Source organism: Crocodylus siamensis, chromosome 1 (genome assembly GCF_052110815.1).
Source record: "Crocodylus siamensis isolate JL-2025a chromosome 1, ASM5211081v1, whole genome shotgun sequence".
In the NCBI taxonomy this organism is placed as follows: Eukaryota; Metazoa; Chordata; order Crocodylia; family Crocodylidae; genus Crocodylus; species Crocodylus siamensis.
Window position 1 is genome coordinate 214,520,351 of NC_143395.1, and position 59,170 is coordinate 214,579,520.

The window sequence follows — 59,170 nt, forward strand, 5'->3', positions numbered from 1 at the left end:
TGAACCTGACAGAAATGAAGCACATATAGAAAGACACAGAAAGCTTCAGCCAAGTTATGTGCCACTTAAAAGCCGCATCATGGAAAGGCTGGGAAAACTATACAAGACAAAGACCTACAAGTGCCTAATGCTGTCAGGATGGCCAGATGTCAGGAAAGGTCAACCTGTCTCTTGGGAGTACTGGAGATAAAATGAGCATCCAAGATCAACAAAGACAGAGAAAACACACTACCCAGATCTTTTAGAACAAAATCCTTTTAAGAGTATGTGAGAACCATTCTAGAAGAAAAGCCAGCATCTGGGGACATGCTGGCCAAACATGACCAAGGGTATCAGACATAAACAAGCATGATACAAGTGTGAAAAAGCAGGCCAGGACAGCCAAAAGAAACAACAAAAGACAAAGCTATGGAGCAGTTCATTAAGCACAGTATCTCAAACTGTTTCATTCCACATACTTCAGTTTGCTAGCAGAGAGTTGGTGCAGCTAATCCAGGAGTGTGAATTCAGTCCTATCATATTGCCAACATACCTCAGCATGACTATACCTATAGCGGTGGCAGGAGTAAGAGATGATAAGGAACAGAGATGAGCAAAGGTCAGAGAATGCCACCACCATCAAGCTAAATAATTTCCAGGACTACAAAAAGGATCCCTTTTCAGGAGAAGCAGGCTACATGAGTTCAATACATAAATCCTTGTTCAGGCCACGTAGCAGTAGATGGGTATCTGTTTTACTGAAATCACAAAGACAATTGCCTGCCACAAACCCAAGATATAAAGGACAAGAGGATGGTGAAATATAACCGTGGCTGAGATTTAATCAGTTGGTCAGGAAAGAAACACAAGCTGATAAAACAAAAAACATATAACGGAAAAGAAAATTAAAACAGCTGATTGGTTTAAGGCTGACTCCTGCCATCGCAAGATAAATTCAGGGTTTAAATGGATGTAATACTTGTGGCAACATCGCATACTAATCTAAGATGTAATGAGACAGCTGTTACGCCTGCATGATTCTGTAGTCATATAAGTGTAGTAAAACCCCTATTTCTGTAACCCTGCTTCATTCAGGATCGAAGTGAGGCAATTTAGCTCACTCATTTTGCTACAGGTTCATGAAGATGTAACAATTAGATTGTAAAAGCTGATGTGTTCCCAAGTAGTACTCTTCCTCCCCTTTTAAAGCAGTTAAAACTTACTTTGTCTATAACCTTATGCTTGCTTTAACTTCAAACCACCAGCAAAATGTTTCTTACTAGTCTGCAAAATACGAATGTGTGAAAACCAGAAGAAAAAAAACTTAGTTTCTAAAGAGTTAGTAAAGGTGAGAGGGGAGAAGTCTTGGTATTACATTGTGCTGAGTTTATGCATGTGTTATAAAACATGGTATAATTTAAAATATGGTGAGATAGATAGGAAAGAAGTGTAAAAGAATCTTAAATATGTGAACAGGTTGTGGTATTTATATCTAATTTTGTTATCTCAAATGAGACAAAAAGGATATTGTGACAGAAGACAGTTTTCTAATGAGGCACTTCCTGACATGATAAGCATATTTATATATAGGGTACAGAAAGACACTGCTCTGTGGATGTCCTTTCACAATTTCTGATGAAGTGATCTCAGGCTTACAGAAGCTTATGCTATATCCCTCTGATGTGGCTAGTCTATAAGGTGCAAATCAACCCTGCCTTCTACATAGAGGGTGCATCTACATGTCTGCTTTACTGCAGTTGACTAATTAGCTCTGCAATAAAGTGTCACTGTCTACACATGCACTGGTATTAGGGTACAGTAAATTATTTAACTCTGCTGAAGGATAGTACTGTTGGGGACAGTACTATTCTGTGCTTGAGTTATTATGTGCACTGAAACACACATATAGACAGTGATGGGCTGACTGGGGCAAAAGTGTGCTGAAGTGCAGAAGCTGCCTAGCCCCACACTTTAGCACCCGCATGCCCTGGCTACCCTCTACCACACAAAGCTGCCACCTGAAGCCCAGAGCTGGCCCACATAGCCCCCTGCCAGCCCAGGGCTGTCCCACCTCAGCTCAAACTGCTGCAGTACCCGGTTGCAAAGGCAGACCTGCAGCTGACTCTGAACCACAAGGTAGTTTATCATGTCGTATTAATGGCACATGTAGAGGTACCCACAGGATAATATCTAGGAACACAGAAAACATGGCCAGGACTCCTTGGCTCTCTAATACAAATAATATATACTGCCGTGTCTACACGTGCATTAATGTGCTTTAGTTAATGCACATTGAATTGAGTACCTTCATTGTGAGGTACTAGGAAAATGCACATTAGCCTGTTGTGGCAGGGCACTGTGTGTGCCGGCCACTTTAAGGTCCTGAAGATGGCAGCTGCCAGATGCCTGATGAGGGCAGCCATTTTGGGATCAGGGCTGCCCACATAAACAGCGCAGTTCAGCTGCTAGAGACCAGGCAACAACATCGCCTGGCAGGAGGGCTGCAGATCTACATCTGGAGGTAAGAGAGGAGCTGTAAGGGAAGGATAGGAGGCTCCTGGTCCTGGGCATAACCTAAAACTTCACCCTGCTGGGAGTGGGTGGCCTGGTGGGGCTCTCAGTGGTGCAGGAGCCCCCAGGAAATTCCAGGCCAGTTACCCCCCCGGGTGAAAGGTGGGTCGGGGCACCTTAACCCCTAGCCCCCACAACTGGGTGGGTAACCCCATTGTATGTAGGGTGCAGAGGGCAGATCCCTGGAGAGAGTGAGGGAATAGAGACTCGGATCTGATCATGCTGGGGCCAGGACCAGGACAGTCAAAAGGGCCAGGGGCCCACTCCAAGGGACACCCAAGAGCTGAGGGCCTGATGTCCTGACTGGCCTGGAGGTGAGCCAGGGCTGGTAGCCAGAGGTCCTGAGGGGACCACACCCGAGAGGGGAAAATAGTTTCAGGGAGCTACATAGCCGAATGAAGGTGGGGTGGGCCGCCTGAATGGAGGGATCTTGGAGGGGTCCTGATAGAAGGATTCTGGGGCCCTGTGTGGGGCCGGTGATGATAAGAACACCTAGATGCCATCTGCAAGGCTTGGGCTGCGGTGTAGGGGAGGAATGGAGCTGCAGATAGTGCCCCTGGCATCGGGGCAATAAATGGGTAGCCTCCCGCTCAATTAACAGCTTCTAATTAATCAATTACATCAAGGCATGGCGGGCGAGAATGCGGGTGGTTCCCACAGGAACAGGTGGGCAGGCCACGCTTAGATCAGCCCTGAGCAGGCCCCCTGTTACACCTGTCTTAATGTGGATTAACTAAAGCATGGGTTTTTAAGTGATGCTTTAATGTTTAAATAGGCTAATGTGCATTAAAGCACATGTGTAGATGTGCCCCCTGTCACAGAAATAATTCTTCCAGGAGGTCCTTGACAAGAAGCAGGCATCATGCCCAAATACTGCATTTTTCAGACTGTGATTCTTTGTAATCTTGTTCACTGAATGAATGTGACCCAGCTCTAGTTACCAGGTGCATTCAAAAAGAGAAGGAAGAAAACTGTTAGGGGATCCAAAATTGTTTTCGGTTTTAAGCGTTAAGGGTACAGAGCTACTCAGTCATCCAGATTCTAGAGAGGAGGAGTTCTGAATGGAGACTTAAAATCAAAAGGCTTTTTCTGTGCCCAGCTGTCTGTCCCTAGAACCTGATATCTGAGTCAGAGTGCTTGCACCAGCTGGTGTCTGAACATACCATAGACTTGTCTAGGATCAGCCTTTCTCCATATGAAACTGGAAGCTGTTCAGGAATCAACAGTGCTGCCAGCAGGAGCGGTGAGTTGGGAGGAAAAGACAAAGCAGAGAGGAGGCTCCAGAAGGTGGAGAATGATAACTGCAAGAGAAAAGCAAGAAATTACTAGTTGTAGCAATAAGACTGAACTGAAGCCTGCACCAGGGAGAGAGAAGCCAAACCAGCCAGAATGTGGGGGTCACTGTTGACTGGGAATGGGGCAGGCTGTGGGGGGCTGTATGGGTGCCTAGCAATAGAATAGCAGGCAGGGGCGAATTAACCCTTTAGTGGGCCCTAGGCAAACAAACTCATGGGCCCAGGCTGGTTGAGACCCACTCCCCACTCCAGTGCTACCACCCATGGGGAGCAGGGTGCAGGGCTCGGAGCTGCCAATAGGAACCAGCCATGGCAGTGGCAAGGCCAGTGGAGGGGAGAGAAAGACAAGGGAGGCCGATGGGGCCATTCATGCCACTGTCGCAGAGGGAAGGACTGGGCTGTCCTGCAGCTCAGGGTCCTAGGCATGTGCCTAGTTTGCCTATGCGTTAATCCGGCTCTGATAGCAGAGGTGCTGCAGGGGTGGAGTGGGGGCTTTGGCAGAACTGTGTATGGGGAGCTGAAATAGGAGGCAGTACTGCAGGGCAGAAGTTAGGGACACTGGCAGAGTCTTGTAGGCAGCTCAGGTATTGCAGGGGGTGCTACAGTCAGGCTTGAGGTGCATTGACTGAGCTGAGGGGAAGAGTTTATGTTGTCCCTAATTACACTATGCCAGTTCCACCTAGATGCTCTGTCAACGCCCCCTTTTGTCTCTCCGTTCACCATTCCTGGTGAATTACCAGTCTTCTTAGAGCAACTACATGTACATCCTTGTCTTGGAAGTGAATCACAGCAGTGTTCTCTTGGCAGGGTGAAGTTTCCCCAGGATCTCTTGCAGATATGAAGGGAAATGTCTTTATTGGGAATATCCTGCAGAGTCAGCATTCCTCTTCTTTCCCTATTGGGGATTACTCTGAGGTTTTACAGGTAATTTTAAGAGACTCATCCACAGCCCATTTTTGGTGGCTTGGCATGGGCATTTATAGAGCTATTTTGGTGCTTCAGTGAGTAAGAGTCTTGGAGTGACCAGCATGCCTTAAAATCTGGGCTAAATTCTTCATAGATTTACTTATTCACTTGCTTAACTTGTTTCTTTTCTGATTCTTTCCAGGAATTGCCTGCATGCTCACTGCAGTAGTTTCATTCCCTAGATCAGCTAAACCCATTTCTTGTTAGAGCTCACACAATGGGCAAAATTGGATTGCACAATTTTTGGATGAGAGAGTGCATTCTGCTTTTAGAGGTATTACCATTCCCATGACACTTCCAGTATGTATCATGGGAAATATTACTGGGACCAGACCTCTAACACAAAAATTAAGTTGTTAAATGCCCCTGCTTTATAGGAATTGCCAAACTTCTGGGTTGTGTTATTTTTTTTCCAGTCCCACAAAAATCCCAAACAACCCACTTGTCTTCATTCTCTTGAAAAAGTCCCACTGATGAAATACGCATTCCACAGTCAAACTTTGATTGCTTCAAGGTGTGGTGCAGATGACTTTCCTGGCAAACCTCCAAACCAGGCAAAATCAACTCCTGCCTTGTGTTTTCTATTGGGTGTGAGATTCTTTTTTGCTTCCTGAGCTGAACTGTCTTGTGGTGGTGCTGTGTTCTGCTAAACCAGAGAATAAGAGATACTGTTTTGCCAAATGAGAGAAACCACAAGACAGATATAAAAATTAATAAATACATTTTAAAAAAACAGAAAGAATTACACTGTGAGACAGGTATAAAGTTTACATCCCTGGCTTTTGGGAGTTCCAAGAGTTAACTCAAAGCTCCTAACCCCTTCAGGGACAAAAGACAAGTAGCTTTCTCCATCTCTTGTTACTCATCCTGTGACTTGAGCACTGGGGTTGTAGCTGGTACAGCAACCACTGAGTGGATTTGTGAAAGGTTAGATGTACCTGTAGGTACCTACCTAGTCTTACTGGGTAAGTATCTTCCCTTTCTTTATCAGAAGCTTCATGGTCCTTAACAACTATTTACTTTCACCTGAACTTCTTCCCTAGTAGTTTCTTAGCTTTTTGAGGGTTCAACAACTAAAATAGCAAGAATCTGAGAGAAAGGGAGAGAAGAAGAGGGAGAATGCTACCTCTATACCTCATCAGGAACTCAGGGCCAGATCCTCAGTTTGTGTTAATTTGGTTAGCTCTGTTGTCTTCTCTGGAGCTATCCTGGTTTCACCAGTTGAAAATCAGATTGTCCAGAGAGTCCTAAGGACTGATACAGGATTATTCTGAATATTCCAATAATCTGTTCATAGCTCACATTATTTATTTTTTATACATAAGCTGTCTAGACATTATAATAATTCACTAGATTTATAATAACACCCTAATGACCACCTAATTAGTATTTAATGTACTCTCACACAGGTAATGTGTAATTTACTCAGCCAGCAGCATTAAAAAACATAAGCCACAAAGTCACCCACTTATCATCATAAAACAATCACAAACAGGTAATAAATTAACCCCAGGTACTAGAAGTTTTTTTTATAAGCCTGATTATGTTGCTGCCATTTTTTTTTTTAAAGCATGGGAATGAAAAATGTTTTTGGGGTTGTTTTTTTTTTTTTCTTCAAATGTTCCAAATATGTTTGTTTGCCAAGGGAGATTTTATGTATTTACTTATGTTTTTATTTACCTATGAATTTGAAACAAATCACAGAAGCTATTTGGGAGCTGTGGGAATTTGAAAAAATGGGGGGAAATTATTGCCTAAAATTTTAAAGGCTTTTTTCTCTCAATTTTGTACTTCCAGAAGGATTTGGTACAGATGCATCAAAGGTGCCTAGACAAACCCACTTGGCCTTGGGTAAATCAGACCTGTTAAGTGACGGGAAGGGGAGCTTGATGGTAATCCAAAATCTTGCTTTGAATTAGACCCCTGCTAGTGAAGGAAAGGGGTGGTGGAAGGTAGTCCAGCAACTTGCTTTATATATCAATGGTAGAGAGAAACAGTCTATCGGAGTTGAATAGACTATTTCTGTCCACACGTGGGAACTCATTACATCCCCGCACTGAATGTTTGACTTCCCACACCATTTCCAGGATCAGTGGGACATTCTGTACTGGTTCATACTTCACCAGGACTACTAAGCCATGATCCCACTTGGTTTCTCTTTTAGGAGCAGGTTTTGAGATTCTCAGCCTTCTGTGATCTCCCAGACTGCAAGGACTCCAGGCAAAGCAAGATCTCAAGAGGCATCCACACAAGTGAGAAATAATAATGTATACCTGCCCTGCATCAATCAGTGCATACAATAAAAGACTGGGATATAAACAAAACATCCCTGAGCACTAAAGCTTGTTCATCAAACTTGCCTCTGCTGTGTGATTTGCAAATGTAAAAGCTGGTCTTTAATTATAGGTAGGCTTTGTAACAGAGAGCCCAGCAGCTATCTCCACAGAAAGGTACAAGTAGCTACACATGAGGAGTGGGGAGTAGGCAAGCAGGGATCTATAGGGTTGCAAATGTGTACTGTAAGCCTAGGTGCCTAACAACAGGACAGTAGGGCAGAGCCTGGGGTAGGCAGGAAGGGAACAGCTTCTGTTTAGCCAGAGAAGCAGCAGTAGACTGCTCACTAAACTGTGAGGACACTCGTGTGGCCAGTCAGGGGAGCACCTGAATGGAAGACTGGGAGCTCAGGGGATATAAGCCTGGGTTCCTGAGGCAGAGGGACCCTTGCTGCCCTGAACTCTGCAAGGAGGGGAGTTCCTGCCCACTCAGGTTGGCAAGGAGTGGAAGCTGCAGGCTGGGTCAGGTTCAATGCCCCCAGGTGATGAGAGAGACAGTGAGTGGGGAAGTGGCTTTGGAAACAGTATGATGAGCCAGAAGGTGTTTTGAATATTTTGTTGGAAGTGGTTTCCTTGCATTTCTGTTTCAGTCAAACCAAAGGATTGCACTGTGACTGTAGGGGTGGTAAGCAGGCCATGCAGGGGTGCCAGAGAGGTAGTCCTGGTTCTGAGCCCTGCCCAGGGCAGAGGTGTGCACCTGCAAGAGACAGAGAGAGGCAGGGGTAGGCTGTGACCAAGATGGCAGAGCTTGAGCATCAAGGGAGAAGGGGGCTGAGGCTGAGAAGCCAGGCCAGAGCAAGTGGGCCCAGGCTAGAAACCTACAGCCAAAGTAAGGCCAAGAGGGCTGGAGCCTGTACAAGAAAGTGAAGGGCAAGTGAGTGACACCCCCGAGGCATGGGCATGAGCATGGCTTTAGGAGGAGCTGGAGGCCATGATTAATACCCTGAAGGCAGGTTGGTGCCTGAGGGCACAGCCAGGGCCAATAGAGACCAATCTGTTAGTGAGATGCAGGAGCTGGTTGTTGGCTCAAATGATATTTGGAGATTTGCTTTTAGGAATTGGCTTTGTAGGTAAAGTAGATATTGCATTAAAACCATGGTCCAGAGGAATGGCAAGGGTTAATTGGTTTCTAAAAGTCTGTTTGTGACACAGTTTCCTTAAAAACCCACTGTGTCTGAAGCCAGCAGACATACAGGCTGGTAAATTGAGGGTTTGGGCTTGCCAGGAACAAGGTGTCTGGGCAATAAATCCAGTGCCAGCACTGGTGGGGCATGGAGTGGTAGTGGATTTTCAGTCCATTGCCATGAGCAGGATTGGGACCTGGCAAGTGGGTGAAGCTAGGCCAAATGGGGATTCAGCAGACACACTCAGGGACTCTGAGGAACCACCTTCCCAGGTAAAATACATCAAGCGGTGGTAGGTGGGATAGAAAGGAAGTTGCCCTGAGGAGCTGAGTGGGTCAGGTAGTTCAGCCACTAGGGGAAAGTCATAGCTGACACTGGCAGCCTGTCCTGTCGCAGCTTGAATTACATGTGCTCTGCTTTGCTGCAGAGTCCTTCTGCATGAGTTTGAAGCTGGGCACTGTCCAACTTCAAGACTACTTTAATATTAGAAATTAAAAAAAATTCTGCTATTGTCACATTAAATAGACATTTCCCCCCCACCACTTCCTTTCATATGATACTAGTGCAAAGAAGGGTTATGGCCTATCTAAGGGAGGGAGGAAATCCATGGAAGGTGAAGACACTCCAAGAGAGCTCTTCAGGTATTTGCTCCAGGAGCAGGTAGATACCAAAGCAGGGTGCATAGGTGAAGAAAACAGGAAGGGAGATAGTTTGAAGTAGGAAAAGTTCAGCTTGATTCACTTCTCCCTTCCTGAGCAGGATGCTGAAGTTGAAGCTGCATACAAATGGTACTCTTGAATAGATGTTTTCTGGCAAAATAATCTCTGCTCCAAAGAAGGGAGAGAAAAAGCAAAAGGCCTTGGAGTCCCCACTCCAAATCTCACTCCCTGAGCCTCCATTCTCCTTTCCCACATGTTTTCTGCTTCTCTGGGATGAATGGGGGCTTAAGGCTGTCATAGTTACTACAGTACCTGCACCTTTTAGCCCACCTAATCTCTGCTTTTAGGTCTCTAGCTGCTGCCCGTTTTGGGGTGGGGTGGAATTACACAAATCTCCCACTTCAAGACAAAAGTCCTGAACTACAGTTCCTTGATTCCCAGATGGCCTCACCAGGCCTGACTTGAGTTTGTGCAGTTTGTTTCCCTCTAGGAGCTATGACATAGGTATCCAGTAACTGAACAGCACTATTAAAGCATTTATTTAGAAAACTTTTAAAAGAAAACAAATCTTAAAAAAATTATATACCTAACTAAGGTCTGAGCTTCCTAAAGGTACCATCAAGACTACTAGAAGCTGTGTGGTTCTCTGTTTCCTTACATCATAACCCAATTCCATCACTAACGTCTGGGAATAATGTCCTTTAAAAGCTGCTTGCTCTTTTAATCACCATGAATGCCTAGTATGGGCTAAGCCATTCATATCTAAAGAGCCATTGTACTACCTTCCTGTTTAATTTTCCAGCAGTTCCCCATTGAATTAAAACAACATTGTCATATAATAAACACAGCACTGCTCCAGGGTAGTTATTCAGTCTGTCTCAAAAGCTGGATTACGTACATGTATTCTCTAGTTATTACACAGCAGTTTTACATTTATCATGCAGGTGTTTCTTAGTATTTGTCACTAGAGAAATATGAAGCACCACACCCTTTATCATTCCCTTTCCCTCATGAACAGGGCATGCACTGTGACTGGTTTTTCCTTTGATTCTAGTAGACAATGGGACCATGAAGGATTAAATGGGAAGAATACCTTTAAGAGATACCTGCAGTCTGTATGAAATGTCTGAGAAGCCTCACAGGTAAGAAATCCCACCAGTACCCTTGCTACTGGACAAGAGTGGTCACAGCTCCACCCTTACAAGGCACCAGACAATTCACACTAGATGGGAGGCCCTGTGTCATGAGTGTGGCAGGTCCACACAGGGAGAGATCCTCTCAGTACTTTGAGTATAGGAAGAGCTGCAACAGAAGCCTCCACTTGGTCTCACACTGGAGACTTGTAATCAGGTAGAAGCCAGCAATGGCTCTGCCCAGGGGCCACTGCCTCACCCATCCACATATGATAGCCTTCACAATGGCAGAGATGGCCCAAGGTATCCATGAGTGGTGGAGCAAAAGGAGGATCTTGCTTGTTGGCCAGCTATGGTCCTGTCCCCACCTCTGCCTAATAAAAGTTATTTTTATTGACAATGCTGACAGCTGTACTTGACTTGCTTGTACCACTGAAGGTATTAGCTATATGGGGTGCCTGGAAGAAGACACCACACTTTGGTTTTAATACAAAACATTCTTATTGCCTTATTAAGAGAAGGTTAAGTGGCCCAGGGTTTGAATTATAGGTGCAGTCCAAACTCCTCTGTAATGTCCTGGAGCTGCCCGTATCTCATGCTGAGTTGTGAAAGACAACGGGGCTAGGGACAGACATTACACATAAATTGGTTTAAGTGATCAGAAACTGGTTTAAACCTGTAACAGAACACATGTTCATTACATATAAACCAGTTTGAAAATGGCTAAAACTGGCTTGAGATAAACCTGGTTGAATGTAGCAGGGCTGTCCCTAAGGGGGTGCAAATTGGGGTAACTACCCTGGACCCTGTGCTTTGGGGGGCTCCACAGAGCTAGATGGAGCGGCCATGGTAACTCTGTGCTGCCGCTGGCTTCATGTCCGTCCGCTTGGCAGATTCAGCAGGGAGTGGGTATGCCACTTGCTTCCATGTGTCCAGGAGCAGGGCCCTGCATAGGCTGATTTGCCCTGGGCACTGCACCCTGTTTGGATCATCTCTGGAATGTAGTATCAGACTTAACTGATTTGGGTTAAACCAGTTTATGCAATGTCTATAGACCCCTTGCTGGTTTAAGTTAAATCAGACTCCCCCAGCATCCCAGCATGCTCTCTGGGTTGGGCGGGGCTCTCTGCTTCACAGCAGGGCTGGCCCCTCCCCTCTGCTCCCTGGCTGCAGCTTGGCAGAGACTGCAGGTGTCTGCCTGGCTTCTGCTACCCACCTCCTCTCTAACCAGGGATCCTAGGTCCCCTCTGTCTTACACAAACACACAGCATTAGCTAGCAGACCACATGCTGGCTATGGCCTGCACTGTGGCAGACAGGACAAAGAATCAACAGGTAGCTGGTAATGTCCCTCTGTTGTTTTCTTAATGGGGTGATAAACCCTGAGTTAGGGCTGATAAACCCTGTTATCAATTCCATGCTGGGAACCCCTCCCAAATCAGAGCGTCTTGCTGGGGCCTGGCTATGCCCCCCTCAGCTCAGCACTGTGGAAGGGAAGGAAGGGCTGTTCTAGCACCCCCCTGGCTTCTAGCCTGAGTCACTGCAGGCATGTGCCTGTATTTTCTCAGTTCATAGGGGATGTCTATACACTTACAAACTGGTTTGGTCTAGCCAGGTTAGACTAACCTGCAAAGATGGAATCAATTCAGGCTCAGGCTTTTTGAAGGTTTGTTCCTAGCCTGGGTGTCCAATTAGCTTAGTCCAGCACTTAACTCCCCTTCTCCATCCCCAGCCCAAGAACTCATGATCAGGCCCCTCCTGGTACAGAAATCTAGCCAGGCACTCTCCTACCCTTTTCCTGTGGAATGTGTCCTTGTTTGTCCCTACCCACTCAGTCAGGCTGGGGGGACTTATGGACTTCCAAGCAGTATTCAAGATGCTGTAATACTTAAATACTTTTGAGAGAGGCATCTTATAAAAGCAGTAGAGAGTTTACGCCTAAGAGGTCTCCCTAAATGGGAAAGGCAACTCATTAAGAAGCTGGATACGTGAATGCATCCAAACAGATTACAGCCTGACTCCTCCTTCCTGCCACTATTCACAGTTGTGGTTCTCTCACTTAGGATCCTGCTTTGCTGTTACTTTTGAATCCAAAACATTCTGCACCAAAGCTCGGCTCACTGTAACCTGTACAAGAGATTTCCAGGCAACTGTTATGATTCCATTCCAGGATTTAGTTTCCATCTGATGTCCGGTCTCTCTGCCCAGTCCTATTTTTCAAGGTATTTTGTAGTGCTCTAGTTTCATATGCAATACAGCCTCTTTTTTCCCAATTACCACCTTTTCTGCCCTAGATTTCCAATCCTTACATGATGGCATACAGACCAGCTTCAAATTCAAGAGTGATTTTTTTGTGTTAGCTCAGGACAGTGTTGATTTCAAGATATTTTAAACCCCTAGGTCATATAGCTGAATAGACAAGTTATGTAAGTTGCTATAATTCAACAATACAGCTAACTTTATGTGCACTCTAACCTCACAGGTGTTTTCCTGAGAGAGATGGAGTTATGATCTAATTTCCAGCAGTTAGTTTCATGATCCTACAGTTTTCTAGTGGTTAGGATTTCTTTGTCATGAATTGTCAGGGCCAAAGCACATTCAAATTCTTACCATGATGTCACTATTGTCTCTCTCTTCTTTCTTGTTCAATGATGGTTTTCGTGTTTTTTATTATTGTTGCTGCTGCTGCTATTATTATTATTATATTACTTTGTTCTCTGCAGATATGGCCCAGGGATTAACACATTGAACTGCAGTCAGGAGGTTTAAGTTTTATGCATGATTCTGCCACTGACTTATTATGTGATTTGGGGCAAAGGAGGTCACTTCACCTCTTTGCAGTCCTCTTATCATATATAAAATGAAGATATTTACCTTCCCTTGTAAGGTGCTTGAAAGGCCATTATATGACAGACAAGTGTTACAATTACGTGATTTGGTAATAGCTTCACTACTCACCTCCAGTGTTTATAACTCTCCCGCTGTAGTTAGGAAGAGAAGAGTGAGTAGGGGAGTTTTTCCATGTTACAATCTGGTCATAAAATACCTGAATTTCTTGGTTTCATATTATTCCTTTCCTGTAGCTGCAGAAAGTAATAGTAGTGAAAACATTTCCCCTCCAGTTTTCAGTAAAGAGCTGGCAAAGCACTTCGTAGAGAAAGCGTCATTCTTAAAAAGAATGAAAATCTGTTTCTTGGAGGCAGCATTGTATGGTTCTACATTAAATTGCTAGTCCAAAAATTCACTAAGAGAAATGTATTACCAAAAGCTTTAAAAAAAAGTCAGATCTGATTGCACTGAAAAAATAGTTAAAACTTGAAGTTTTATTTTGTGTTGAAATAATGGATTTCAGATCTTTAACACCATATATAATTGCTGCAGACAGAGAATTTCTCCAGAAATTCTCAGGGCTTGTCCACATATAAAAAATTGCTGGTTACTAGCAATGAGTGTCACTAACTGGTGCAGCTGAACTAGCATTGAGCATTTAAGTACACAGGAGGGCAAACTGTGTTCACCATTTTAGTCATTGTGGTGTAAAGGTACACAGCAGTTAGGGTGTGAGCTCACCACTTGTTTACTGCATGGTAGATTGACCTTACTATGTCAAAGCTGGAGGCAACAGAAGATGCACATCAGTATTATGTAGCAAATCACTTGACTCCAAGATAATGTTATGCCTTGAATAATATGCAGGAACTTTACTTTGTGGGAGACTTATTACATGGGATGTATTGTGTATTTTCTTTCCCTAATCAATTTTATCCTGGGGCAGCTATTTGCTTAAGACAGTGGTGCTCACAGTTTTGGCCCTACAGGCTAGATGAATAGTGCAGGCTTGGTCTACCAGCCAGATCAGGCCCCACACTGCCTTCGTGTGCTGGGATTGAGCCCAGGGACCCAACCACCCCTTCCTGGCCAGGATCAGATTCTGTGGACCTTGCACTGTTTCCACATGCTGGGATTGGACATAGTCCATCTAACATTTAGGACCATGACCTACATGGCTCCCCGCTGATCCAGGAGGAGCTCCATGAGCCAGATGACACAGCTCCAGGGACTAGGTGTGGTCCACAAGCCAAGAGTTGAGCACCCCTGGTTTAATGCAGACTGGCTCTCTACCACCTAATCGTCAGATGGTGTAGTGGCACCTACTCAGGGTATTTAGCTTTGGGGGAGCACTGGTTGTAGTTTCTCCAATGGTACACTCTTGTTGCAACCCCCTCCCCACCTCAAACAGCATTCTGGGTTGTACTAAAAGGAGTGTCCACTTGCAAGTCAAGGGAAGTGATTATTTCTCTCTATTCAGCACTGGTGAGGACTCACCTGGAGTATTGTGTCCAGTTTTGGGCCCCGCACTTCAAGGAGGATGTGGACAGTTTGGAAAGAGTCCAGTACAAAAGCACAAAAATGATTAGGGGCCTCAGGGACAAGACTTATGAGGAAAAGCTGAGAGAACTAGGGTTATTCCTCCTGGAGAAGAGTAGACTGAGGGGGGATTTGATAGCAGTCTTTGAATACCTGTGGGGCAATTATAGAGAGGATGGAGATGGGCTTTTTTCTGTGGCTGTAGGGAACAGGACTAGGAGCAAGACCTCTAGCGGCAGAGGAATAACTTTCTGACTATGAGAGTGGTCAGGCATTGGAACAAGCTGCCTAGAGAAGTTGTGGAATCTCCATGCTTGGAAACTTTCAAAAGCAGGTTAGACAGACACTTGGCTGGGATAGTTTAGTCAGGGATGACTCTAACTTGAGCAGGGGGCCAAACTAGATCAGCGTTTCTCAAGCTGTGGGTTGCAACCAAAAAGTGGGTCACAAGAATACATAAAAGGCTTGTGAACAGACTTTAAAAATGGATTCTCCTTTAAAGGAGAAACACATAGGAAACCATGGTTTTTCCCTTGCAGGCTGGCAGAGTTCCAGCCTACAGGGGGCTGCTTGGAGGTCTCCCATATCCTCCCCCCAACTCCAGACACCCATCCCTCTACCCCACACACTGGGGGGCTAGGGGTGGGGTGCAGTGGGACTGGAGTGAGGGGCACTGGGTCATGACTGACCATTGGTGCTTGGAAATGGGTCCTGGTACAAAAAAAGGTTGAAATGATCCTGCAAGAGCCCTTCCAACTTTACTTTCCTATGATTCTGTGATCTGAGTACATTTGTTACCTACTTGAAATTAGTGCAAATTAGTGCAAAGTTTGTTCACACCAAGGATGCCTTCCACTGCTCCAAACACTGGTAGCTGTCATCTTTGTCAGGCAGCTGCATTACTCAGGAATGTGTAAGATAAACTCAGTGCAAATGCCAATGCACAGTGCAGGGCAGCAGAACATCAGGGCCTCAGTCCGCTTGTACCATTTTTCAATGGATAAAGTGCATCTTGCTGGTCAAGAGCTCAAGATTGGTCCAGAGGTACCTAAATCCTCTTGCCACCAGACAAGAGTGAACATCAATTTCCTTGCACTCCCCAAATGGTTGGGATGTATTCCTTGGATCTACCAACTGCCTACCAGACTCTCAGACCCTTCCACTGAAGATGGCTTTCACTTTGGCTAGGTACAGACAGTCAAAAATCCTGAGGCTGAATTGGTTCAGTCTTTGCAAATTAATCTAAACTACACAAATTAAATTGGAACACAAGTGAACAGACATTTACCTTTGATTCAGAAAATGCAGCCACATGCCTGCAGTGGCTCAGGCCAGAAGCTGTGGGGCACTAGAGCAGGGCTCTCTGGCTGTGTTCACTTCCTCTTCCAGCTGCCTCTCAGATATCTGGGATTTGCAGTCTAGAATTACAGCAGCAGGACTCAGCAGGGTTGCTCATCACTTCTTCCTGCTTCCAGGTACCTCTGGGACTTGTAGTGCACAGTTGCAGCCAGCAGTAAATTTGAGCCACACGGGATTACCAGAAACTACTCTCTTCCTAGCCTGTATCGCTAACATGATGGGATCTGAAGTGTTAAATGCTAACAAGGAATTCTGCTAGCCTTTGCTTCAGCCTGAGGCCACATGCCTCAACATTAACTACTTCTAAATGATATTTGACCTCCTACAGTGTCAGGGTATCTAAAGTGCACAACTTTGGAGGCCTTCCTTAATGGTGAATATAAGCAGTGTAACGTACTTCCATATCCCAGTCAGGTTCAGCCAAATCTGTGGTGCTTGTCTGTCCTATATCATCAGAGAAGCCTATTATATACAGTTCCTATATGGGAAAGGATATTTGCCCTTGACAGCAGCTTGAAGTTAGGTAAAGGCAGCACTACAGGCTGGGTGACCTTTGATTCAAGTACCAATATTGAGTAAGCAAATATTTTAAAGCACACAATTGAACTGGGTGGTACTGCCTTATATAGTAAACTCTTGCTGGGCTAGGTAATAAACTCTTACTGGGCACTGCTGAGATAGGCCTTCCATATGCAAACTAAAAACCAGATTCTAGCTTTCATGAGCATGCCAAGCTGGGAGGGCACAGGGAGTCTTTACACATTCCCAGCCTTTCCATCTTTTGCACCAGGCAATGGGGTCAGCCACAGTTGCAGTACCTGCACTCTGCTGCCTGAAGGAGGTAATAACCAAACCCCAACAGGTGAGCTCTTATTACCTTCCTGGGTCCTCACCCAAGGGAGAGAGAAGGGGGTGGATGCAACAGCTCTGCAAATTGGTCTGGAGGCCATTTGCAGCAGTTTCATGGTCACCAGAGTTCTCATTCAGATAGTCTTTCTACTGACTTTGACCCTATGGAGGTACATGACAAAGTGAGAGTGATATTAGAGCATGCCAGAAGCCCTCCTCCTCAGTGCTTGAATTACCTGTGGAGGCCACCTGCAGGAAGGCAGGGGACAGCAGATGTTTCTTTTCTATAAGGCTGTTAGTGATGCAGAGTGAGTGAAACCACGATACTACCCCCCCTCCCCAGGCACCAACTGGCAAATAAGGATGCCACAAGAGGGGAAACACATGCCATGCTCTTTGAAAGGGTGCTGGCAGTCTCAGCTATGTTCTCCAATCCATCTTGTATCCCTCCAAGCAGTCCTCCTGGGTATGACCCTCCACCCTAGTAAGCTGTGTTCTGGGACAAGGACAACAGAATCCTTCTGGCTGGCTGTAATGGGGCTCCTATCCCATTACTGAGGAGGAGTGGGCTAGGGAGCAACAGGTTGCCCCAGGACTCTCTACGACTGCTAGGAGTTAAGAGACTGTGAACATAACAGCTGCTTGCCCACGTATAAAAAGTTCAATCAGAGCCTGAAACACAGAAGCTGTGAGACTCCAGGCCATGATGACAGGCCTGAGAGGAAGTAACTGGTCAGGTGACCTGTAGGGGGGCTTTATAAGGACAGGACCCTTCCTGAGGCAGCAGTCTGGCTTTTACTAGCTGCAGAAAAGGAGCTCTGGATTGCAGGGGCTGAAGGAAGCTCAACAGTGCTATGCACTGAAGTCAAGTTATTTACATTATGTGCTTATTCTTTTTGTATTGTGTAAGACTGGAGGACTAGAAGTGGCAGCCAGGGGAGGTGGGTAGGCCACAGGTAATATCTGGGGCAGTGTTGCCACTGTGTGGAGAACAGTCCAAGAGTGCAAACTGGGGATGAATGGGTTCCTGCAGTTGCAAAGGATATGGTGAAAGGGCCTATGGTCCTAAAAGACTGAGAGAAAGAGAGAAGACCCAGAGCACAGCAGGGGCAAGTTGAGGAGAGCGAGAGAGAGAGAGAGCCAGGAGCCCTAAAGGACTCTGTAGGTGGGCCCCAAGCCCAGGAGGCAAAGAGCGAAAGAGGCCCTGAAGGCCAAAGGACTTTGTAGGCAAGCCCAGAGCCTGGGAGGGCAAAGGGAGAGAAAGGCCAGAAGCCCCGAGGACTGTGTAGACCGGTCTGGAGCCCCGGAGGGTAAAGAGAGAGAGAGAAGGCTGGAAGTCTAAAGGACTGTGCAGGCAGGCCCAGAACCCAGGTGGGCAAGAAGTGAGTGAGGATTGGATGCCCCAAAGGAGTGTGAAGAGGCCTGGATTCTCAGGATGGCCCTGGAGGGTATTGGAAAAGGACTTAAAGCCTGTAGGGCTAAATGAAGCCTGTAGTGGGTCTGAATGCCACTTAGGTGGAAGCACAAGATGAAGGAAGACCAGCAGCCTAATGACAGTTGGGGGGAACAGGCACCACAGGCCAAAACTTCAGAGTCTGAAAGCAACCTCCTAAGATGCAAAGAAATGGGAACACAAAAGATGTGGCAGGTGAGGAACTAAGGCCAGTTTTTGCAAACCAGGGTAGAGGTAGTGACCTAGTGCAGGTGCTAGAGGGTGCCATGGGCATCCCTGGGAGGCACTACATGGTTACATTGTCACCTACAACTCCCAACTTGAACACCTTGGCTTAATGAACTTTAACCTGTCCTGGAAAAGGAAGACTGTCTTAAGGTAGCCATGGGGGACAAAGCTGTTCTGGCTTACAGATAGTCCCCCAACCTCAAATATCATCTCTCAAGCAACAGAATTAATAACACCCATCCTCACTGAGGCACCAGGCTTTGCAATAGACCCAAATGCTGGCTGTGCCTGCACATCAATACAGATCACATCACTAAACCAAATAACAAGGAAGGCAGTATCCGAGGTTCATTCACTTGCAACTACCAACATTGTTTCACCTGCTTACAATGCCTGTCTGCTGTCTACACCAAACAGAGCGGGCAATCTCTGTGTGCAAGAATGAGTGAACACCGATCTGACATCAGCTGCAGAGAGACACAAGGAAAGGCCTGTGGCAGAACACTTTAACCTCCCTGGAAGTTCTGTCACTGACCTCTGGATTGCTGTTCCCAAGATGCAATTTTTTAAAAACCAGTTTGAATAGAAAATTGTAAAACAAGAAATCACTCACAAACTGGCCTGTGTTAAGTCCAGTTTAAACAGGGATTGTGGATTCTTAGCCCATTACCTGGGTTAGCTTTGGTGAGTTCTGTCCTATGGGTTCTTTGCTTGTATGTCTCTCCCAATACTACCCCCCACACCACTCCACTCTTCCCCCTTCCCCTTCCTCTTCCTTTTCCTTTCGCACCTTTTATATTCAGATCAATCACTCCACTTTATACAGTGTTCTGGGGTTGTCCTTTCAAAGCATCTGATGAAGTGAGCTCAAGTTCACGAAAGTTTGTGGTCTCTCTATATGTTATTTAGTTAGTCTATAAGGTGCATATCTACTCTGTCTTCAGGCTGCTTAAAACCATGCCTTTTTGGCTCTAAGCTATGAACTGTTGTTAGGATGGAGGGGTGGACATGGGCAGGACTGAAGAAATTAACTTACAATGTCTAGCCATTTAGACCTTGAGGAACAAATAGGCTGGGGATATGTTTTGCTGTGGAGCGGCCTTGAATTAACCCAGTTCCTTGGTCTATATTTGGACCTTGTGTTTAATGTTATTTCAGGAGTATTTTTTATAGTTTTGTGACTTTTTTCAGTTATTAAAACATAGAAATGAAATGTCTATAAAAAGAAATCCCAGTCACCACAGCTACCAAAGCTGGAAGTCTAAGTCACAGACAGCAGCACTCACTCTGCTTGTCTTGCCCCTCCCCACGATGCAGTTTAGAGATTAACCAGGTCTGTAAGCAGAACAGCTTAGAGGAGGAACCCAGGCTTAATGACTAAATGTCTAAACCTTTCCAAGAGACCGTGGCACTCTAATTCCTCACCAGGCACCCCTCCCAAAAGGAATAAAGATATGCAAATAGAGGCACACTGCTCTGCTGGCAAAGAGAGAGGGGGAAGGACCAAGTTTTTATTTAGGCATCAGACTCAGGACCCTGGAAGAGCTCAGGAGGGGGTGTTTCACTTTAATATATAATTCTAAGGGCAAGAAGACTGTGAGACGCACCCACGCCTTGGCTCACTTGGCAGTGCAGCTGAGGGCAGCTCAGGCTGGCGGTGATAGACAGAGTGAAAGGAAAGCTGACCTCCTGACTTCTTGATGGAGCCCAAGCTTTTTGTGCTGCTGTTGCTTCAGGCAGGTGAGTACAGATGGTGCACCTCTGGGAACTCTCTGTATCCCTCCTCAGTGTAGGCAGCTTCTCTTGTTACTTGGGCAAGATGTGCTTCATTAGCATTGTCTGTGGGACTTCCCTCAGGCCAGCTTTCCTCTGCTTTCTAATAGGAGAGAGGCTGTGTGCTTTTACCATAAGACCTGCACACACAAGGAATGTGTGGGAGACTGTTTCTCAGGACATTCCTCTGGGATCAAATGCACATTCCTGAAAAAGTAACAATCAGAAGCCTGTGTAACACACAGTAACAGGACTGCCTCCTTTTTAACAGTTGCTAGTTACCTGAAAGCCTGGAAATGAGACAGTGTAATGCGGGGGTATCTAAGCTGTGACTATATTGCCATAGATGCTCCATTGCTGATAAAAGCACAACCTTGCAACCTGTGTGCCTCGTAGCTACTCTGGTACTGAAATTAGGAACAATGAATCATTGAGATGTTGGTGTGGCACTTCCCTTCCCCTGATCGAAAGTTGAAATGAAGCCCAAAATCTGCCACAGAATTTTAAAGAAAGTCATTAGCATAAAAAAATAATAGTGAAAAGCTTATTCAAACCTGGTGTGATATCACATCTTGTCTTTGTAGTATGGAAAGATGCTTTTGCAAAATCCCGTTCCTTACATAGGAGAGGACTCATTGAATTGTCTGGCACCATAACGTGTGGCACAGGACGCTCATCATTGGCATACATAGGCTATGGATGCTACTGTGGTCTCGGAGGACAAGGCTGGCCTAAAGACAAAACAGACTGGTAAGAAGAACATCAGGTATACACCCAAGTGTAAGTCTGCAGTCTCCCTTAAGTATTCCTTCAGGGACACACATAACCCTCCTGCTCCTATATTGCCCATAGCAAACAGAGGAAATTAGTTCTGTAGATGTGGCCTGTGTTATCCATGTAAGCCATAAGCCCACATTTACACAGGACGCAGACTGCGCAGTAGCTCGTTACTACTACACAGTAGTGTCACATGGCATGAAGCATAATGCAACACTACTGTGCAGTAGTAATGAGCTACTGCAGTCAGCATCACCAAAAAGCCATTCGGGGACACCAGTGCGCAGTAACTCCGGTTACTGCACAGTCATTTAGTACTTGTGTATGCAAATACTAAATGGGTGCGCAGTAATAACTGTGCAGTCAGTGTCTTGTGTAGACGCAGTCAGAGAGACACAATTGAAACCTGTCTCACAGGAAAACTGCCAATGAAAAAATGAGGGTTTGGGTATTGATCTGCACTGACAGAGTTATCTGGGGACCAGAACTCCTCTGGGTAGGGAGGAAGGAGTGAAGCTGTGGGAGCAAAACATAGTTGCAATCTGGAAAGGTCTGGTGAATGGAAACACCTTTTCTTTTCTCTCTTAAGAAAGAATCCCACGTTGGTTCAGGGGTGATTGAAAACCTTTGCTTTTCTCTATGTCAGTTCACCTTCAACAAGGAGATTCTGTCAGTGGAACAGAGCATTGTGCTGGGGTAATGTTTTCTCTTTTCTGACTTCTGTTCTTGTTAAGAAGTTATTGAGCTATTTATGTCCAAAAGCAAGAAGCAATATACAGTGATGTTGCTCAACTATTCCTTTCTATCTCTGGCACACAGAGAGGTGTATATTCAATTCCTTTTGTTTGATGGACTTCAGTCCTTTTGAGTGCCGTGAGCTCCAATCCTTCACCTGTGCAGTGCAGTGAGTCTCTGCACCCACAGCACAGTCCTTCTCTAAACCTTGACGTTCCATTTATCTAAGATCAATAAGCAAGGGGGCATTTGCCCTTAATTTCACCTTTCTTCAGGACTGAAAGCAAGTGAGAGTTTGTTTGCAAAGGGACTTACGGCACTTTTTCAAAATATCCAACTGTTGCAGACACTTCATATTTCTGTAACATCCAACAGAGTGCAGACTGAAAACAAGTAAGGAAGAGATGTTGCAGTCAGTAGACGCCAGTTTCTCTGCTGATGTAAAGGGCAACATTTCCATGAAAGAGTTGAATTGATCTAGTTACCCACAACTTGCCTCCAATGTTGCCCTTATTAATCTCCTTTTTTAAAGATTCCTTTTATATAATAGCTTGACTACTAGCTGTGCCAGTAAGTCCATGGTTATGGATTGTTATATAGGCTAGTAGGTCAACAGGATTCTTGATGCTTCTAGTCATCTGCTTATTACCATCTATAACACATATTGGAGTAACATGTTTAGAATATCTGTCAATCATCTCTTTACCCTTTAAAAATAGAACCTTAATATGAAGTGTGACTCCACTGATTTTAGGTGCATATATTTTGGAAGCTGGGGGGGGAAGGAGGGTTATTCAAGATACTGAAGGCCCAACTTGCTGAGGGGTTGGACATCTACAAATTCAACTGACTCTGGGAGATACTGATGCAATGAAAATCAAGATCCAAATCTCATTCCACTTTTTAGTTGTTTAACTGGACCTATGTACCTAAATGTGATCCTGTTGCACCCTGCTTGAGTCCCTGAAAGAACATTAACATGTTTACTTTTGTAATACACCATCCTCTGAGCCTTACAACTAAATCGCAAAAAGCAATGCGGAAGAGGATACACCCATCTCTTGCATTGATGATTTTTCTAGGATTCAAGCAGGATAGAAAATGATCACATTTAGGTACCTAATCTACAGAAAAGGATCTGACTTTAAGAGTAAAACCTGGGCTATTCATAAATCAATGGACTTTTGAGATTCCCTTTCATAATAGGACCAGGATTTCATACTAGTGACACAATCTGGATGCCTAATAACTGGAAACACATAATATGAGTTGCCACTTTTAAAAATGTAACCTTGACCCTTGAATTACAGGTATTCGTGACCCCTCACTGATCTGCTTTGTTGCAGAAACAGAATGATTTTTATCTGGTGTAAATTTGCATAATTCCACCAGATTGGGCCTTACAAGTTTCTGTCTCATGTTTGTTAGAGCCAGGGTGTCACACTCACTGCATGCCCCAGGCTGGATCCAGACCATAGGTTCCTTGCTGGCCCGGATTTAGCCTAGACCATGGGGTGGCTTTGATCTGGTGCATGTGGAGGCTGCAGCTACTTTGGCTCTGGTCCAGGGCATGCGGCAGGGCCAGCAGCAAAGGAGGTAGAGCAAGCATGTGGGCCAAGCAACTGCTAGCCATGTTGGCGGCAGTGGCAATGGGTCAACTAGCCATCAGGTGACCAGGGCTGTATCAGACCTTGTTCCCTTCCTGCTGCCCAGGGCCACGTCCATTGGGCCATGTCCCCAAATTCTGGAACAGGCCCTGCCCTACAACTTCCGGTAAACTGCCAGTTGCTCAGGGGGCCAGATACAGCGGCTCTGCAGGCTGGATCTGACCCACAGTCCCTATGCTTGACACCCCTGTTAGAGGAATCTTCTGGGTGTCCCTTCCTGAATATACCTTTGTAAAAAGGAACGTGTGCCATCACTAGTTATAACGTACATGCTAATTGCAGTATTTTCCATTGAAGGTAAAAAGGGGTATACTTACCTTGAGCAGTGAATGTTTAAAATGACTCGTACTCCTGACATTTCAACTTTTGCCCTCAACACCATTGGAGAAGGTGTAATTTCCTTTTCCTTAAGTCAGGCAGTCTGTCTAGACAGAGCTAAATATGGGAGATGTAGACACTTTTGATTATACAAAAAAAGAGGACTCTTTCTAGGTAACTTGTTTGCAAATGTTGTTTACAAGCAACAGCACTGCTGTGTTATTCTGGTAATTAAAATTTCCCTTTTCTTTCATTCTCTCTGGCTCCCTATATACATACTGGTTCACATTCTAATTAGAACGTGTCAGAGCAGACTCAATTAATCAAATCTGCTCTGCATTCTAATTATAATGCTCCAGCATGACCTCACTGTCACGGGTATAAACTCTGACACATTTAAAAATTGCTGCAGGGGTGCTTTATCTAAACCTAATTGAATGAGGTTTAGATAAAGTGTCCTATGGCCATTTTTTAACATGCGGGGACTTAATACATGTGACAGTGAGGTGTTTTAATTAGAGTGGCTCTCTGGGAATGACTCTAATTAAAATGTTCCCCCCTGCACCCTTGAGCATGTGTATAGGCAGCCTCTGTTCCTTTAGTTAAACCAGCATCACCTTTATATGAGATCAATTCACTTGCTTCCCTTACTCCACTCTGCTAGACATTTTATGAATTTCCAGCAAGCTTTAAGTACTGTTTAAATCCGAAGAACATGCAAAAGTCCTGAGCAGACATGCCTAACTAAGGGCCTGATCCTGTGAGGTGCTGAATGCCCAGAATAACCATTCAGGTCAGTGGGTGTTGAGGAAACTTAGTTCATTCCCCAAGGTTCTCACCACCCTGAGGGCTGGGCTCTCTGTGAATGAGTCACCCACCTTCTGCAAACACTTGCTGTCAACGCAAGGAGGGTGAGATTTTCCGTTCTTGATGTGTGGTTAAAACCTCAAAAGGATGGGCAATGGTTACTGTACTGGTAATGTGGCAAACAGGAGGTAAAGAATTACCACCAGTAATGTCTGTGCAGTGCCCTTTTGGAACTATCTGGTCTTTGCTACCCAGTAAGTGCTGCCGATGTTCATCAGTGCAGGTCTTCTCGTGCAATACTCACTGAACAAGCAGTTCACCGGTGAAGTGAAGCTTTTAATTATTTCAGTATTTCTGACTAGTGCTTAGCTGTGCTCTGATCCTACTGGCTGGTGCTGTGGCCTTTGGTATAATGAAGGAGTAACAGGTTGTTATAAGCCCAATCCAGACTCAAGTGTGGAAAAGAAGAGTATTTCCTGAGCAGAAGTGGCTGGCTGCAGTTGTTAGATACAGGCCTTGGGTGTTTATCCACTTCACAAGGGGCATCTTGCAACTGTGGGCCTGGGACAGAAGAGAGCCAAGAAGAGAGCCAGCCTCCAAAGGCCTTAGCTTTCCTCAACAGATGCAACCCTCTGATTTTACAGTCAACTTAGGGGCAACTGTTTCCCTCATGCAGTGGATGCTTCTCTTTAGCCCCTTCTTGTCACTCTCTGGTGGTTTCTCTGTCTCAGCCTACTTCCTTTTTCTCCACCTCCCCACTACTCATCCTCACTCCTCTTATTCTGCCCTGTTCTTCCTTTTCCTTCTGGCTCCATGCTCCATTTCTCTTGAACCCTGATTCTTTGCTTCCCTTCTATTTGCCTGCCTGCTTCTCATCACTCAGGCCCTCCACCATGCACTGGTCTTTCTCCTCCCCAAAGGTTAAACACTACTCTGATCCCTTCAACTCTACCTACTTGACCACTGGCCTTTGCCCCACCTCTCACACTGCTGTTGATATTTACTCCCTCTGCTCTTTACTTTTGAAAGTTCAGAAACAAAACTGGGAAGGAAACAAGAAATTATCACCCCACAATTCATCACTGCCACTATAAACCTGGCAGAACTTTCTTCCTCTGACTCTCACATCTTGGACCCTGTGAGCACCTACATTTAGCCATTAACAGTAGCTGCATTCTTCGGTGGGAACACAGAACCTAGGTCTGAATGCTGTATTAGGTTTTTAATGTGGAAGATTGCAATCTAATGTCCTAGGGAGGTTTGGCCATTTACCGCTTAAAATATCATTGCTAGAATTCTGAAGGCAGTGAATAGCATCATTGTAATTGCAGTTGATTTCATCTTTGCAAGCCTGAGATGAAACCTGGCATTTATTTTGCAGACAAATCTGTGAGATGAAATTGCCAGTCTTGGTTTTGATTTTTAAACACCCTGGGCCTTGAAAATGAGGACCATGGCCTTGAACGTGACCCAACAACCTATGGAGAAGCAGTGTAGGGAATACAGGGCAGGTTTGAGGCACTCGCAGGAACCCGTGTGCGTGAGGAAACATGCCACAGTGTCCTCCCTCCTCTGGCTGCACAGGCCCTTATTAAAACATGCAGACATTCTGCATGAAATCTCTCTTCTGAAATGTTTCAATCTAAGACTGACCACAGAGCCCTGTGAAAAAACAACAAATTCACTTAAAATAACCTGTGACAGTTTGTACTGTAGTGTGGTGAGCACATACAGTTGAATTCCCAAAGTCCTGAGCTAGTGTGGCAAGTCATGTAGCATCTTACTGAGTTAAGAGAATATATATCCCTTATTAGAGTGAGAATTAACTCTTTTTTGTCAGCAAAGGCTAGAGTCCCTGCATAATTTATTCCAGTAGCTTCATGTGGGGTGGGCATATGGGGCATGTACCCAGGCCCACTTCTTAATGGGTGAGGGTGCCATAAAGGTGGATGTGGAGGGTGCCTCACCCAGGGGTACTCACTGCCACCAGTTCCCAGTGTGCTGCTCCAACTGGGTTCCATGTGCTGTGGGGGGTGCTGGCTGGAGCACAGGGTGCCTAAGTGTAGGGCTAGCCGCCAGGCAACCCCAGCAAGGATGCACTCTGCACCCCAGCTAACCAGGGAGTGGCACATGGAGATGGAGGAGCAGGCATGCTGTGGCATGTGGAGACAGGGGAGCAGCCAGCTCAGGGCTACTTGCTCCCCTGTCTTGGGGCCCAGTGTGCCTCAGCACAGAGCTCCGTGTTTGTCTTGATGCATGCTATTTTGGTGTGCTTTGTTCCACATTTTCTTCTGGGGTTTTTTGGTCTGGTTGGTTTTTTTGTGTGTGGTTTTTGTTTTGTTTTTTGCTACCAGGAAATCCTGGTAGCAAATTTTGCCTGGTGGTGAATTAGCAGTGCCATGAATGGTTTAACATGCAATGCATGTGGTTTGTGGCACTACAAACCACACATGCCTGTATGTGTGGACGTGGCCTGAGAGTGAGCAAAGCTAGAAATTGCAGACTGGTGAGCTGAGTTGCTTGCAAATGAGCGCAACAACCTTGGCCAGGGTGATGGGCCAGGGAAAGTCTCCCCAGACACAGGTGAGAGGAAGTTATGAACAGGGTCGCCTGCAGAACATGGGAATGGGGCTGGCTCCATGGACAGTGTTGTGGTAAGCAGACTTGGACCTGGCTCCCTAGAGATGATAGGGATCCTCTTCATTACTGTACAAAAAAAATTTACACCCAGGAATCATTTTTGCCTCCAGTCCAGGGCCAGAAATCCCTCCAGGAATGCTTGCTGCAGAGATCATTTCAGACACTGGGTTTCTTTACTCCCTGGCACCAGGGACCTCAGCAGGGACCTCCCTAACAAGTGCATTTTACTAAGCACACTCTTTGTTGATACATTTCCCCTCCTGCCTCAGCTAGACCTATATTTCCTCAGCTTCAAGCCATTGCTCTGGATCTTAATAGCCAAAGAAGCTATGTTCTTTGTTAGTATCTTGCAGCACACGAGCTTATTTTCAGTTATGCACTCTGGGCTGAGCATAGGAATATGTATTGAGAAGGAAGGGTGTCTTTAAGGGCATCACCTTTGCTCTTTGTAGTGTCCTGGACTTGACTGAGGGCCTACCTGGCTATTGTTATAATTAAAGCAACTCTGAGGTTTCTCTAAGCTATGCTTATGGCTCCCTAGGGACTGTGGACTGTTGAGAACTCCTGGAGTAAATAGAGCTCTGGCCAGACCTCTCTCCTGGCGATAACACAAGCGCAAGGTTGTCTACCATAGAGCCATGCTTCTGGCTGTGCACAAGCTGGGGAAACTCCTTGAACATTCCCTAGGGCTGGTGATAAACAGCTTTACAGCACAAATAAATCAGGACCAGGGTCAAGTCTTTGCCTGCTCCAAGCAGTTGATAAGCTTGTATCTAAGTCAGTGATTCTCAACCAGGGTGCTAGAGCACCCTGGGGTACTGCCAGATCTTTTGAAGGGTTCAGGGATGTGTGATGAGATAAGTGAGACATTAGGAGATAAGCAGATAAAATAAGCAGATAAGCATAGGCTTGGGTTTTGTTTTGCCTGGCTGATCCCCAATCCCCACTGCTGTGCCCCTGTGCAAGGACATAAGCACTGTGATCTATAAATTAGTTTTTGAAAGTGGGTTCATTTCAATCACTACTCCATTTGGGGGAGGGGCAGGCAGCATAAGAGGTAGGACAATTCTAAGTTGCCGCCTTAGGCCATGTCCAGACAAGCGTGGCCGCATGGTATGTGGCACTGCAAGTACATTTGTAGAGTCATATATTGCACATTTAGATGTTCTCCATGCTACAAGGGAGCACAGCCCATGCGTGTGCTGCTCCCCCTTTTTAGATATCCAGGGGTAAAAAAAAAAAAAACATGAAAAAAAAACCAGGAGCAGTGCATGCACAGGCAGTGTGCACTGCTCCAAAGCAGAGCCAGGCCACATGAAGCTGCACTCAGGCTGCTGGCCTGGCTCCATGCAGCAGAATCACCACTGCTGCAGCCCCGGGAGGCTCCCAGGTAAGGCTGATGGAGCCAGCCCATTGCTGGCCCAGCCTTCCCTACCACCCCCAGGGTGATTTGCCACATGCCGAAGTGTGCATGGCACAGGCATTCCCCGGGGACAAGTCCAAACATCCACATTTGTCTGGACACACCCTTAGTGTGTATCGCAGAATTGCTAGTATGGACTGTCAGGGACTTGAAATTGGGTGCTGCTCGGTTTACAAGTTATGGAGGTGTATCTTGAGTCCAATGAGGGGTGCTTTGAGTCCAAAAAAGGTTGAGAACCACTGATCTAAGTGTATGTAAGGAAGGGCAGCAAAGTCTAATCTATTCTTTTTTCTCATTAATTTCTACAGTAAGTTCTACAGCTTTGCTGGCTTTTGCTGCATTGACAGAGCACTTGCCTGAACAATAGAGAATTTCCAGTCAGAGCAGGGTGACATTAGACAATTGGAGACATGATTAGTTCCTTCAGAACACTGAACTCCTGAGGTATGCTGTGAAATACTTGAGAAAAGCAAACAGCCACAGCCTGACAGACATAACTCGGTTTCTTTGTTGCTGAAAGGTGTTGCCACAAGCATGACTGCTGTTATGACAAGGCAGAGCAGGAAGGCTGCGACCCCAAGATGCAGAGATATGAATGGATCTGTGAAGGCAACACGGTGGTGTGCGGTAAGGAAGTGACTGCTTTTATTGTGTGTCAACACGGGTTAGTCCTTTGTCCTAAGGAGGACAGACTAGCATGCATGCTTCATGTGCGTTGGGCTTAACATCATTGGTCAAGGTATCAAACTAGATCAGGCAGCTACTAGGGCTGTGTGAAACAGCACCGTTTCGCTTTGACTTCTGTTTCGACATTTCAGTGGGACAGTGTTTCGTTTCAAGTTTTGTTTCCTTTCAAAAGCACTGTTCCAGGGGTGCAGGCAGACCAGGGCCCACCCCCCCGGGAGGAGTCCAGCACAGCCCCCACAGGGGTGCAGGCCGGCCCCCAATCTGCCTGTCACAAGACAGGAGACTGCTACTGCCAGCTGGGACTGGCGCTGAAGCCAAGTAAGCCCGGCTTCAAAACTCAAAAAGTTTTGAAACTTCAAAATGTTTTGAGTGCCCTTGTTTCTCTTCAAAGCTTTTGAAGGTTTTTTGTTTCGATTTTGCTGTTTTGAGCTCCAAATGCATCAAAACAGCTTTGAAACAAAATACCCAGTGAAATTTCGCACAGCCCTAGCAGCTACTTTTTAAATTCATCTTGCCCCATCTCCTAGCCAGTGTAGCTGTGCTGACAAAAAAGCTGTTTGGATGCTGTGACGCTATCAAAAAAGGCTTCCACCAGCTTTGTTGTGGTCACTCAGGAAAGTGACTGAATTAAGCTAATAGAAGAAACTTGCTGTTGCTGTGTATCTACAAGGGGGCTCTGCTTACCTAGTTATCCTGCTTAGCTATAGTGGCAGCAGCTTTCTGATGTAGGCAAGCCCTAAGCTGTGGTGATGTGCAGCGAACAAATATTAGTAGTGTGGTATGGCAGCATAGCCAGCAAGTCCAATAAAGGAACTTGTGAGGCTCTGTTTTTCCTATAGGGGCTGCCAGGCCCCTTGGCAATGGATTCATCTCTGTGGCAGTGTTTTACTGCTGTCAGGGCTACACTGCTCCCTTGAATAGTAGCAACTCTGACAGCAGAAGCCACCTTCTGCTGACAGAGCTGTACCCATAATGGAAGGGAAATTTTGCTAGAAAATCTTTTGTGCCAGCCTTACAGCCCCAGAACCTGGTGCAAGAAACAAGGGGGAGTTTCCACTTTTGTAGGGAAAATCATAGGGGTTGGGGTCACAAACCAATGGGCCAAAGGGAGGGAATAGGTAAAAGATAAAGGAACTTTAACAACTGTATTAATGTATACTCAGTACTTTAATTTCCCCCATACACCCCTGCAGGTGTCCCCAAACAAGCCTTTAGCCCTGCGCACTCAAGCAGCAGCCTGCAGCTGCCCCCAAGTCTGAGTTCAGCTCTTCCAGTCCATAATCCTGGCTAGCCAAGCCAATGGGATCCCCAGCTCCACTGTACACTCCTCATGCAAGACTGGCGAGGTTTCACGTGCAGGCTCTTCTTTCTTCTCCCTCTTCCAGCCTAAGGCTTACTCTTCATTTTCCCCCTGGCCCCCAGCCCTGAGGGTTTCTGGGAGTTGTAGTCCAAATTAACAGTCATCACAGCTCCGCAGACTGCTCCCACTTCCACTTGCTGTTACATGCATTACTCATTGCATTGTGTCAACTGGAGGGTTTGCCTTTTTATGCCCTGTAGCTGACATGACTCTTCTGGCACTGCTTTGGAAGGTAGACAAGTGAAGACGTACTCACTGTGTGGCTGTTACAGTCGAGCCAGCAGACAGGGATGAAACAGATTTAGGCTAACTCTTGAAGCTAGGCCAAGTCCCTGATGGCCCACACCAGCAGTTCTGCAATGCAGAACAAGGTGGCAGTTTAGAATTTCCTTGCCTCTTTATGCTACTCCTCCCCCAAGGAGGAGCAGGGATTGAAATGATGTCTTTCCTCTTCTAGAGGTAAATGCCCCATCCCAAGCTAGAGCCCAACAGGCTTTGCTGGGAGATAAGGGGTACAGAGAGAAGTGACACTTTTCATTCAATATGGCCATAGAAAACAGTTTATAGGTGTGACCAAACACAAGTGCATGGCTGCAGATAGCTTCAAAAACGGCCTATTGGGTGAAAATATGATCCTTCATTGCATGCAGTATCAGATAAAGACGTTTAAAAATGTAGCATCTGTTGTAACTTGTGTCTACCAGCTCCCAGCCTGCAGCTGTTTTCCGAATGGGAGGGGGGGAAAGGGAGCAAAAGTTCAGTTTGGGGGGTTTTCAGCCCCCCCGGGAGGATGGGGTGGGTATATTGGAGCCCCTCCCGAGGTACTATGGGAAGCTGGCTGCAGGCTCCCATTTGGTAGCTAAATTCCCCTCCCTCCTTGAACCAACAGTGAACTTCTGTTTGGTCTGGAGTGGTGGTGTAATTCAGAATGCTTTGAAAAATCGTTCTGAGTTACAGCTGGGAGCTGCATTTCTGTCTGCACCCATAATGTCTGACCTAGTTCAAATCAGGGAAAAGATTTAATTTCAGGGAATGCAAAGAAGACTTAGAGGAAACATATAAAAGAAAGCTAAAAGCAGAACTGTTGATGGTATTTAGGCTATGAATAAATGCATTGCTTGTTGGTAACCACAATATAAACATGAATATTTTCTGAGGAATTAAACAGAACCTCCTTTTACTGGGGAACTTATTTTCTTTGCCTTTTGCTACTATATCACAGTTCTGTTTGCTGAATTAAAAATGGTGATGCTGTGTTTTTTTTAGTTCAAGTGCATCGCAATGTACATTTCTTTTTGTCTCCTGCCTATTTGCATGTGAGAATGGTTCTCAGGAAATATTTGAGCATGTATGAAATACTTCAAGTTGTGAGGCCCAACAGAAAAACAATTCAGTTCTTGGAATAAATGCCAAACCAAATGGTTTTAATTATATTAGACTCATGGCACTGGGTATGGTATTGAGACAACACAAGGAGTGGAGGCAAGGAGGAAGCAAGGCAGAGACAAAAGCAGAAAAGGTGACTAAAGAAAAAAAATCACCTAATTTCAATATCCCTTTTTTGCTGTTTATATGAGTGGAACTCAGCCCTGTGCAAAGAGTCCGCAACAAGGCAATATTTAATATTTCACCACTCAACGCACAATTCCAATACCTTTATTACATAAAATAGCATCTTATGACCCCCCCCGGGTGTGCTTCTTGTGGGTCTAATTCAAAGCCCATTGAAGTCAAAGGAAAAAAATATCCAGTATTCAGTGGTCATTGGAAAAACAGGACATTTAAGTGCCTAAGTCCACATAAATGTCCAATAAGTGGAATAAGATCTGATTCTAATTCTTCACTGGGTTTTATTCTGCACCTTGCAAAGCTCTGGAAGAGATTGGCACATTTCACTTATCCTTGGATACCACCGGCAAAACTGTTGAAATTCCAATGTGCAAACACATCAACAGGAATCATAGAAAGTCTCATTTTGCTTGCAGACTTTTTATTAAAAGCTATACAGTGTGAGAGGATAGAACCCAACGTGATCCTCACATGACAACTTGAATTTGCAAGGCTGGGGGGAAAGAAAACACCTTTTACTTATAAACGGCGTGCATGTGATACTGAAATCATTGAGAGACAGTGAAAATGGAACTTGTGACATGATTTTCACTGAGTCACTTTTCAGAATAGAAGCGAAGTATAATCTAGGTAGCTTCTGGGTAAGTAAAATTCTAGTTAAAAAAGAAGACTATGGTGCAAATTTTCATAATTTGGGTGCTTTGGGGGATTTTTTTGAAAAGCCGAGGCAGTCAGCATTAACGATGGCTTTGAACGGTTAGATTGTTTATAGTAGATTGTTTAATTTACTGATTAAAAATGGCAAACTGTAACAGTAAAAATGTGGGTGTTAAAATTTTGAAAAAAACAGAAAGATTTTATTTCAGTGTGTTCAAAAGAAAACATATCAGCTTTCTGCTTTAAAATAATGACTTTTTGGGGGGAGGAAAAGGGATTCCTTTTTGAAAAGCATAAAATAAAAGGGTGAAGTAACCCAAAAACTAAGCAAAACATTACAGGTCAAATATAATGAATATTTGATTTGGTCACTGAGACAAAAATCCGTTATTTGCCTCTCCCTAGCCCATTCAATGATCATTCCCTACCGGTTTCTGAATGCAGCCCGTTGTCAGCTAGGTATGACTTTCTGATGGTCTCAGCACAATTTTAACCAGTTGCCCTCCATTTTCTTTTTCTTTTTCCAGATAAGCTGACAGACAGGTGTGAAAAAATGGTGTGCCAATGTGACCAGGAAGCAGCCAGCTGTTGGGGTGCAGCCTCCTATAACCCAAACTTGATCTTCTGGCCAGATTTTTTATGTGGACAAAACCATCCCACATGTCATTTTACTCCTATATGAAAGGAGAATATGACTCATCTTAGGAATTTCTTCCCCCCTCCTAATTCTTTGACTTTGGAGACACTGTCATTAAAATTGTTCATCTTTTGTCAAAACTGATGATGTGAAGGAATTCCTGTCAGCATGGGAGTGGATTGGGGTGGTGAGGAGGTTTGTTGGGAAACAGGTTTGGTTATACATCCTCTCAGCATTTCAAATTAAGGACACAATCACAGTTCTGCTTTCTACCATTTGCTTGCCAAAAATTGAAGTCTTCTACACTGAGGCATATCCCCATTCAACAGAAGATTCCAAATTGCAGTTTATAAATATGAAGCTTTAACAATAATCCCTGGCTCGCTTTTTCTTTTACACCCACCCACAGGCATCTGGCTCAGGCAGTCCCAGGGGGCATCACAGCCACAGAGGGAAGGACTGGGTCCCCGTGCAGCTTATGCAGACAGGCAAGCTCCAAAGCAATGCGATGCTGCGGCTAGTAAAGCGACCAAAATGCTGGCGTGCATCCATAGATGCTTCTCGAGCAAATCCCGGGACGTCATTCTCCCCTTGTACTCGGCCTTGGTGAGGCCGCAGCTGGAGTACTGCGTCCAGTTTTGGGCTCCACAATTCAAAAAGGATGTGGAGAAGCTTGAGAGAGTCCAGAGGAGAGCCACGCGCATGATCAGAGGTCAGGAAAACAGATCTTACGATGACAGGCTGAGAGCCATGGGACTCTTTAGCCTGGAAAAGCGCAGGCTCAGGGGTGATCTGGTAGCCACCTATAAGTTTATCAGGGGTGACCACCAGGATCTGGGGGAACGTCTGTTCACCAGAGCGCCCCAAGGGATGACGAGGTCAAACGGTCACAAACTCCTGCAAGACCGTTTCAGGCTGGACATAAGGAAGAATTTCTTTACTGTCCAAGCCCCCAGGGTCTGGAATAGCCTGGAATCGGAGGTGGTTCAAGCACCTACATTGAACACCTTCAAGAGTAAATTGGATGCTTATCTTGCTGGGATCCTATGACCCCAGCTGACTTCCTGCCCTTTGGGCAGGGGGCTGGACTCGATGATCTCCCGAGGTCCCTTCCAGCCCTAATGTCTATGAAATCTATGAAAAAAAAAGATCAGGCTTGCCGCTTTTTTTTCTCCTTTTTGTGGAGCCTGCCTTCCCGAGCTGCTGAAAGACTGCCTGTACAGGCTGCCTGCACAGGCCCTGAGCCGCACAGAGAACAGTACTTTGCTCCACAGCTGTAGGGCAGCAAACTAAAACTCCTCAGAGGTGTTTTAGTTTGCTCTGCCCCAAAGTCATTTAAGGCACATTACACCGCCAAACAGTGACAGCGCATAGGGGGTGCACAGGGGTGCCCCTCCTGCAAGTGCCAGCTGGGGAGTGGGAGTGCAGATGAAGCACTGTGCCCACTTTCGGGAGATCCATAGCCACTTCCTGGTTGTTGCGATTGGCCATGGCCCCTCCTCTCCCCCAGTTGCTGACTGGTCCCTGGGAGGGCACGTGTTCCCCCTGACTAAGGTGGCACCAGTTGCCCATGCTGCCAAATGTGCCAAATGTGCTAATTCCAGTGGCTGGAATTAATTGCACACTACGCACAAATGCCAGCACCATTAAAGTGGTGCAAGAGCATTTAACCAGCTTTAAAGTGTTGTGCACACATGCCCCTTGTTTTCGTCTACACATGCCCTTTGGAAATAGATGGGAGCCCTGAATTATTGGTTTTAATTCCTTCCCCATGGGATGATATATCATCTGTCAAAATGGGTCAGTCTGGAAGTACAACATGCATTTCTTTCCTGGAGATGGGAAGTGAATCTGTATCTGCTCTGTCTTAACTGTTACTGCTGAGAGGGAGAAGGGACCTCCTGCCTCTCATGGAAGTGGAAACTTCAGTTTACTTCTGGAAGAAGTCCTGTCCACTCCAAGAAATTATCATTTATAAGGCTTTTGTCTTTGAAAGTAGTGGCCAATAATCTCTTCTGCATCTTCCTCTTCCACAGGGTGGAGAATCTCAGAGGTGAGAGGAGAGTCACATTTGCCATTTTCTACTGCAGGGATAGTAACTGTTTTTGGCTTTTCCCAATGGCTACACAGAATGCTGGACTCACCAAAGCATATTGCCATGTTTCAAGCCTCACCTGCTTTACACCTGTAGCAGTGTTCCCTCTGAGCTGCGCAGCATGCACAGCCGCGCAGGTGTGCTCATGCTGTGCTGGCAGGCATGCCTGCGCAGCTACACACACCATGCAGTTTGAGAGAATGCTGGCCTATAGAGATTTTGGTGTATCCAAGACTGGCTTAAGGAATGCCTAGCCTGGGGCCAGCATTATTCATGTTAAAGGAATCAATAGAAAGCTTTATCTTTCTTTTTCATTTTTTTTTTAGGCTTATATTAAAATGCATTTGTTTTCTGCTTAAGTCCTCTCAGTATGTGAAATCAACACCCAAAAGGTCAGCAACCTACAGCCCATGGGCTAGATACATCCTGCAAAGAGATTGGATCCGGCATATGGTAGCATGGAATCAGTGGCACCTGGTGGTGGGGGCACCTTCTCTGCCATGCTTCATGCATTTCTCTACCATGTGCCACCCACCCCCTCTACAGTGACAAATGGCCATCTCAGCCTTCTCTACTCTGTGCTGAGGGGTGCTCTCTTGCTCCATTACTGCAGCCTCCACTTACTCTTGCTGCTCCCCATAGCTGCTGGTGATGGAAATTGGTAGCAAAGCTAAGTGGAGGCTTCCACTGGGGGGTGTGAGACCAAGAAAGCAGCCCTTGGCATAGACCAGAGATGGCTTTGTAGGGCAGTGGTTTTCAACTGGTGTGCCATGAGAACTGAATGTGAATGACCTGAATCTGATTCAGATCCGCTCCATGTACCACATCAAGGTCCTGGGAAGGATCCAAATCGGATTCAGTTCATTTAGACTCAGCTCCTTCAAATTCGCTCCTTGTCACATGTCAACATGCTAAAGCCAATTCAGATCCTTTGTGGGCCCTGGACACAGAGTAAACCCAAAGGAACTGAATCGGGACAGTGGGTGGCGCCCCCATGAAGGAACAGGGAGGTGCAGTGCTGCAGTGTGGCTCTGCCCATGTAAATGCATGGGGAGGCAGGCTTGGCACCACTGGGAATCACCTTAGGAGGGGGAAGGAGCAACCGCCAGGCCCAGTCCTGCCAAGATGCTGGGTGCTGAGGGGCCACGGCTGCCCCTAGAGTTGGGGAAGGCCTGGGGCAAGAGGGGAGGCCTTGCAAGCCCCATACAATACCTAGCACTTCCCCCCAGGTCCTTACAGAGGCACCACGTTAGGTTCTGTAAGGCTGGAGGCACTGGGTGCCTCCCAGGGGCACTGGGTGTTGGTTGCAGCCAGGCTGGGGGTGAGTTTTAAACTGGGCTGTGCCAATGTTCTTGCTGGTACCAGCCCTACAGCGTCCTGGCTGGAGGGTCTTGCCTCTCTGCTTAGGGTCAGACCAACACTGCACTGGGAGCAGGAAGGGATTTTACTCCCACTCAGACTAGTGCAGAGTGAGTGGGGTTTGCCACCTTCTGCAGTGGTGCACAGCCTCTGCCTGGGATCTCTTGAGAATCTATTCACCACCTCTGCAGCAACAGGACACTGGCTGCCATAGTCCTCCTGCCTTATGTGCCGGGGTGATGCCTACTACTGTGTGAGGGTGGTGGCATAGTTTCTGGACATGGGGTTTGTCTGGGATAGTTTGCACAGGGCTTGGGCTAGGTCCCTGCCAGCCCTCCTATAATTCTATGCCAGTCAGGTAACACAGGGGGGTCCTAGCTGGGAGGAAAGTATGGCACCAGCAGTGCCTCACAATATTAGGACACCATGATTTGAAATATAAAATGCTGCATTTAAAATATGAAATGCTGACAAAGAAAGATATTTGATGCATCACATAAGAAATAAACCCCAAGCCTTCAACACCTGTAGACTAACTAGCCAGGATTTATCTGGTAATGAAATAAACATTTTATGAAAGGCTATTTTGGTTCATACTATATGAGGAAGTTGATCACGCTGCTTTGTAGGTAAACATACCAAAAAGGGGTACATGTACTGAAGCAAACATTTTTATTAGAGAATATGGAGACCTCATTTTGGTTTACAGAGTATGGTAAGTTACTACATACAAGAATGATTTAGACTTTGGATCTTCTGGTGTCTTCTGGAACCATGCAGTTCAAGCTATGCTGTGCCAGAAGAAAAGGAGAGAATGAGTGAGTGATGCAGATAAAGCACAACAGAACTAAGTCATCTACACATCCAAGCTTTCATAGGTGTCTCATGGGTAAACAGCTTAATGGAATCTGGGTAGCCATATAATTTGGAAAGGGAAGTCTTTTAGCCAAAAGGAGCTGCTGCTAGGGGAGATGTTTGTGGAATCAACCTGAAACCTTATGCACCTCAGTGATGATCAAGTAGGCGTCCTGTCCTACTAAATGGAAATTTTAAAGAGCAGGGTGTGTGGGCATGAGTACTTTCCACTAGGTGGCAGTCCTACTTTGGAGGAAGCTAGGCAGCCTCTTAATAGCTCATGTGTAAGACCAGATTTTCCTGAAGTTGGTGCCACGTTTTCAGGGGGTCAACACTCACAATTTGGCCTGGAATTCCAAAACAGCTAATTCCTCATTATACATATAAAGATTTCCAAAAGTGTTCAGTTCCCAGCAACTCCCATGATGAATGTTTCAGGTCAGCTTGGCTCTTTGGAAAATCCATTGTTTTTGTTGCCTAAAGGGGAACTGAGGTCTTTTGAAAACCTGGACCTCCATTTCTTTTGACCAGTGATTCTAACTGAAGATGCTGCAGCACCCTGAGGTGCCTTTCAAAATCTTTTCAAAAAGCATTGAAAAGCACTGCTTTAGACAGTAATACAGTAGTGACCAAATCATAGCTCATGAGCTATGTCCAACTCCCAGGCAGAGGCGAAGCATAGGGGGTGCATGCGAGTGCTCGTGCACCCCCTGAGCATGGCAGTGCACCCCTACAAAAAGGCGCCGCCAACACTGTTGGCAGTGCCTGCGGATGGTCTGCAGGTAGTCCATGATTGCCCCTGGATGCTGCTGATGCTGGCGGTGCCTGCAGGTGGTTGCCAAGCCATAGTCAGCACTCGCCACTCCCACCCCCACATCAATGACAGTGCTGGCAGTGTCTGTGGGAGCTCCCTGCTCACCACCACTGGGCTCCCGCCACCATGCTCCCACCACCACTGGTGCAGCTGTGCCTCCCCAGCCACCGTTCATGCTCCCAGGCAGTTTAAATACAGCTCCTCAAGAAAGAATAGTAGTGAAATACAATTAAAATCTTTTTCTCTGTGTTCATTCATTTCCTAATTTCAGTTTTCAGCTCATTCTTTATGCTAAGAAGGCATCTAACAACACATAGCTGCTGAAAGTGGGACATTGCATGCTGGTTGTTCATTCTGAGGTCAGTGCTTTTCTAAAGTTGTGCATCTTGCAGCGCTTGGCTACATCAAGATTTCCATTTGTGGCTAGAAAGATTAAGTAGTTTGGCTGCCCCTGCAATAATATGTTCTCTTGTTGTGTTAACTGAGGATGGTAAGAACAATTATTCAGAATAGATGGGGTTGGAGAGAATACAAGGAAGGTGGGGATCTTTGACATACGCTGTTCAGAAGGATGTGCTACAGGATAATCTCTCTGCATGCCTGGTAGGGGAATGATATGCTTCTATGTACATGTTTAGTTATACTTAGCGTAGGCAAAGGACTGTAAAAAGCAGATGGTGTGGGTGTTAGGGTGCATGGTTGACAGTCCAGAGGCTGCAAGTTTAAGGCTATAGCAGATGGCCTTATGGCATGGGCCCTGTCAGATTCCACTGAACTGGTAAATATTACTTAAATACTTTGTCACATAAGGCCATGAAAAAGGAAAGGATTGTATTTCATCATGACCTCTTAGTCTTTGGATAAGCAAATCACCTGCCCAACCTGAGGCAGGTTGGGGTCTAACATTTACTAGAGCTGTAAGAATACTTTAGGTACATATAACATGTTGCCTACATTTATGGGAAACTTGTTCTGCACATTCACTCACTCTTGCCTACCTTGATGAGGTCCTTGTTCTAGGCAGAGGAAACACTTTCTTAGCTGAGGAGTTAAAATGATAATCAGAACCACCACACCTCCGATACCAGCTGCCACCACCCCAATGATTGTTCCAATGGATTCTTCTATACCAAACAATCCTGGAGGGGTAAAGGCAGAGAGATGTAAGACATGCTGAAGAGGTATCTGCAATATAGAGCAGTACAAAAGGGACCATTGGGATGCAACTGTTTACAATAGCCTCCTGCAGAAGAGGCTGCCTCCTGGGATATGATTATATAGCTTTCTTGATGGGTAAGACACTGCAGGTCTCTACAGGGAGGAGAATATATTATGCTTCAGATCAAATTGATTTGTTTCAGTACAGGGCAAGAGACTGCAATACAGTACAGGGACAGTGTATTGACCTGCAGTTCATGCTGATTTATTTCTGTGCAAGAGGTGAGAGTGAATCATGATGCTGATTGCATTTACAGGAATCATCCCTGTATTTTTCACTCATGTCACATAAACAAAAAAGAAATACCTGGCAATATTTTGAAACCAACTTTGTAACTTGACTTCAACTCTCAAAAGGAGAGTAAAGATCTGCATGCATCTGGGGACTTGCAGACATTTGCTACCAGATGTAATGATTCCACTTTCTTAGAATGCTCCCCATTCTTTAAGATAAGTATCTGCTTCAATGAATGCTTTGCTGGATCTGAGCCTACAGGCAACAGAAGACACTTTCCAGCAGGTAAGTCACCAGAGTTTAAAGGCCTTTGCCACAGGCCTGACTTACTATTTTTACCATATGTCGTGTAAAAGTGAGACAGAAAGAAGGCAAGATTTGGGAAGAGTAGTATCAAAGGCCAGTGAGAAGGGCATGGAGTAATTAAATAAAAAGGATTTCTTCCGGCAGCCCCAGGGGAGATAAGAACATAGGATTGAAATTAGTTAAAATCTCAGGCAGGTCTTCAGCAAAGAATGTGTTCACAGTGAGATCTCTTACTTTGTAAGTGAGAAAAGCACCATAGCATGGGGCATTCAAAACTCAAGTAGGCAAAGGTAAGGGAATAGCTTAAACTGCAGCTCAGTGGTTTGCTCCACAGCTTGGCCAAGAGGTAGACAAGCCAAGCTCATAGGCTCTTTTCATCTCTAATATTATCCAGTTCATTTAGGAGGCCCAGATCTGTGCTAAGGGCATGTGTTTACATTGCACTTGGTGAAACCATTGAGAAGCAAACTCCGACCACTTAGTTTCATGTAATATGCATCAGATCCTGAAAATGAGGCAGTTCAGCCACCTTAAAGCAGCCCTGAGTGAATGAGCTACTTTGTTTTGGGTGTACTTATTGGCATTGTCGACATGTAGGGGGTGCACGTGAGTGCATGTATACCCCCTGAGATTGACTGTGCACCCTCTGGAAGTGCCAACCACAAAACTGGAAGTGCACTTCCAGTTTCGCCGCTGGCTTGGCAATCGGCTGTTGTGGGACCCCAGTGATTAGCAATCTGTTGCCCTCTCAGACTTGGGAGACACCAGTCACCCACGCTTACTGGTGCACATTCAGGGCTGATCTAGGGCAGGTGCATTGCCTGAGTTCCAGCCTTTGGGGTGGGTGGGTGGATGGGGAGTGATTTTCAGTGACAGTACCAGGCTCAGCAGAGAGTTGGTGTAGACAAGCCTTCAGGACCAGATTCCACTCCACGTATTAGATGTTATTAAGTATCTAAATATGATCCTATTCTACTCTGTTCAAGTCCCTGAAAATCTATGACCAATTCCTTCAGCTCCAAGCCAAAATGCTTGCCTGCCCCAACCATCTGCAACTGCACAGATCAACCCTGAAGATAGGAAAACAGAACTGGAATAACACAAGAGCATTACCTAGTGCTCTCCTGATCCTGAGTTTTGTGCCAGTCCCTGTCAACACCTTCCCACTGGAAAGCATCACCTGGCAGAAATAAATGCCATGATCACTTGTTGTCACATTGCGGATAGTCAAGGAAGCATCCCCTTGGGTTAAGTCCCCACTCATGAAAACCCTGGAGTAATTAGCCAAGATGGTCACATTGTTCTCCAACAAGTCCCTGGATCCCTTTTCATCCTCTTTGTACCACTTCACCATCAGCTTGGCCAGGGAAGGACCCCTCGGACTGTGAAACTGGCAATTTAGGACCACGTTTTTTCCCTCTTTGGCTTTTTCTTTGGCTGGAGTCTGAGTCACAAATGGAGGCCATGGCTCAGGGATAGTCACCACTGGAGGCCGCTCTGTAGTGCGTGCTGTAGCAGGAGAGGTGATGGTTGCATCTCCATGAATAACACAAGCAGCTGCATATAAAGAGAGAAACATGAATGGCGTTAAGGCTGACAAATAAAAATTAACTATGTAGTGGTTCCCTCCCAATGGCCACAGCAAAGGAGGGCATAGACTGGAGCTTGAAGGTTGCAACTCTTGTCATAATATTGGCCCTTTCCTGGCCCTCAGATTCCTTGTATCTGGACTGGCCTTTTTCTGTTCCTTCTTGATTTCTTCCTAAAGGTCTTGAAAGAGGAGGGTCAATAAAGCCTTTTATTCTCTGGTTTTGTGAACCCTGTAGGGTTTGGTTGATGAATCTCCAGATGTTTATAATGGGTTTCCACCTGGAAGTCTCCCATCTACTCCATTCTTCCCTTCTAGGAAGCTCTGGGGCCCCATATTCTTTGCTAATTTATCTTGAAGAGCACAGGGGCCCCTGCAGAGTCAGGAGAAGAGTAGAGCTGGTTGTTTGGCCGGGGTGACTGTCTCAGGTGTGCAAATAGTCTTAACTCATACTTACTTACTCAGGTCAAAATTTTAAAACATGAGTGCCTAAGTCCTTATTTAGGCTTGATTTTCAAAAGGGCTGAAGTTTATTGGACCTGGAAGGCACTTGGCACATTTGAAAATAAGGTCACTCAGGTGTCTAAATAGCCTTAAAAGCCTAACTTTAGGCAACCATTTTTTGGAAATCTTGGCCCAGTGCTTCCAGCAGATAGGCTACATTTGTGACCACGTCTCTATTCAAATGGGTTTGAGGCTGAATGTGGATATTTCACACTTCTAGGGTTCTCCCTGTCATTTATATTTAGATACATTATCTTCTTACTCACTCTCTCACTGGGGGAACCCTATTTTTATTCAGCCGATGTACATCAGACAGGGTACAGCATTCAGCAGAGATGCTGAATTAGCAGTAGTGAGCTACTCATTTAAAAAATATGCAGGTGGAGTGGCCAGTCTGTGAGAAAGAGTCTGGTGCAGTAGTGATCTTGCCAATTGCATCATGGCTCTTAGCATGGGCTCTCAGGTGGGTTTTCCAGCCTGCAGTGCACTCCTGGCTGTTGTGGCTAGACTGTTAGCTAGCTCAGTAGAAACCAGTATGGATATTTCTATGCTACACAGCAGTCTATACCTAATGGCAGCAAGGAATCCTAGAATCATAAGGAAGTAGGGCTGAAGGGGACTGCCACAGGTCATCTAGTCTAACTCCCTGCCTGAGGCAGTTTCTTCCCTATCCAAACCATCCCATACAAATCCATTGTCTAAGCCAGTGTTTCTCAACCCTTTAAGTAGCAAGTACCCCCTAACTTCTGAAAATTTTAATAAGTACCCCAACATTCAATTTGCCAGGGGATTTTATATTTACAGACTGTGTATATTTACATTTACATAATGTGTGCCATATGTTGGAAGAAGGGCTGTGTCTATAAGACTGTGATATGACAGATGTCTGATCTGGTGTGGGTAGGGTTGCCACCTTTTACACCAGGGGTGCACAACTCAAGTATGTACCTGGGGTAGAGGTGATGTTGGCCAAAGCTAGGAGGGCTGATCACCAAATCATTACTGGGGAATTTAATTTTTTAAATTGCACCAATTTTTTTGCCATAGTTTTGACAGGAAAAGAGGTTGAGAGAGTGTGTTGGGGTACCCCCATGCCCCCTGCCTGTTTCTTGCGTACCCCCCAGGGGTACACATACCACAGGCTGAGAAACTATGGTCTAAGCCATGGGTGGGCAGAATGACAGATGTGGCTGGCAGCCAGACTCCATTTCCCAGCAGCCCCTGCTCATGTGGTTCCCAGCTAGTGTCTACGGAAATCCTGGGGGCGCTGGGGGCGCAGGGCTGTGACCCTGTGCTGTCACAACCCTGTGTTCCTGGGGTCTCCACAGAGACTGGTCAGGAGCCATGTGGGCAGGGCATGCAGCTGAGTGAAGAGTTGCTCCAGGGTTGGCTCCAGGGTTGGGATCTTGCAGCGGTGACAGCAGGGCCAGGCCGGGGCAGAATCATGATGTGCTCCTGGCCCTAACCTCCTAGCAAAACTACCCAGTGAACTCTGACACAGCGCAAGACATAACACACAGGGAAAGTAGGGGGACCACAGCAGACAATGTCCTGCTGCTACAAAGGTTGTTAAAAATCTGCTCAAGAGACTGTAGGAAGAGGGTCATGCCCCTCACTACGGAAAAAACCAAAAATAAAAATCCCAATCCATACCAATCTGACCATGGAGCAAAATTCACTCCTGGCCCCAAATATGGCAGTCAGTCTAACCCTGAGCAGAGGGGCAGGACCCTCTAGCCAGGAACCTCCGGGCTTAAGTCTCAGTAGGAGCACTGGGACATGCCAGTCAAAATTCCTTGCCTTGTCTGCAGCCAACACCCAATGTCTCTGAGGAGGGCTTAAAAAACCCCCTGATACAGTAACAGGAGGGGCAAAAATTCCCACCCAGCCCTATGCAGCAACAAGCAAAGTCCAGAAGCATGGGAAATGCCCACGTGAGAAGGAGAAGAGAGACCTGGGAGAATGAACAAAGGAGGGAAAGAAAGAGGAGAATTCAGCCAGCTAAAAGAGGCGTGCAAATAGGGTTTCTGGCCCATATAACTGTAGGTGTCCCATTTACAGGTCATGGTATGATAAAAAGGACATGGCTGGGAATCAAATTGGTATTTGTCTGACAGGGAGATAATTACTAATTCTGACATGACAGCCCATTTGCTGTCTCCTTCAACAGCATAAACTTTGGAAACCTGCACTGTACAAATAGCTGACACTATTTTGACAGCTGGCACCTTGAGAAAATGTGAGCAAGGTACTTAAAAACACCATCAGTTTTTTATCTATTTATTAACAAGGCTCGTGATAGTATCCTGGGCAGTGTTCAAAACCAAGAGAGGGGCAACATTACCCTACTGCTATTCACATATGCAAGACAGGCTTGTAGTCGAGATTTAAAACCACACTTCCTCCAGTGGCTGCTAATCATAGTATCCCACAGTTTTGAGCAAGGGGCAGCTGAGTGCTTCTCATTTCTGAAAATAAGCCCGGTCTGAGGAAACAAGAGGAATATTTTCCCTCTGCAATACCTCAGTAGAAGAACAGAATGGGATAGTAAGCACCAAAACCAGACCAAATTAAAGCCCTGATGATCCACAATAAGGGGTTGAGAATAAAATGTTAAGTTTATCTTTTTTTCTTAAAATAATACCAGTCCCCACAATAATCAACCTTTAAAATTTCATGGAGTACAAAATACCGTACATAAAAGGTTCAGTTTGCCATTGTCTTGAGTCTTGTCTTGCCATTAGCAGGGACTAAAATGCCATCAGGCTGACTTGGTACTTTACACACATGGTTATGTGGCTGCATGTAGTAGTAAATGAAGACCTAAAGTACAAGACACTGAAGAATCAAAACTGTTTTTATCCCTTTGCAAGCATTCTCTTTGAACTTCATCAGACACCTGCACAAAAACACTGCTGCATTTACAATAATCATTATTATTCAGTATTTGGTTCAGGGTGGTACAGAAGGACTGTGGTCAGTAATCAGTGCCCCTTTGTGGCATTTGAACAAATTAAGGTGAGGTGAAATAAGGTAGGCCTTCACTGTTTTTCAGCTGCTCTGCAGTAACTGCCCATGTGCATACTACAAGTGGAAACCTGAAACTTGTAACCCACTGTTAATGAAAGAGGACTAAGTTACGGTGGCTTGGCTTCCACTAACTGTGGCATCAGAGCAGTGGTTCTCAACCTTTTTTTGTACCAGGACTCATTTGTAAACATTGATGGCCAATGCAGTAAATAGTTTAAGAAGAAAACACACAAGTATTTTGGCTCCAAAATACATACTACACACTACAAGTTAAAGCAGCTCAACAGTCTTAGTTTTAAGACAGAAATCAACATCAGCAGGAGAACATTAACAGAAATATCAACATGTGGCCCTCCATTACTCCCACGGGACATTCCTCATTGTGCAATTTGCATGAAGTAGATTGCCAGTGTCCCTCACTATTGACTTGCAGCTTCCTGGCCCTGCTGGTGCCCCACAAGTCTCAACCCACAGCCCCCTACCCTCCAGCCCCACTAGTGCTCCTCACTCCTGACCCACTGCCCCACCCCCAGACCCAGGCTCTGGCCCACCCAGTGTGTAGGGCAAGGGATGGGAGTGTGAGGTGGGGACAGGGGGTATATGCCCACAGTGGGCATGGGGCTGCAGCCTGGCCAGACCAGCACAGGCAAGAGCTGCGCCCATGGCCCTGCAGATGGGACCTGGAGCAAGGCGTCAAGACTCATTGCTGCCACCACCGCCAGGACCCTCGTGTCAGCCACGCTACTATCAGTGTGAGGAGTAACGGATGGAGGAGGGCTGTGCTGCCCTCACCTCCTCCCACCGCCAGCCACTTGCATGCTGGGCTGCGACTCTACCATGCCATCATGGCCTGGCCACCACTGCTCCCCTCGGGCTGCCTGCACTGCCTACCTCCCCATCTCCCCTCTGGGTTACAGCCACGGCCTGCGGGGAGTGGTGGCAGAAGGAAGCAATGAGGGCAGTGTGGCCCCCCACCTCCTGTCCTTAACTCCTCTTGCAGTCTCACCACCCTATAAGCCCAGCTCACTTCTTGCCCCTGGGGCAGGGGGCTGGACTCAGTGATCTTCCCTTCTATCCCTAATGTCTATGAAATCTATGAAATCACCCTACTCTGCCCTCTTGCACCAGGTCCTGTCTGCTGGGCCACAGAGGCAGCTCCAACCTGCGCAGGTTCCACCAGGCTGCAGCTCCATGCCTGCTGTGGGTGCACAAAACTGGGGGGCGGGGCACAGCGCCCCCCATGCATCATCTCTGTGGGTCTTCCCTCTTCTTCCCTGCCACATAGGCTTACTCTCTACACTGCCTGGCTGCCAACAGCAGGTGTGTCCGTGCACATGCATGTGGTGCCTCCTGCCTAATCGCTCTCCTCCCATTTTCCCTGGGTCCAAGCAGCCCCCATAAGGGGAAACCCATGATTTCCCACATTTTTGTCCTTTAAAGGAGAAAATCCATGGTTTTCCACGTTTTTCCACGATTGTTCACAACCCTTTCATATATTCTTGCAACCCGCTTTTGGGTCACGGCCCAAAGGTTCCGATATACTGAGATAGGCTACATGGAGCAGCTGATGTGTAGCAAAGCCTCTCCCCCTTGTGCCCAGCAGTAAATTGTGCAACTTTGCCTTAAGCAGCAGGTAAGAGAGAACTCGTGGGTTCAAAGACAGGGAGAGCACAAGCTAAGAGTACAAATTGCTAACTGGCTACAGAATCTGTTTGCATTTATAGTGTTGTGCATTGCAATGTGCTTTTCACATTGCATCCGAGAGCAGATAGATGAGAGACACCACCAACAAAACTTGAGTGGGACAGGCATTTTTTGACAACATTTTTCACCAGAAAGATGTGTTTCCTGAAACTGCAGCTTTGCAAAGGAATGGAGTAGTATAGTACTACCATTATACTCTTTTCTCAAGAAGGATTTTTCAGGTCCCAGATGGAATTTTGGTCAAAATACAAAAAGGACAGAAGAAGCTCTGACCCAGAACTGCAAATAGGTCTGGGCACTCAGGTGGGATGTGGGAAAGCCATTGAAACTTAGAAAGGTAGGTGTGAAAGAGAACTCATGAGGTTGTCTAGTCTAACCCTGTGCTCAAGAGAGGATTATCCCAATATAAACCATTCCAGACGTCTGTTTAGCTAACTTACTCTAAAAACTTCAAGGATGGAGATTCCACAATCTTCCTGGGTAACCTGCTCCAGTGCTTTGTCTCCCTCATAGTGAGAAAGTTCTTCCTAGTATCTATCCTAAACTTCCCTTGTTGCAATTTAAGACCATTGCTCCTTGTCCTGTCCCCTGCAGCCACAAAGAATAGTTTGTCACCCTCCTCTTTATTACTATTGTTCAGGTAAACTGTTTTGAAAACTGTTACAAAATCTTCCTTCATTCTTCTTTTATCAAAACGAAATTGTCCCAGCTCTTCCAACCCTTCCTTGAAAATCAAGGTTTTTAGACATTGAACCATTCTTGTCTCTCTCTGCTGCGCTCTTCCTAATTTGTCTGCATGTTTCTTGAAAAGAGGGACCTAAAACTAGACACAGTACCCCAGGTAAGGGATGTGAGTCCCTGCACCAATGATGTTTAATTATCTGTGAAAGGTCTCACCGGTTCAGGAAGAGATGCTGAGACTCGCCTGTGGCCTGGTGCCCTCCCCTGAGATGTTGGGAGAATGGCAGAGCAGGCAGAGGTGGGAACCTACATATCTCAGGTGTGTGCCCATCAGGCCACTAGCCATGCTAGGGTACCTCTCTCTATCCTAAAAAACTTCAAGAACTCTTGGGTTTGTCAAATTGTGGAATGGAACATTTTTTTAGGTCTCAAAAATTTCTGCAGGATAGGAAAACCTGATTCACTCTAAGTGAAATGCCTTTGAGGTGGTAGCACTAACTATAGCAAACAGCACAGACACAGTCCAGCAGTGGACTCCTGGCTGTCCCATGGGAGACAAGAGACACATGACTCCACTGTAGCGGGTGTAAAGGAGGACACAGACGGACCCCATGGCTCTCTCTTGCTCTGGGATTGATTAAACAGCCTGTACAGCCTCATGCTGCCACCCAGGATGGCTGCTGTGTTCCACCCCCGGAGCAGCTGCATTTCAGTGGTAAGTGGGTAACCCTTATCAACACACTCTGTAATCCTCTTTGGTGTAAAATGCATTTTCTGGCTGAGAAAAATATTCTTCCTGTCCTGAACTGTAACAGTTTGCTGTGAAACCAAATTTCACTGCAGAGCTCTGTGTCAGGGCTGAGATAGCAATCTTTAAAATATGGTTTCTAAAATGCTTTGGCATGAGAGGCATATTCTCCTTCACTTCCTGCCCCAAAATGTCGCTTAGCGTTTCTGTGTGCTAGTAGGACTAGGCAGCTGCCACATTCCATCCCAAATATTGGCTGCATTTCACTGGTGGATGAAAAGATTCATCTATAGCTATTTCGGAAAGTTTAATAAACACTTTGGCATCTGTTACATAAACACTGGATACTTCCTACTGTTATTATTACTACTGCACTACAATCTGGAAGTTATTTCAGTATTTTCAGTGTTATTCTGACCTTTAATATATACATTTGCTATGTCAACATTGTTATGTTATAAGAAAATTTAATGGGCCAGTAAGGCAGTCCTTTTTGTTTTTTGTAGAGTTGCATTTGGGCATAATTAGAATGACTTGCAATAGGACCAGTGCCCCAGTCTCTCTCAATCAGGGGTCAGCAACATTTTTGGGCAGAGTGCCAAAAACACCCACATCCTCAACCTATACAATTTTGGCATGCCAGGGGCAGACAGTGGGGGAGCCATGAGCGGCCCAATACTTGTTACATCAGCACAGCCCCGAACCCTTCCCGGCCACCTGCCCTGAGGCACGTGTGTCAACAAAATGCCTTCGCGTGCCACGCTCTGGCACTTATGCCAGGGGTTGCCTACCCCTGCTCTAAATGGTTCCATGTTGTTCTGATGAGGTTGGTGGCAAAATGCAGGCATGAGTTTTAAGCCTGTTCTAGTTTTGTGCCAAAGGCCACCCCCAGTTAGCCCAGCAGTAAGCAAGTATCTGGCCATATGACCTGTGGGAGCAGGTTGGAGGTAGCCAGAAGTGTTGCTAGCTGTGGTGTGTGTTAATCATATTTGCCTGATGAGCTATTGCATTTGGGAGGATCTCTGATCAAAGGTTCATCTCCCAGTATTTCAAAGCTATAAATATAGGCATCATAATTATTAGATTTAGCGTCTTATCGTCTCTTCACTGCCAAGAAAGGGAAGGAACTGAAATGCATGGGGCTGACCGAGAAAGACACCGAAAATGGAGAAAAGAGATCTAATGCAAGTTCTCCTTTTTATTTCTACTGGAACTCCACAGAGTGCCAGCACCAAGTGTTAGAATGGGAGCATGAAATGTTCAATGAAACCAGGACTGCAGAGATATTGGGAAGATGAAAGGGAAGGAGGGGACAGATGCAGTCATGGACATGCTAAACAGCTGGAGTTCTTGGAGTTTGCTTTCTCTCATGAAGCTGAAGTTAGTTACTTATTCCCAGTTCCTTACTCCCAGTTCCCTATTCCTTATTCCTAGTTCCTTATTCCCAGTTCCTTTACCAAAGCTAATCTAGACCCAATAAAAGCTTGTTATTAGTGAATTATACATCCTAAAGAGAGAGAATTTCATTAGCTATGCATATGTACTAATGAATACACATGAGCGACTGGTGCCTCTTGACACCAGTCAGTGACTGGGGTGGGCGGGGGGGGAAGAGTCCCCCAGTGGGAGAATGCACTGATGAGGGGGAGGTCCCTCCATGGCTGATATCACTGACTAGGGAGGGGGTCCCCCTGCAGCCCATTCACTCACCAAAAAGTGGCCACGCCACTTCCAGAAGTCCCGCATTTAGTGGCAACCCCACTCCACGGCTGGCACATACAGGGTGGGCACCGGGCCCCCCCTCGCCCCCCTGCCTGCTGCCTAAACAGTGAACGCAGCCTGACAGGGGGTGCATCAGTGCTCTTAGGGGGTGCATGTGCACCCCATGTACCGACTACACATTGCCACTGTTAATATGTAAAATAATATCCTACCTCAAGTACAGAGCCCTAAATGAAGGTCAGATTAGGATAGGATTATGGGGCAAAATACTTCTTGGGCCACCCCAAACTTCCTGTCAATGCCACTGGGGGACTGTCCCAAAGAACCCTGGCCACAGTCCTGCCTGGTCCAAAGCATGGTTTGGCTGTGCCAAGGTGCCAATTAACAGCCCCCATACCCACTATACTAAGTATAATGCCTTGAATAAGGAACTGGCATTTCAGATGGGATTATGGCTAGAAATTCTGATTGGGCCACCCACCAGAATACCTCTGGGCCACCGGGGGACTCTCCCGGATGCATTGGACCAGAGTGTTGCCCAGCCCAAAGTGCAGTTTGGCCATGCCAGGCTGCCAACTGACAGCACCCTTGTCACTGTGCTAAGTACACAGACCCGAATAAGGAACTGGATTTTGGGCTGGAATTATAGCTACAAGTCTTTCTTGGGCCACCCCCAAACCATGTCTGTGTGTCACCGGGGGACTGCTGGACTGGAGTCTTGCCCAGCCCAGAGTGCAGTTTCTTCATGCCATGCATCCCCCACAGGCACTAGGTATAATGGCTCGAATAAGGAATTTCTTTTGGGCTGAGATTAGTGATATAAAATCTTCTTGGGCCACCCCACCCCACCCCACCCCACGCCATGCCTCTTTGGCACTGGGGGACTCTTCTGGACACCCTTGACCATGTTTTCCTCTTGTCCAAAGAACGCTTTGGCCATGCCAGGCACCAATTACTCACTATCCACATGTGCTATTTACACTGCTACCAATAAGAAGCTGCCCTTCTGCTGGGTTCAGGGGGCAAAACTCTCATGAAATCATCCCAAAACACATCCCCACTACCAAGGAGCATCCTGAAGAAATCTGGCCATGTCCCTGCTCAACACAATGCCAACTTTTTGAATGTAAGCCTGCCAGCTGACACCCAACCTTTAAAACCTTTATGTTGCTATTCCACCAGGCACTGGAAGGCAGGACGAATGGCTGCATGCAAATACAGGGCACCAGTAACGGACCTCTGCTCTGACACGTGGTATTTAGCATGTGTCAGAACAGACTTGATTAACCAAGTCTGCTGCCAGTCTGCTGAAGCATGTTAATTAGTGCACTCCAGCAGCCTCTGCATCATGTGTATTCGCTGTGCCTGTGTTTCAAAATGGCAGCAGCAGCGCTTTACCTAAAGCTCTTTGAACCAATTTTGTTAAAGCACCCGTACCGCCATTTTGAACCATGGAACACTGAATACAGGCAGTCCGCAGACTTACAATACAATTGGTTCCTGAAAACTGCATCTTAACGTTGCAACTCAGAATTGATTTTCCCATAGGAAACAATGTTATAAATGGGGGATTGATTCCTGAACCAAGGCCCAATACCCTACTTTCACCAAAAAATAACCCAGAATTTTGTACTCAATCAATTATAGATGAGTAACATAGCTACTTTAATGTATTTATATTGTAAATAGCAATCATACTAATTTGGAAGGACTTCTTTGAGGTGATTTTGCTGGACTTTTTGAAGGGCTCTTGGTGGGGACTTTTAGAAGGGCTCTTGGCTGGAGTCTTCTCAGGAGTCTTGGCTCCAGTTTTTTCTGGAGTCTTGTCTGGTTTCTTAAAAAAAGTGTCCAAGAAATTTTAAACAGATATTCTCCAGGGAGATGGGCAACGCAGCAAACTTGTTTGCTGGTGTGGTGTTGCATAGATCAAGTGTTGTAAAGTTGAAACTGACGTCAGAAAGTTGAAACAGGGTGTCGATTGATAAATGTTGTAAGTGCAAAATGTTGTAACTTGAAACGTTGTTAAGTCAAGGACTGCCTGTACATGTGACAGTGTAAGTAATTACAGTGGCTCTCAGAACCGTTCTATTTAAAGCACCCTTCTCCCCACCCCAGAGCATGTGTATAGAGGCCCCTATGGATTTTTCAACAGCGTTTCACACTTGCATCCAGTCGCCACCCAGAAACTTGGTAAAATAACTTAAAACTGGGTGTTGTAATTTAAAGCAACCTGCTCATTCACTAGCAAATGTTAAATTAAAACAAGTTTATTACAAGGGAAAGGGGGAACAATGGTACTCCATAACCAAAACCTTAACTATTAAGCTTTAACTGTAGCTCAGAATGGATCACAGTGGCAAACCAACCTGGGGAGCTCCCTCCTAGCCAAGTCACTTTGGAAGGGAGTCTCACCCACAGCTGCCAGCCAGGGACTCTATCACTTGCAGTCCAAAAGACATTTCTTATTCGAGCCAGTATACTTAGTCCAGTGGGCATGGGGGGCTGCCAGTTAGCAGCCTGGCATGAAGAAACTTCACCCAGGGCTGGGCAAGACTCTGGTCAGGGGTGTCCAGGAGAGTCCTCCAGGGCCACAGAGGCATGGTGTGGGATGGCCCAAAAAGGATTTGCAATCATAATTTCAGGCCAAAACCCAGTTCCTTATTCAAGGCATTCTACTTACTACTACCAAAATGCACATTAAGAATGATGGGAGCAGGGGGCCCGGGCAGGACTGTGGCCATGGTTCTTTAGGACAGTCCCCCAGTGGCATTGACAGGAAGTTTGGGGTGGCCCAAGAAGTATTTTGCCCCATAATTCCATCCAATCTGACCTTCGTTTAGGGCTCTGTACTTGATGTGGGATTTTATTTTACATATTAATTAGTACATATGCATAGCTAATGAAATTCTCTGTCTTTAGGATGTGTACTTCATTAATAACAAGATTTTATTGGGCCTAGATTAACTTTGAAAAAGGAACCGGGAAGAAGGAATAGAGAACCGGGAAGAAGGAACTGGGAATAAGAAACCAACTTCAGCCTCATCTCTCTCTCTCTCTCTCTCTGTCTGGAATTAGCCCTGCCCCAGACAGAGCATCCAAGAGGGAACTCCGTAATGGAGAAAGCAGCTGTTGTAGGGTCCCAGAATTGTCCTAGAGAGCCCTGTACCACCAGATCCTTGAGCGGTTGCAAAGGTGGGAAAAGGGCACAAGGGGTCTCTCATCCTTGTGCACCATGTACAACCACTCTGCCTTTACCAGTGGTTTTTAACTTTTTTGGACTCAAGGCACCCCTCACTGGACTCGAAGTCCCCCTCCACAACTTTTCTGAATTGAGCGGCATCCAGTATCAAAAGCTAATGTATATATGAAAGTGCTTACCTCCTTACACAGGGACTGGGACAAGCCTGAGCCTAGTTTATCTGCTGAGTATATCTGCTTATCTCTTCACACCTCAGCCTGGTTGAGACTCACTGCCCTATCCTCAGAGAAGTGCAGCAATTGCTTCCTTCCTCCCCAAATAGCATGGGAAGGAGTGGAAAGGGGATGGGGCCAGGGCTTCATTCTCAAACCCTGCATTGACCTACAGAGGTGTTTGGTTTGGAAAGGGGAGCGAATGCTGTGTCCCAAAGGATGGTGGTATTAATTGCACATTGACACTGAATATACCTGGGAGCCAGAGGAAGTATTTTGCTTCTTGAGTTGTTCCCTCAGAGCTGTGGGACTATCTACCTTTTCCACCTTTTCCACCATGAGTGGCTGCCTCTACTAACCAGGGCCCTGCTCAGTGGGAATGAGTCCCATAACTCAGAGTTAGGGGCCTAAATGCTTTTGTGGATCTGTGCCTAGTGTTCTGGAGCAAGAAGTCTCTAACTGAAGGAGCTAAGTTCTGTCTTCAAGCCTACACGTCTAGTCTTAATCCTGATTTCATCAGAGTTATGCAGAGGCAGCTGATGTCTGAATTTGTTTTCTTCTTTCCTTCTGCAGCTAAATTGCCATATAAAGGTTTAGCAGCACTTCCCATGGTATTTTTACACAAAGTCAGATGGTCTCTTTTAGTGTGATTGTACCTCAGAATGTTCTGAAATGCTCGATTTGTTTAGTTAATGCAGTGAATTTGGGCAGACTCCAGGTCCCATTATTAATCTTTCTTATCCCTGATGGTCAGCCATGAACTGTGCTGAACACTTAACTCTTGTGATAGCTATGCTAAGCTTTCTTTCCTTCTCTTACATGCCTGTCTGCAGTCCAATTACTAGCTATTTTCCATTTATTTAGAAGATACCAGTTTTTCAGAGATACTTTTGTTCATCACTGCGCATTAACAGAGTTGTCTAACACTGTCTCTCTTCATCATGAGTTTCATTTCACCTCCCACTTCGAAACAACTGACCCTGTCATCTGTTGTCCTGTATCTGTGTTTCACTGTATGTCACTTAGATTGCAACTAATTAGCATGAATCACTACCCGCAGGAGTTCATCTTTTACTGCCAGCTCTGTTTGGGGTTCTCACTGTGAAGGTCACAGCGCAGCCTTTTTTTTTTTTTTAAATTGGCAAAACTGGGAGGGGACTTGTTTGCTAATATTTAAACATACAGTGCCCTTTTCATGTTGGCATCTGGGTTTATTTCATGCCAAGTACCGTGTTGAACCCGCTACAAGTTTCTTTTTATGCCATTTTCCTCATTAGCAAATGAGCCATCGCTCCACCTGTCATGTGGGAGTTAGGTCTGTTTCCCTGATCAGGAAGGACTGTATGTTTTTCATTAACTCCTTAAAGTTAGGCTAGCCAGAGTGTTGGGAAATACTGAACTGGGGGACAATCCTGTCCAGGCCAGGAGGAGAAGATGGGATGATCTAATAGGTCACTTTAGGCCGAAATTTTCATACCTGGGGCCATGCTCTTGTCTCTGACTGAGGGATAGACAAGGAAAGGTGAAGGGGTGCAGGAGTGACTCAGAAATTGAATAAAACTTACCTTTGCTCTTCCGTCATCCCAGGGACACTATTTGCATGGCTGCTTCTTGCAGCCTAAGGGCTTCTTTAACACATGCCACTTGCTAACAGCCCCAAAGAACCAAAACAGGAGCTGGAGATGGGCAGAGTGTGGGGCTCTTTCACGTATCTCCTTTCCTATGCCCTCACTTGCTAAGGGGACAGGCAATACAGCAGGCAGTCTAGGAGTCAATATACGAGCCCTGGGCTATCAGAAAATCCTCATACTGGAATGACCCTCCTTTGGATGGCTGTGATGGCTTTGCAGCCAGAATCTACTGGCAAGATGGTACAACAAGGCTGCCTGTCATCCCAGCTTCTGGCCCCTATTTTTTCTGATTAAAAGATGATGACAGCTTACACCCTAAGACTTTTAAACAATGGTTGTGGAAAACATAAGGAATAACTGTCTTTGAGTATAACTGATAACTATCGGAGAACCAAAATAGAAATAAAAGCTGGTAAATAGTTTGCCTTCTCAAGAAGTCAGGGAAAATACACTCGCTCTGAAAAGATAAATTCCATCTTTGGAATTGCATTCAAACAAGTATTTCTATTAACTAAATAAAAAATGTATCTATCAGCAAGAATGTGCTTTCAATACATCATGCAGTACCAAATATGCTCCTTCTATATCCTGAGGAAGTTCTTGGGGAGGGGAATGATGTTAAAAAGAATAAAGCCTCAGAAGCCAGCCTCTAGAAAGAAGCCAAACTCCCTGAAGGAAGAAAAGTGGTTAACAGATCAGTACTTACCCACCAGCAAGTAGAACAGGAGAGGTGGTACCACATAGCTGTAGAATTTCCCAGCCTGTTGGTTCATAGCTGCTGAAATATAGTCTCCCTGCCTTTTCCTTTCTCTTGGATATGGGGAAAAATGTGTGTGTGTGTTTTGCAACAGGAGCTTACATTCTGCCCAATGAATGTCACACTTGCTAAAGTTACCACAGCTTTAAGTTTGCAGCACTCTGCCGCCTGCCTGGATGACAGCCACATTTTAACTTGCTAGCGCGAGCGGCTTCTCTGGGGAAGCTTTGCTCTCTGCCAGGGAAGATGCAGAAACACAGTAAAAAGTGAGGACAAACATAATTTTCTTTTGTGGCTTTGGTCTTAAGTACACCAGGGTCTGGGGTTGAGCACTGAATATTCAGATAGTCAGGAGATGAATCTCAGTCTGTTGAGCCCCAAATGGAAATGAAAAAGAAAGAGCATTGGTTTGATTTTCAGAGCAGATGGGCAAGGAAAGCACTTCTTGATTGGGGTCACACTTGCAGGTACTCAGCACCTTTGAAAATTGGGCGTGAGCATTCCTTGTGTTGGTGATTCAATGCTATATTCCCAAAGTATTGCTTTTCTTTGCAGTGTTGCACAGACCTTAAATGTACAAGTTTTGATTAATTTTAACTGCCTGGTTAACTGAAGCTTGCTTATGTGCCCAGTGCAGATGAATGGGTTTGAAAATCAGTGACCCCTTTGCAAAGCTGACTAATGTTCTCTAGTCTTGGCCGAGGAAAGTCCATACAGAGGAACAATACAGCTGTGTGGGCAGGGCTTCAGAAGCCAGGTTCATAGGCTGTAATATTTCACTACCCGTTGATCCTGCCAGTTGTGGTCCAGCTGTGTGGTGGGCATCCTATTCCAACCAGTTGGTTGGCAACTCTCTCCTGCACTCTGGGGTTGGAGACCTCAATGCAGGTTTCTTGAAGCCTGCTAGGCTTTCTTTCCCATTCCTGAATTTAACTGATGATTTTGGCTACCTCACAGTATCCTTTAGATAAATGGGATTACATGCTCACATGCTCTCCTGCACCTATTTATAAACACGTTCCCACTAGGAGAGGCCTGAGACACTTGTTTTATACTATACAACAGAGGGACAAACTGTTTGAAGAAAATTGCTGTGGTGCTATGGTAATATGGCAGCTTTCTTAATGCTCCATTTGGCTATTTCTAAGATCCAAGCTTGCTTAAATGTAGTCCTTTAACTCTACGACAGTCCCAAGGAGTATATACCAGTTTCCGGCATCCAAAACCCAGTGACCCAATATTATGAAAGAGGTTACAGTCTTTGAGAGTAATGGCTTGCTCGTTGTAGTCTTGGATTGTGTTCAGATATCATGGTGATAAAGAGATAGAGGAAGCTAGACTAGGTAGATATTATAATGGCTTTGAAAGGTCTCTCCCAAGTGCCTTAAAAGAGCTAAAAAGGCAAAGGTTTTTCTTCTTTGTTTTATACTTCTTAAAAGATCTGGATTTTCTTGTCAGTTTAGGGTCATATGATGTAAGGCATTTTCTTTCACCTCAACATTTCTTTGGGGGAGGAAAAGGATCAAGAGCCACGATAAGGAAGAATAAGAGGCCTTCTCAGGTAGTGGAAACTGGAGTGGGGAGGGATCTGAAGGAGGAGTTGTGTTGAGAGATTGAGCATCCAGCTGTTTTGAGTGACTGGCCTGGAACTGATCTGCGTGGCTGGAGGGTGAGGATGGAGTAGAGAGGGGCAGCTTGCATGTGGGAGCTCCCTGTGAGGCTGGGGTCAGTTCAAGAGAAGCAAAATCACTGCACAAGTAACTCCTCAGGGAGACAAAATGGCTGCCAGGGTTGACATGGCAGGGGAGGATTGGCAGCTAGGGTGGCCATCCTAGAGGACAGCTCAGTTATCCTCTGTCCTCTATTGATACGAAACTGGACGTCTTTAAGAGAAAAACAGAGGCCATAAAGGCGTCAGGTTTCGTATTAATAGAGGACAGAGCAGCAGAAAACTGGACTGTCCTCTATGATGGCCACCCTATTGGCAGCTAATGGCTGAAGGTGGGAGATGTGCAAGCCCTTCAGCACCTGCACTCAGGCTGCTGGCTTGTGTCGCGGTGTAGGAGAGGCTTTGGGGCCCAAGAGTGAAGCCAGAGGGGATGAGGACGGCTGGGGCTTTGTTTAGGAGAAATGCCTGGCTTTGAAACTTCTTGGAAGCAGTTCATTACACAGCACCAAATCCATACTAATAGTGGAAAAAACTGGGATTTTTGAAGAATTATTTTTAATGTTTTTAGTTTATTGAGACTTAAAGATGATTATAGAGGTAGCACCAAAAGACAGTAGAAATCAGGCCTAAAGTCCTGCTGGTTGAATTACAAGCAATGTCATTCCAGTCCTGTGAAAATACTTCTGGGACCTAGGCTGAAGAAAACTCAGACTGGGTTGGAGTTTCCGTGGATAATTCTGATGGGATGTTTCATAGTTGGTAGGGTCGGAAGGGACCTGAGCAGATCATCAAGTCTGACCATGTGGTCATGAACATTATGGGGTCCCCTTCAGCTTCCCCAGAGGCTGGGACTGTTTACGCCAGGAGCTTCATAGCTTTGAGTGCCAGAAGACCCTAATACTGTAGTTTCCCATCTGAAACCTTTGGAGACAGACTTTGACACTACAAGAGTGAGCTCCACCTGCAAAGGGGAACTTCTTCAGTGCAGAGACAGGGACGGAAAAGTGCAGGAAACCCCAGGATGCAATAGCTCTCTGTTAGCTTTGTTTGGTGGGGCTGTGGGGAACTAGATATATCACTCTAGGACCCACAAGCCTTTTCTGACTCCAGACAAACCTTTTCCCCAGCTGCATATCCCTCTCTCCACAAAGTGCAGCCAAGGGGAAAGAGAGAGGAATATACCAAGAAGGCACTCCATATTTTCCCTTTACCCAGATGGAGGTTCTCTGGGGAGGGGCATGCCATTCCCACATCTCTGACTCCTATAACACAGGGGATCAGAAGAAAGACACTTTACTTGATAGGCACATTTTCTAAAAAAATACCAAATGCCTGTGTGTATACAATGAAGAAAGGCGCTGGCTGTAAGGGAAGCTTTACTCCAAACTCTGATCCTAAGGTAACTGGCTTGTTATCCACCCACCCCTTTTCATTAGCCAGATTGTTTTCTCTGGCAGTCAGATATCACCTAACTCTC

At 45.8% G+C, this 59,170-nt stretch overlaps 2 protein-coding genes and 1 long non-coding RNA gene across 3 annotated transcripts; 2 read left to right on the forward strand and 1 right to left on the reverse strand.

Moving 5' to 3' along the window:
- Nucleotides 1–3,691: 3,691 nt before the first annotated feature.
- Nucleotides 3,692–10,046, forward strand: LOC149874118 (uncharacterized). The gene is made up of 4 exons (XR_016439900.1): nucleotides 3,692–3,793; nucleotides 4,653–4,769; nucleotides 6,976–7,063; nucleotides 9,982–10,046. It is a non-coding gene; the product is annotated as an uncharacterized LOC149874118 (long non-coding RNA).
- A 9,738-nt stretch (nucleotides 10,047–19,784) lies between these two features.
- Nucleotides 19,785–33,680, forward strand: LOC149874119 (phospholipase A2-like). The gene is made up of 4 exons (XM_090031586.1): nucleotides 19,785–20,056; nucleotides 20,674–20,839; nucleotides 28,977–29,083; nucleotides 33,257–33,680. The coding sequence occupies exons 1-4, from the start codon at nucleotides 20,017–20,019 to the stop codon at nucleotides 33,409–33,411; spliced, it is 468 nt and encodes a 155-aa protein (XP_089887712.1). The 5' UTR covers nucleotides 19,785–20,016; the 3' UTR covers nucleotides 33,412–33,680.
- A 3,798-nt stretch (nucleotides 33,681–37,478) lies between these two features.
- Nucleotides 37,479–56,116, reverse strand: LOC149874120 (uncharacterized). The gene is made up of 4 exons (XM_090031588.1): nucleotides 55,974–56,116; nucleotides 41,362–41,805; nucleotides 39,488–39,628; nucleotides 37,479–37,611 (listed from the first exon to the last, which is right to left on the reverse strand). The coding sequence occupies exons 1-4, from the start codon at nucleotides 56,038–56,040 to the stop codon at nucleotides 37,607–37,609; spliced, it is 657 nt and encodes a 218-aa protein (XP_089887714.1). The 5' UTR covers nucleotides 56,041–56,116; the 3' UTR covers nucleotides 37,479–37,606.
- Nucleotides 56,117–59,170: the final 3,054 nt, after the last annotated feature.

Coding starts and splice junctions, on each gene's coding strand:
- LOC149874120 (XM_090031588.1), bottom strand. CDS start 56,040: ATGAACCAACAGGCTGGGAAATTCTACAGCTATGTGGTACCACCTCTC. Junction 41,806..55,973: donor CCTGTTCTACTTGCTGGTGG/GTAAGTACTGAT, acceptor CTTTATATGCAG/CTGCTTGTGTTATTCATGGA. Junction 39,629..41,361: donor CAGGATCAGGAGAGCACTAG/GTAATGCTCTTG, acceptor TTACCCCTCCAG/GATTGTTTGGTATAGAAGAA.
- LOC149874119 (XM_090031586.1), top strand. CDS start 20,017: ATGGAGCCCAAGCTTTTTGTGCTGCTGTTGCTTCAGGCAG. Junction 20,840..28,976: donor CCTAAAGACAAAACAGACTG/GTAAGAAGAACA, acceptor TGTTGCTGAAAG/GTGTTGCCACAAGCATGACT. Junction 29,084..33,256: donor AGGCAACACGGTGGTGTGCG/GTAAGGAAGTGA, acceptor TTCTTTTTCCAG/ATAAGCTGACAGACAGGTGT.